Here is a 72,089-nt window from a genome sequence, read left to right as displayed (position 1 = left end):
TATGCGTGTAACCTAGCCCGGACACCTTTTACCATCAAATCCAAAAAGCAAAAAAGGGAATTTTGGAGCGTAAAGTTTGAAGGTGTGACTACTGGAGGAAAAATAGACATTTTAGTGGTATAGAATACTGATGATGTCATGAATCAATAACTTCTATTAGGTTTTTTAACGGAAAAGTGGATGAGGGGAAAATATTGATATTTTCAGCAAAAGTATGGGAGGTCAGTGACATTTATGAAACCTCAGGGGAGGTCTCTGCAACTGTTTGAAACCTCAGGGGTAAAATTTGTAGATTCTGTCAATAGAAAAACGGCAGACGAGACTGTTGTAAAGAGTACGTAAATGGTACCATGAGCTCCCAAGACACGACAAGAGCCATTTTTCGGCTCAAAATCTCTCTCTCTCTCTCTCTCTCTCTCTCTCTCTCTCTCTCTCTCTCTCCGTCGCAAATTGTCCTTTCAAACCGCTTAATGGAGATCGATGAATTTCAAACAACGACTCAACCTCTACACGGATCAGAACATCTGGTGTCTAGGGTTTCGATTTCCTCAGTCGATAAAGAAGCCACCAATCAGTGTTCCATATCTCACCCGGTAATTTCTCTTCAATCTCTGCTGATGCATCACTTTCACGTCTTCTTCTTCTTCTTCTTCTTCTTCTTTTGTTTCCTTCGTTATAGACCCCTCCAAAATACGTATTTTTATGTCAATTTTGCTAGTATTTTGTTGTGGAAGTGAAACGAAAAGTTGGATTTTGGTTTGCACTCGACTTTTGTTCCCTGATGAAGAAAGATTTGGGCAATGTTTTGTTAGGTTCCAAATGAGAATTTAATATACGGTTATGCTATTGATAGTCTATAGGGTTGTCAACAAGGTAATAATAAGAAAGAAAGAAAAGAAAAACATAGTTTCCGATGCATTATAACAATTTCGAGGCACTTTAATGCATAGAAAGTTGTAATTTTTTTCTTTCATTTTCTTGCCTTGTTGACGATCCCTTGGCCTGTTATTAGCATTAATCAAGAATTTTATTAGGCCTTAAACAATGCTTTTCTTTTTTCTTTTAGTTTTTAAGGGTAGCTAAAATTTCGTAATTTAATGGAATCTATAAAAAACAAACTTGTGGCTTGAAAACTTAGACATAACATTTAAGTTTCCTTAGGATATTATTAACACAGAGAAGTTTGTGTGGCTGTTAAGTAGCTGGATGTTTTTTGTTCCTGCATTTACCGTTGTTGCTATAACTGTCATTTTAATAGTATCGTTAGAATAGTTAGATTAATACATTGGAAGAGGAGCTGAACTCCTAACCTCCTTTCTCCTTGAACCCAAGTGAATCCTTTAATGTCATTGGGTTGAAGGCTTTTTGGCTCATTGTTACGTGTTATATGTGACGTGTTCTTCCCTTATATTGCTGCTTTGATGTGCATATATCATGTGGAGCAGCACTTGTGAAGTGACTATTTTGTAAGAATTTGTTGTTCAATTTGAAGTTATCTCTATTTATGGGAACTTTCCGTATTTCCTTCACCTATTTTTATTATATTCTCAGTTATTCTATCATGTATCCATGTACCATGACTAATCTCCCTTTGTTACAAGGACTCAGCTGTGATTATCGGGTGCAGGTGCAGGTTCATGTCCAGGCATCAAAATATAGGATCCGGGGGAGCTGCTGCCCTTTGGGACAGCAGGGTGGGCTATGCCCTTGGACGGCACCGTTTTGGTCATGAATTACCCAGATGAAATCAACCCCATGAGTCCTTATTTGTTTGGCTGGTAATTGGCACCAACTTGAAATGTTATTCATGAAAAAATATCTGCACAAGTGTATCCATATTCATAACAAACATTTATCGTTTTCCAGCCTATTACTGCATTACAACTATGAGTTCAAAATCCATTAAAAGAATCTTATGTATTCACCCAAGGATAAATTTAAGTCTTTTACAAAGATGAATTCCAAATAGACTGTTTACACCAAAAAAAAACAAAAACAAAAAACTTTAACTATTCCATGCTAATCAAGGTTAACTAATCCTTTGCATTTCAAATTTTTTTTTTAGAGCAGTTGCAATCATATAACAAACCAAAGAAAATATCATGTTCCAACCGATAGTAAATTAAGTTCATTTTTTCTTGCCGGAGTCGATACAACAAAAGGGTCATGTGGGATACACATACTCCCTCCGCTCCATTTTCATTGTTCTTTTTTAAGTTCGTGTCAGTTTTCAATCGCTTATATCTTCCAATGTGAGTCTCCAAAAATATGCAATATGGATCTTAGATTTCAATTTGTTCTATAATACAAAGAATCAAAATCATGAAAAATATTATAGATTGAAAGATATACGTAATAGACACAAAAGTGACAAAAGGAATAATGGACAATGAAAATGGGACGAAGGGAGTATTTAATAATGAACCTCAGAAGAATATGATGTGGAATGGAAAAGAGTGTTTCGACATCACGTGGCGGTGCTCCAAGTCCATGGAATAGTTTTCCCAAGGTCACAATCCAATTTTATCTTTTGCTATGTATACGTGTTGCTAAAGTATCATACTCCATATTTATCTTTATTTTTAATTTTACAACCAGAGCAAAGTCGTTTACAGCATCTTTTTACCCACATTTTTCAGGCAAACAAGGACAAGAAGGGTTGAGTTGATCTACAGTTTTGATGCCCAAAATGGTGCCGTGTGAGGGCACAGCCCACCCTGCTATCCACAGCTCCTCCGGATCCCAAAATATACGGCATGTTTGACAGGGATCTATGAGACCGGGATATGGAAATTAGGCGGATAGAGAAATCCGGGTGGAAAGATATATGGTGTTTGTGTGTTTTGTTCCTTTCCGGATATGTTATGCCCAAGATAAGATAATCCCCTTGGTTTATTCAGTTTCGGCTATCATTGTTAGGCCATCCACAGTGGCATAATCAAAAGTAAATTATTTTTAAAGTTAACAATGTTGGGGTAAAAGATGGCTCACAATGGTATAATCAAACTTAACAACATTCTTAAAAATAATCAAATTTTGGGCTTTGGATAACCAAAACTAGCAACATTTTTCAATAATCAAAATTTGTGGATATCACACCACATAAGTTAACTGGTTCTAAAATTTATGTACACGCGTGTTTCAAATGGTATTTTCTTCTTATTTTCTTCGCGTGCACTATATCTCATTTTCTTCGGCCACAAACTCTTTCTTTTTCTTTCCCTCCAAAAATAAAGCTCATATCTTTCAATTATTTACAATTCAACTAATTGTCACCGGATTAAGGTATTTCACTTTTTTTTTCGTTTTTTTTTCGTTCCTCTCCTTGTTGTTGAGTACATGAAGAACCTTACATTCTTTTACAAATTCAAGAACACGTTTGTTTTTTTTTTTTTTTAGTAAATAATTTTTTTCCAAATTCATAATATGAGGGAAGGAAGTCACCAGTTTTTTCTCCAAAATTATGAGAGAAAATCGATATATTTATGCCAAAAAAAACCGTAATGGAGGAAAGTGATCGATGGTGGAAAACATTTGTCGCTGCATTAAGGTATTTCACTTTTTTTTTTCATTTTTATTTTATTCATTTTTCGTTCCTCTTCCTGTGGTTGAGTACATAAGGAACCTTACATTTTTTTACAAATTCAAGAACACATCTGTTTTTTTTTTTTTTTTTAGAGTACATGATTTTTTTTCCATATTCATAATATTAGGGAAGGAAGTCACCAATTTTTTTCTCAAAATTAAAGGAGAAAATCGATATATTTTTGCCAAAAAAAAAGTGTAATAGAGGGAAGTGATCAATGGTAGAAAACATAAGGGGAAAGAGAGTGTAATTGTAGTGTATCTCTTATTTTAGTTATGGACTAAAAGTGACCATTGTAGACCTCAACATTGTTAAGCTTAGCAACCTCTTAAATGGATAATCAAAAGCTGATGTGTCAACTTTTGATTATTCATTTTTGATTATGCCACTGTGGATGGCCTTAGTAAGAATAACTAAAAATGAGTACATCATATTTTGTGAGGGGTTTTGCCAATACTATGGGCGTTCCGCAGCTTCCGCCATTCATTTCACACTACCCTTGAATAAAAAGCGTATGTATATGTCATATCTTTTATTTGGTATGTATGAATAAATATGTACTTTATTAATGGAAAGGTATTTTTTATTATAAAACTACAAAATGAGTAATGGCAATGTCTTTTTTTTTTTTTTTTTTTTTAATCTTAGTAATGGCCATGTTTACTACTTTTATTGAATATGGACAAAATAGAATGTGACACCATTGTACATGATCCAGTATCCACCTCCTCCTCCTCGTATCAAGTACAAAACTAACCAAGCATATACATATCTCCCCTTCTATAAAAACCAGCAAATCAAGTCACTTTTTTTATCCCCCTTCTAAAATAATCCCCCTTCAATCATATCCACCACTTATCTCCCTCTTATTTTATCCCTTCCAAAAATTTAACCGCTGACAAACAAGCTGACAGGGTTATTATAGTAGTATCATTTAGGGTAGCGCGTGAATTAAATGGGATTTGTTGTAATAAGAAAAGAGAGAAAGAAGGGGATTTCTATCTTCCATCCACTTGAGAGGCTATGATGTTTTCAAACCAAATATGAGCTTCCTTTTTCTTATACTTCTCTTTTCAGACGCAAATCCCATACCTTTACTGTCTTATATCTGGCACGTGTATTCTTGAGGAAAATTGGAAGTACATGTAGCACATGCTTCGATCACCATCCCTTCTATATCTTTCAAAACATTGCTCCCGGACTGTCAGTGTACATATGAGTTCGTATCTGCATAAATAGGAAATTTTAAATGCCTGCTTTTGAAAAAGTCTCTTTGAAGCTGAAGAAAAAAAAAAGGTCTCTTATAAGGCAATAGGTAGCTTCTACTGTGAGATACAGGTATTTTGCTGGTTGCTTCTCTCTCCCTCTATCTCTTTTGGGTTTGGTTCTGACCATTATGTTCACATCGAGTCATCTTTCTCATGAGTGTATATTGCTTTGATGCCTGATGTGATTCTATTTGGTTTACTTTGATGATGATGATAGGATCCAGAGGAATTGAAGCAACAAGAAGAGGATGAAACAGTTTGTCTCATGAGCCAACATATGGCGAAGCATGAAGATTACAATTGTGAGTTACGTCCACCTAAGACAGAGAACATTGAGAAATTGAGATTGGGTAAACGTGAAGATTGTAATATTGAATTTCCTCAACAAGCAACACAAGATAATGATAAGAACAGTTGTTTATTGTGCCAAGAAATGTCTGAACCTGAAGAATGTGACTTTGAATTGCCTCATTGTGCACCAGAGGAAGGGCACGGGGTTCTCCTGAGCCTACAAATGGCTAAACCTCAACATGATATTGAAGTAAGTCAGCACAAAAGTGGGGATAGCGATCAGAAAAGTGGTTTTTTTGGCCAAGTCATGTGTGGATATGAAGAATGTGATATTAAATTACCTCAAGGTGCAATGGGGGCAAATGGTGATAAGAATAGTTTCCTGGGTCAAGAAATGGATAACCATGAAGGCTGTTACACCAAATTACCTGAACATTTGAGGGAGGAGAGTGGTGAGAAGGGAGAATCAAATGCCAGCCAGAAAAACCTAGGAAAATACTTCTTTTATGACTCACCATTTTCTGAAGAAACAAGGGTTTGGATTCCTGTTTCTGTTCCGCCTCTATCTGGAAGCAAGCACGAAGAATGGGCCAGAGGTTTGTATCCAAGTGGGGGATATTTCCCAGAAGGAGACATTGGTTGGAGTCAGTGCATTGATGAAGATAAAGAGATGTCCATGTGGGATGTGGTAATTGAAATGGTACTTGTGGCTCGGGGAAAAGTGAGTGCTTTTGCTTCTGGTGATATTCGGAAACATTCATGGATATCAAGCCACCTAATTGAGCAAGCTGGGAAAGAGATGGCTCAAACTCTTACTGAGGCCAATTTTTCCAACACAATGGAGATTCTTGAAGCAGAGCCACCCAAATGGCTGCCTGATAGTGCATCTTCTAGTTGTATGCTCTGTAGCATTCGCTTTCACCCTATCATATGCACCCGGCATCACTGCCGTTTTTGTGGAGGAATATTTTGTGGTGAGTGCACTAGAGGAAGGAGCCTGTTGCCAGCCAAGTATCATTTGAGGGATCCACAACGTGTATGTGATGTATGTTGTGTGCGTCTTGAATCTGTCCAGCCATACTTAATGGATCAAGTAAGCCATGCTGCTCAGTTACCTACTCACGATGTGATTGACCTCAGCACTTTAAGTTCATGGGTCAATTTTCCATGGGGTCAGTCCATGGAATACGAGATTTACAAGGCCACAAACACAATTCAAGGTTATAATTGTAAGGTACGTTTTATGTCAAGTCTAAAGCTGTTACAAGTGTGTACTTTTGCTCAACCAGATTTTATTGAAAGCACAAAAATGATGAGGCAAAGGTGTCTGTATTGTTTCGTTGACAATGCATCATTGATGCACTGGAAAGACCATAATCCCAGCTATATTGCTAGAAAACTTTTGAGTTATCTGTTTTCATTCTGTATTTTTTGTAACTGGCTGCATGGAGAGAGAGAGAGAGAGAGAGAGAGAGAGATGCATGCCATAGGAAATTCTATTTCTGAGCTCGGCAAATGAATGTGGATGCTCAGGTAGGTTCTATGAGACCTGAAGGCGATTCCTGAAGCTATTCTACGAAAAGCAAAAGGCCTTGCAATACTAACTGTTGTGAAAGTTGGCATGAAGGTAACCTACAACATTGGAACAGGACTCGTAATTGCTCGTAGGGAAGATGGCTCATGGTCTCCGCCCTCTGCCATATCATCTTTTGGTGTAGGTTGGGGTCCTCGGGGAGCTCAGGTAAGGCAGTTCACTTTTAAAATGTCTTAAGTTTCACTTCAAGTTTTGTTGCCCTACTTTATTTCTTGGTCTTGGACGATTAAAAAGGGGGAGCACAAGTAGAAATCGTAGTAGATTTAAATCATCTGACTGCTTTACAACTAAATAGGCTACCACAACCCTTTCTTGTGAGCTTTTCTAGTTGTTTGTCGACTTTTGAGGGAAGTTGAAGCCACCTAATTTTGTTGGTAAGGGTGGTGGGAGTGATTTTGTTGGTTCGTAAGATACAAGACCTAAGTTGGAATGCCCAATGGGTATGATTTCATTTATCATTTCACAGCATGGTAGGTGTAGCTCTAATAGAAAGATAAGATGAGAAAATATATTAAGGTGGCTTGGACATGTTTATTAATTATGGATTGGCCGATGCGGTACTTCGGAAGAGTGATATGGTTACAGTACAGGGAAAAATAAGGGAATGGGTAGACCAAAATTGGCTTTAGAGGCGATAGATTGAAAGAATAATCCATGTTATTTTAATGTCACGGCACACGATGCTCTTGACAAAGCTCAATGGAGAAAATGAAGCCATGTAGCCGACCGAATTGATTGGGACTTAATGCGTTTGGTTGAGAATTGTTTTTAATCTTTTCATCTTATCACTAGGTTCTGTTTCTTTGCAGGCTGGTGGGGAATTAATGGACTTAATAATTGTACTGAGAACACTTGATGCAATCAAGACGTTTAGTGGTGATGCGCATCTTTCAGTAGGAGCTGGTTTGAGTGCAGCTGTTGGCATTGTTGAACGGGTGGTTGAAGCTGATGTGCGAGCTGGTGGTGGTGGCTATGCTGCTTGTTATACATATAGCTGCAGCAAAGGTACTTGTCTCTTTGAGTTGTGCTAATATGCCTTTTAATATATTGGGGTGGTTGGGTGTGATGGATTACCCATAGGCCATATTCGCTTTTGATCCAATAATAGTAGGTTTCTTTAGGAAGATTACACAAATACAAAAATATTTCTGAGTCGTGAACTAACATTGGGAAACGCCGATCAAAAGTAAGAAAACTAACAGCGGGAAACCATTTTCTGGTGCTAGTGGTAACTTTTATGATGACTGGAGTTTCTATGTGCAGCACTATATGGGTTTGTCCTCTGAGAGTTCTTCTATGCCAATTGCAAAGAAAATAAATGGAGTTTTGTGTTGTCAGTCGTCAGTTTAGTACTCGAATTAATCAAAATTCATAGTTTGCCAATTGCCTTGCCATTCTGTGTTAGAGCTACGATACTTAGCAAAAGTGATCCATTTCTATTGTTTATTGGATTATCCTGCATACTTAATAGTAACTGGAAGTCCTTTTATGCTGAAATGTGACTGACAACTGTAATTGGCACTCTTTCCAACTAGTATGATTGAGAAAACTATTGTGGTATTTGTGATTTGGTGTTGTTTTGCCACTGAAAGGCGATTCAGGGGCTGTGCATAACATAGTTGTTGAAATTGTGATTCGCGATTTGAATGATCAATTTGATCCTCCTCAGCAAAAAATCCACCGAAAAAGTGGGAGAATATGATATTTTAAGTTTCACTTCCGGAAAACCCAACCCAGGACGCGTTGGAGATTCGGAATACCCTTGGTTCCTATTGAGGATGAATTGTGCCGTTCATATGGTTAGTCACTTCAGATTGCAATTTCAGGCTATTTTCGATGCATATGAAAGGTTCAAATCATTTACATCAGGAATCTAATTGAACTGATTGGTTTGCATACCAAATTGTGATTGATTGGTTTGCATAGCAAATTGTGCGATCCCGATATCTATTCCCTACTTTCTTATTTGCTGCCGCCTGCTTGGTTTGCCTCCTCTCCCGTCTTTCCGCTCTAGAGTCCAGGTCCTCTAAATTACTCAAATGTCCCTTGATTCCTGAAAACATAAGACTAACAAAACCGAAGTGGGATACTAGTTTCTTTGTTGAGAATGAATCTGAGCAACTTGACTTGGGACTGTGGTCCTGAAAATTTGAGTTCTCTAATATGCGGTGATTCGTTTATAGAATGAGCAATGAAGGGAAGGTGGGTTCAAACCCTGTGAACTGCATGAACATAGGATACCCCGAAATTCGGAGTTCTATTGAACATTTCTGTCAAATAAAGTGGGATTACCGGAACATCTTTATTTTCAGTTGTTCCACTAAAGTAACATTGATCTCTTTTATGATCTCTCCTTCGGTATTTTCAGAAATTCATATACTGTGGCGTCACAAATTATTTGTTTTCTGGATACTTTGTTATGTTTTTCTTATTTTTCCTGCACGTTCTTTTTGACGACTATGGTTTGTAATGCAGGCGCTTTTGTTGGATGTTCACTGGAAGGGAGCATCGTGACTACCCGCACACAAGAAAATTCTCGATTCTATGGCAGCCAAGCAATAAATGCATCCAATATTCTTCTGGGCTCCTTACCTAGGCCACCTGCAGCTGCCATTCTATATTGCGCGCTTGGAGATTTATATCAAAAGCTCGACAAGTGATCGGTATGCTGAGAGATTTATATCAAAAGCTCGACAAGTGATCGGTACACATACGAGATCAATGCTGTCATGCAACTTTCTTGCGCAGATCTCCTTGTAAAGCGCGTTTGAAGTTTATCTTTATTTGCTGTAAATAGTTCATATGCAAATTATTGTACAGTAGTTTGTGAGAAAAAAATTCTTTGGTGAGGGCTACTTCAGTAGTGTAAGTATAGAGAAACAAAAATGGCATGGTCAGAAAGCTGATCGCAGGATTGGGGTGTATATAAGTCTGGTTGTGAATAACTCGACTGCATTTGACAAGAAGGAAGAGTAACTGAAGATGTATTTGTGTCCGAATGACTTGTAGCTAATTTTCATATCTTGGTTTTTCTGTCATCAAGAATAGCAAAATATTTGGTTTCTCTATGATTATAAAGCAATATAATGCATGAATATGATGGGGGGTTTCTTTTTTTTTTTTATCCAAATGAATATGATGGTTGAAAAAATGTTTTTTGTACTGATGCTTTATGACGAGATGCAACTCCTTTTACTGGCTTGTCACTGTCCATTTGGAAGACAGAATTCATGCTCTAGGAAAACGTTTGATTCCGGGATAAATTGCAGAAAGGATTGGAAACAATGGACCCGTTCTGCTAAGGTTTTTATTTTTTAAGTACTTATTTTCTATTTTGTGAGACTGGTCATTCTCTCACAATACATCACTTTTAATTCACCTTAGCGGAACGGAACCTAAGATCGGGAGATAGAGGAGAGACATGGGGGGGTTAGAGGAGACAGGTGGAGCCCACGGGATAATGAATGTGATTATGTATTCCGTGGAACTAGTTGAATTATGTTTGGTTAAGATGGGATAGAGAGCGGGATAAAAGAATGGAAATTAGTTTTGACCATTGGATGAGGAGAGATCCAATCCGGAATGGGCAACTATCTAGTACATCCCATGTGGGGAACGATTTCATGAAATAGTCCGAAGAGATCCAATCCCCTCATAATCTTTTGTACGACAAACACCAGACTACAAATAAAGAGGGAACTTATTGGCCCCCATGTTCTCCCTAATCCCAATTCCCCTTCTAGTCTAGGTTATCAAACGAGCCCAGATGTATTAGTTTTATATGCATACTGTAACGCCCCTGAATTTTGGTCAGTAAAAATTTCATTAAATATTTGAATTTTATTTGAATTACTTATTTTCTCTTGAGTGGCTATATGATTTCTTGTTAATTTCCGTTATAGTTAGATTTTGGTCAATGGTTGACTCTCGACTAGAAACCCTACGTGACCAATTTAGTTAATTTCCAATCGACTACTTGGAGGAACCGAGCAACCAACTCACCTAGTTACTAGATGAACCTTTTGGACCTTTTGAAACTTTTGAACCTTTTGCCTTTACCCTTTGGTCCATAATAGTTAGGGTAATTTTTGTCCATTGGACAATAAATTTTTTTTTTAAAAAGTACATGTAGTCTTTTCAAAATTTTATTTTAATAAAAGGTACTTGTACTCTTTTGTCCATTGGTTATTAACTGCAAGGAGAATTATTATCCATTGGGTAATAACCGTTAGAGAAGTTAGTGACCCTTGGATAATAGAGTCTTTTGACCAAATAAAGTACCAATGTGACTAGGAAACCTTTCAATAAAGTTGATTTGACTAGTCAACCTTTTCAACCCTAGAAATTACTTATTTATTTCCTTTTATTAATTTGGTTTTATTCTTTGTCCTTTGGACAATAAAGGTTAGGGGAACTATTATCCATTGGATAATAGAAACCCAATTTTTTATATTAAAAGGGTTTAATGAAAGATTTGAACAAAGTACCATTATAGACTTTTATAAATTTCTTTAAAGTACTTTTTGATTATTTTATTATAAAAAGTTCCTTAGTTATTATTGTCCATTGGATAATAAATGTTAGGGGATTTATTATCCATTGGGTAATAGTTTGGTCTTTCAACCAAGTACATGGGTTTATTAAATTAGTCTTTTTTCTTAAAACCCCATGTGATGAAGTACCCATATTTTATTATGTAGCCTTTAAAGCCTAAGATTTTCCTAAGTACTCATTTATTATTTTATAATGGAATTTTGTACCCAATTGGATTAATTTATTGGGGAGTTGATCTCCCTAGAGTACTTTGTACACTAGTTTATTTATTTAAATCAACATGTGCCTAATTGTATTTCTTTAATAGGATTTTGAATTTGGAAAATCTTGTACTTTCTTATTCTTTCTTGTTTATATATATATATATATATGTGTGTGTGTGTGTGTGTGTGTGTGTGTGTGTACTAGGGAGAGAAAGAGAGAGAGAGAGAGAGAGAGAGAGGGAGAGAGGGAGAGAGAGACCCGAGAGAGAGAGAGAGAGAGAGAGAGGAGGAAAGAGAGAAGAAGATGGGATTGTACATTCCTTGATCTTCCATATCTTCCTACATCTTTCAAGTCCATGGTGAATCTTTCTCCTAACCAAACATAACTCGCCATTTGTACTTACGATTTGTTTAGTACCCAAAATCTTGTACTCTTGTCTCCTTTCCTTGCATCAAATCTTCCATAAATCCCATCCAAGGACAAGTCTTAGCCATGCAAGCTACCTTATTAGACCTAAGTCTATTTAGCTTAATGACAACCTATGATGGGCCATTATGACACAAACCTAGCCTTTATTAGCCTAAGACTTTGACTACAAGCTAGACCTAGGTGATAATTACCTAGATTCACCTAGAAAGGCTAAAGATCTTATTGTTTTCTTAGCCTTACACCTAAGATATGATTTGGACTAGGCATGGCATGACATGTGATGTGGTTTGACAACTTAATGGAGCAAATCCATGGGAGATATAGAGAGAGAGAGGGCCGGCCTTAGAGAGGGGGAGAGAGCCAAGAGTTTTGCCTATAAATAGCACCCCATGCTTCTCATTCAACTCACACCTTCACCTAGCAACTTCTCTCTCTAGAAAAATTGTGTTCTTTCTTTGTTCTTGCTTAGTTCTTCTTTGTTCTTGAGTTGTTCTTGAGTTCTTCAAGAAACTCAACCTTAGCCGCCACTAAAACGCCACTCGACCACCCTTCGATCCATAAAGTAGAGTAGTGTTAGTCAAGAAGAAGTTTCGAGAGACACCATTCTCTTTCGAAGCTACCGGAGACCACCGTAGGAAGTTACTCCGTCCGACCACCGACTAACTTTCCGTAGCCGACTACCGCCAAGAAGTAAGGTAGAACCCTTGCCCCTAACTCTACGTATAGAACCGTATGATAGAAAGTAGATTATCCTTAACGGATTCGAAAGATAGAACTTATCGTTTGTTTAGAAGTATTTGTATGTTGATCTTTAAAGATGATTATGAGCATGCATATATGAATTGTTTGTATTACTTGTGGTGTGATAAAGCATAAGTGATTTCACTCCAAAGACGTCCGTACATGTGGCGTTGTGCTTTGAATAAGCATAAGTGATACACTCCAAGGGCGTCTGTACATGTGGCGTTATGCTATAAGTAGTGATTGAGCGTGATTAGTAATATAGAATTGCATGATCTTGATAGAATGTTTCATGCTTACTTTTGTCCTACCGCGGAGTCTTTGCATGTAAACGAGACCCGAGAAAGTAGAAACATGACACCTAGGGTGTGGATAATGATGAGATGTGTTTTGAAACCGCAATGTGGCCGGACTTGGTAGCCCATTGTGTGTATAGAAACCCGCGATGTGGCCGGACGTGGTAGCCCATCGTGTGGATTGTGAAAACCGCAACGTGGCCGGACATAGTAGCCCGTTGTGTGTATGAAAACTCGTAATGTGGCCGGACTTGGTAGCCCATTGCGTGGATTGTGAAAACCACAATGTGGCCGGACTTGGTAGCCCATTGTGAAGATTGCCAATGGGGCCGGACGTGGTAGCCTCATTGGTGATATGGCTATGTTATCCGCGGAGAGGAGCCAATGCAAGTTTTGTGTGCCAATGGGAACCCGGCACGGTGGAACCATTGTGAGGATACTCGGGAGACCGGCGCGGCGGAACCGAGGTTGGGTGTGTAGCTTGGTTATCCGCGGTACGGAGCCAATGCAATTGTGTGCCAATGGGAACCCGGCGCGGCGGAACCATTGTGAGGATACTCGGGAGACCGGCGCGGCGAAACCGAGGTTGGGTGTGTAGCTTGGTTATCCGCGGTACGGAGCCAATGCAAATGATTTTAAAAAGGTTGCGTGTGTAGCTTGGTTATCCGCAGTACGGAGCCAATGCAAATGATTTTAAAAAGGTTGGGTGTGTAGCTTGGTTATCCGTGGTACGGAGCCAATGCAAATGATTTTGAAAGTTGGGTGTGTAGCTTGGTTATCCGCGGTACGGAGCCAATGCAAATGATTTTTGAAAGGTTGTTTTGTAAATGAAATTGTTGACACAGTCTACGATGAGTCGCGTAGGAGAAACCCGGAAATCTTGGACACCAACGATAGTTGATTAACGAATGTGGATGTGTCATTGATTAGCTGCGTATATATGTATCATGTGGAAATCGATGTGTTATTATTTTCTGTTGTTTTAAGTTATGGGTTAGCGGGTATGGGATTACTCTGCTGAGCTTTTGTAGCTCACAGTGTTGCCTTTTTGGTGACCCTGACATATTATATCGGTGGTGACGCTGGTATAATGTGTCAAATTTTGTAGATAATCAGGGTGAGCAGATCACCGTGGAGGCTTTTGGAGCTGAGGAGCTGGCAAGAATGGAGGAGCAGGAGGAGCTGTAGTTAGGAACCCTAGAACCCCTCCATTTGTGTAAATATTGAACTCTTGTGGGAATTTGTTGTAATAAAGAAAGTGCCAGACTCTATTTTGAGGTTTTCAATAAAATTGTCTCATTTAACGTGCCCAAAATTCGGGGCGTTACAACTTGGTATCAAAGCTTTAGGTTCAAAACCTCGGCCATGGGTAGAATGGGTAGAACCACGAGATAAGTTTGACCGTTGCACAAACGAGAATTGAGTTTAAGTTTACCGTCCCAAATTGGGTGGAATTCTGTCAAAACAATCCTCGGATTGAAGCAAGGCGCGAAAATTGGCAGTACCGTTGAGCTGGGAATTCCCGAACAATTGGATGATGACTTAAATCAAGAATCAAAAGTGGAACATAGATTCAAATCTTCTTAAGTGATTACCCTGTCGTAGGATATTCCTAATTGAGGTTGAAACTTTCTCTTGTAGATGAAACATCTAGTCGATATTTTAGCCGAAGCCTATCAACCCAGAAATACCATAGAAACCCTGACAGCCCAGAAACTGGAAGATCCCGACTTTGTGGCCGTTGTATTTGCAGAAAAGAGAGATTTCCAAAGAGTGCAGCAGAATACCCCTATTCCTGTGGAGGAGGACCCTTGGTTCCATGTGATGTTTCCTATCCTGTCTGCCTTCTATGAATATTTTGGTGTTTTACCCCCGATGGAGAACTTTGAGGTTGGAGTTAAGGAGGAAGAAGTCAATGGTGATGAGGACGCCAATGAGGTGACTAAAGAGGAAAACCCTAAGGAGGAAGAGGATCTCGAAGAGGACGAGGCCCTAGAAGGTCCGCGAAGGCCAAAGAGATTGCTTAGGCGTGCCCAAAATAAACCTAGTAACCGTTGTAGATCCTTCGGGATGTAGGATGTTAAGGATTAGGATTGTTTTAGCTTGTAGTAGGAAATCGTGTTCTAATCTATTTGTTTTATAGTAGAACTCTATGTTTATGTTTGTAAATGCTTATGTTGTATGATGTTCTTATCTATGAAAAACCTGCTTTATTTTTAAAAAGTACCGTTGCATACTATTTGTTAAGCTACTTTTGACTTTTGAGAGATAGACCATTTGCAAAAAGAAAATTTGTTTTAGTAAACAAAAACCCCTTTTCGATTTTTCCTCGTAGATCGTTAATACGCGCCGCGAATTAGAATACGATAACGAAGAATCCTTTCACGCGAACCCCGACCTAACCCGAATCATGCAAACGTTCATAACAGCCTTGAACGCCAACCGCCAAAACCAAAACCACGACGATGGATCCATAAACCGAACCCGAGCGATGAACGAATTCTGCAAACGCCGACCTCCGACCTTTCATGGGGACACCAACCCTGATGTAGTCGAGATGTGGCTAAATGAGGTCAAGATGATCCTCAGAACCCTCGGAGTTACCCAAGACGGAGATCGTGTGGCCTTGGCCACGAACCAGTTGAAGGGAGTATAGCTGTTAGTTTAGTGTGTAGAGAGTGCGAACTAGAAGTAGCTGACTTGCGACCTTCGAGTGATCGATATGGCGGATTTCGACGTAATCCTGAGGATGGACTGGCGATCTGCACGTCAAGCGATCGTAGACTGCCATCAGAAGAATAGTGACAGCTTATACCCTAGAAGGGACTCGATTCCTTTTAAGGGGGATAGACGGACAGCGAGTTCGGCGACGAGGAGATCAAGATGGAAGAACCAACTATTTGGATGGCTCGCTAGTCTTCAATTGGAGGAAGCCAATAGAATGGAAGTGGGATTTCCACACATCGTGTGCGAGTATGCCGATGTTTTCCCTGAAGAAACTTCCTGGCTTATCGCCTTAAGGAGAGATAGACTTCTCCATAGAATCCAACCGGGGATGGCACCAATCTCTGTGGAGCCATACCAAATGACCCTGCAAGCTAAAGGAGCTCAAGACCCAATCGAAGGAGCTGATGTACAAAGGATTTACTAGGCCGAGTACGACACCATAGGAAGCACCGACGTTGTTCAAGAAGAAGAAAGAAGGCGCGTTTCGATTGTAAGAGGATAGGAAGGTTTATCTTCCCATGACTGCATAGGTTTTTCACTGCCTTCGTCATAATATCCGAGTTCATAGAGTACCGCAAGGATTGCCTGCCAAAATCCGTTTATTCCCGGAATGAGGATGGAATAATCATGCCTTAGAATAGACCCATTGTTTCCTACTTTTGGAAATGGGTTTAAAATCGTTAGGTGAGGAAGCAAGCTGATTCGACAAGGATGTACTAGGAATGCTTGAGGGATGCGAGTTCGCATGATGATTTGTTAGAAGTTTTGCATTTGGCGTTGGTATTTACGGTGGGGACCTTACCAAAGGCGTACGACGAGGCAAGCTGTTTGACGGCAGGAGCAACTTCAACCCCATCTCGTTAAGCAAGTGATGAGGCTTAATTCGATTGATGGTGACCTACTCCAATTTTTTTTTAAGGGGGATAGACGATGATTCCGAGATCGGTTTAGCAACCTAGTCCAATCTATAGTCGCGCGCCAATTTCGGGGACGAAATTGTTTTAAGGGGGATAGATTGTAACGCCCCTGAATTTTGGTCAGTAAAAATTTCGTTAAATATTTGAATTTTATTTGAATTACTTATTTTCTCTTGAGTGGCTTTATGATTTCTTGTTAATTTCTGTTATAGTTAGATTTTGGTCAGTGGTTGACTCTCGACTAGAAACCCTACGTGACCAATTTAGTTAATTTCCAATCGACTACTTGGAGGAACCGAGCAACCAACTCACTTAGTTACTAGATGAACCTTTTGGACCTTTTGAAACTTTTGAACCTTTTGCCTTTACCCTTTGGTCCATAATGGTTAGGGTAATTTTTGTCCATTGGACAATAAACTTTTTTAAAAAAAAATACATGTAGTCTTTTCAAAATTTTATTTTAATAAAAGGTACTTGTACTCTTTTGTCCATTGGTTATTAACTGCAAGGAGAATTATTATCCATTTGGTAATAACCGTTAGAGAAGTTAGTGACCCTTGGATAATAGAGTCTTTGACCAAATAAAGTATCGATGTGACTAGGGAACCTTCCAATAAAGCTGATTTGACTAGTCAACCTTTTCAACCCTAGAAATTACTTATTTATTTTCTTTTATTAATTTGGTTTTATTCTTTGTCCTTTGGACAATAAAGGTTAGGGGAACTATTATCCATTAGATAATAAAAACCCAATTCTTTATTTAAAATGTTTTAATGAAAGATTTGAACAAAGTACCATTATAGACTTTTATAAATTTCTTTAAAGTACTTTTTGATTATTTTATTATAAAAAGTTCCCTAGTTATTATTGTCCATTGGATAATAAATGTTAGGGGATTTATTATCCATTGGGTAATAGTTTGGTCTTTCAACCAAGTACATGGGTTTATTAAATTAGTCTTTTTTCTTAAAACCCCATGTGATGAAGTACCCATATTTTATTATGTAGCCTTTAAAGCCTAAGATTTTCCTAAGTACTCATTTATTATTTTATAATGGAATTTTGTACCCAATTGGATTAATTTATTAGGGAGTTGATCTCCCTAGAGTACTTTGTACACTAGTTTATTTATTTAAATCAACATGTGCCTAATTGTATTTCTTTAATAGGATTTTGAATTTGGAAAATCTTGTACTTTCTTATTCTTTCTTGTTTATATATATATATATATATGTGTGTGTGTGTGTGTGTGTGTGCGTGTGTACTAGGGAGAGAAAGAGAGAGAGAGAGAGAAAGAGGGAGAGAGGGAGAGAGAGACCCGAGAGAGAGAGAGAGAGAGAGAGAGAGAAGAAGATGGGATTGTACATTCCTTGATCTTCCATATCTTCCTACATCTTTCAAGTCCATGGTGAATCTTTCTCCTAACCAAACATAACTCGCCATTTGTACTTACGATTTGTTTAGTACCCAAAATCTTGTACTCTTGTCTCCTTTCCTTGCATCAAATCTTCCATAAATCCCATCCAAGGACAAGTCTTAGCCATGCAAGCTACCTTATTAGACCTAAGTCTATTTAGCCTAATGACAACCTATGATGGGCCATTATGACACAAACCTAGCCTTTATTAGCCTAAGACTTTGACTACAAGCTAGACCTAGGTGATAATTACCTAGATTCACCTAGAAAGGCTAAAGATCTTATTGTTTTCTTAGCCTTACACCTAAGATATGATTTGGACTAGGCATGGCATGACATGTGATGTGGTTTGACAACTTAATGGAGCAAATCCATGGGAGATATAGAGAGAGAGAGGGCCGGCCTTAGAGAGGGGGAGAGAGCCAAGAGTTTTGCCTATAAATAGCACCCCATGCTTCTCATTCAACTCACACCTTCACCTAGCAACTTCTCTCTCTAGAAAAATTGTGTTCTTTCTTTGTTCTTGCTTAGTTCTTCTTTGTTCTTGAGTTGTTCTTGAGTTCTTCAAGAAACTCAACCTTAGCCGCCACTAAAACGCCACTCGACCACCCTTCGATCCATAAAGTAGAGTAGTGTTAGTCAAGAAGAAGTTTCGAGAGACACCATTCTCTTTCGAAGCTACCGGAGACCACCGTAGGAAGTTACTCCGTCCGACCACCGACTAACTTTCCGTAGCCGACTACCGCCAAGAAGTAAGGTAGAACCCTTGCCCCTAACTCTACGTATAGAACCGTATGATAGAAAGTAGATTATCCTTAACGGATTCGAAAGATAGAACTTATCGTTTGTTTAGAAGTATTTGTATGTTGATCTTTAAAGATGATTATGAGCATGCATATATGAATTGCTTGTATTACTTGTGGTGTGATAAAGTATAAGTGATTTCACTCCAAAGACGTCCGTACATGTGGCGTTGTGCTTTGAATAAGCATAAGTGATACACTCCAAGGGCGTCTGTACATGTGGCGTTATGCTATAAGTAGTGATTCAGCGTGATTAGTAATATAGAATTGCATGATCTTGATAGAATGTTTCATGCTTACTTTTGTCCTACCGCGGAGTCTTTGCATGTAAACGAGACCCGAGAAAGTAGAAACATGACACCTAGGGTGTGGATAATGATGAGATGTGTTTTGAAACCGCAATGTGGCCGGACTTGGTAGCCCATTGTGTGTATAGAAACCCGCGATGTGGCCGGACGTGGTAGCCCATCGTGTGGATTGTGAAAACCGCAACGTGGCCAGACTTAGTAGCCCATTGTGTGTATGAAAACTCGTAATGTGGCCGGACTTGGTAGCCCATTGCGTGGATTGTGAAAACCACAATGTGGCCGGACTTGGTAGCCCATTGTGAAGATTGCCAATGCGGCCGGACGTGGTAGCCTCATTGGTGATATGGCTTGGTTATCCGCGGAGAGGAGCCAATGCAAGTTTTGTGTGCCAATGGGAACCCGGCGCGGCGGAACCATTGTGAGGATACTCGGGAGACCGGCGCGGCGGAACCAAGGTTAGGTGTGTAGCTTGGTTGTCCGCGGTACGGAGCCAATGCAATTGTGTGCCAATGGGAACCCGGTGCGGCGGAACCATTGTGAAGATACTCGGGAGACCGGCGCGGCGGAACCGAGGTTGGGTGTGTAGCTTGGTTATCCGCGGTACGGAGCCAATGCAAATGATTTTAAAAAGGTTGGGTGTGTAGCTTGGTTATCCGCAGTACGGAGCCAATGCAAATGATTTTAAAAAGGTTGGGTGTGTAGCTTGGTTATCCGCGGTACGGAGCCAATGCAAATGATTTTGAAAGTTGGGTGTGTAGCTTGGTTATCCGCGGTACGGAGCCAATGCAAATGATTTTTGAAAGGTTGTTTTGTAAATGAAATTGTTGACACAGTCTACGATGAGTCGCGTAGGAGAAACCCGAAAATCTTGGACACCAACGATAGTTGATTAACGAATGTGGATGTGTCATTGATTAGCTGCGTATATATGTATCATGTGGAAATCGATGTGTTATTATTTCATGTTGTTTTAAGTTATGGGTTAGCGGGTATGGGATTACTCTACTGAGCTTTTGTAGCTCACGGTGTTGTCTTTTTGGTGACCCTGACATATTATATCGGTGGTGACGCTGGTATAATGTGTCAGATTTTGTAGATAATCAAGGTGAGCAGATCACCGTGGAGGCTTTTGGAGCTGAGGAGCTGGCAAGAATGGAGGAGCTGTAGTTAGGAACCCTAGAACCCCTCCATTTGTGTAAATATTGAACTCTTGTGGGAATTTGTTGTAATAAAGAAAGTGCCAGACTCTATTTTGAGGTTTTCAATAAAATTGTCTCATTTAACGTGCCCAAAATTCTGGGCGTTACACATACGCATTCATACGATCTCAAATTTATTTTTCCTTGGTGCTCATGGATAGAGGGATGGCTATCCGATTACATTTGAATGCACATTTGTAAGTGATTGTTAATCCATTAGCCCAAGGGTATCCACAATACTCTTTCCGTCCCCTTTTTAAAGTCCAGTATTCTATTTTGGGCTATCTCTTAATAAGTGTCAATTTTGTAAAGTTAGTGGGTAAAAGTTGGTACATTTTCCATTTTGCTCCTAAAAGTATATTCTATTTGAAAAAGTTAGTGAGTAAAAATGTAATGATGATGTCTTCATAGAAGGTAAGTAAGGAAAGTAAAGGTAAAAGTTAATGTAAAAGATGTAATGATAATATTTTCTTAATAAGTTTGAGTTACGAAGCGGAACACTTAAAAAGGGACGGAGGGAGTACTATAATAGAAAATCGATCTGCAAAAGTTGCTACATCAGCTTTTAATTATTCATTTAAGAGATTGCTAATATTAGCAATGTAGATGTCTACAATGACATAATCAAAATTAGATAACCAAAAGTTCATCATATTTTCAAACTATAAAAAACTAAAAACTGTGAACAGTAGAAAATAGTTTTTCTAAAAATAGTTTTGAAACTAATAAAAAATATTTACTAGAAATATAAAATAGTTTTTGAAACTTTTTTTGGGAAAAAAACTATTTTTTAAAAACTTTTTTCTAAAAAAAAAACTATTTTTTAGTAAAATATATTTCTTTTTCGAAAATATTGTTCGAAAAGAAAGAGATGAAAAGAGAAGAGAGATAGAACATTTTTGTATAATGATTGGTGTATTTAATTGAGAATATGTAGGGTCTATTCAATTTGGTTATTGTCAAAAGGTTACTAGTTTTAGCTATCCAAAATTCAAAATTTGATTATTTCTAAAGAGGTTGTTAAGTTTGATTATAACATTGTGAGCCATATTTTGCACCAATATTGTTAACTTTAAAAACCTTTTACTTTTGATTATAGCTTTGTAATTGTCGTGATTAAGAGATTGTTAATCCATTAGCCTAAGTGATTTCTGTCGAGTCCTCCAGCCTCCAAAGGAAGGACGGGGAGGTACTATTTGATTTTGTGCAGAAACCAATTGCTAACCTTTGCAAACAGAATTAGAACACTTCGAAAACGACTCGTTGTCATAGCAAAAAAGAATAATTGCTAGGCGAGCACAAAAAAAATAAAATTATATACTAATAACTGTACTTAATCGCATTTTCCCTTAATGGTATTGTATAGAATGTGTTTTACTAATAGCATAATGATGTATACCACGTGTATGGGTGGAGGAGATAATGTGTTCATGTAGGGTTAACAGATCGTGTTATAAAATTCCCACCCCTACTTAAAAGAATGCGTGCCCCGTTCCGCTAAGGAAAATAAGTATTTATGTTTCAAATAATTTTTTTTTTAATTAAAGGTGATGTATTGTGAGATAATGACCTGCCTCGTAAAACGAAAAATAAATACTCCCTCTGTCGTGTTAGTCCCTTTCGGAAGTCTATGCCACTTTCAATTATTTATAGCTTTCAATATGGATTTCAAAAAATATATAATATGAATCTTATTTGATAGATCTCAATTAATTTTATAATTCTAAGTTTTCAAAATTATGAAAAACATTATATCTTGGAAGATAAAATAATTTGAAATGGCACAAATCTCCAAAATGAAACAACAAAAGTGGACAGAATGAGTACTTAAAAAATAAAAACGTTAGTCAACTATCTCTTAGAGAGGCATGAAAGGGGGGTTCAAGTCGATAAGAGAGATGCTATAAAAGTGCCTATAATAAAGAGAATTCAAACACCTCCAAGTTAGGAGTTTCATACTTTCATGTCTATGCGGTACTTCTTCAACAACTAGTTTCTCTTGGCCTTTCCTGATCTGTTATAAACCATTTCACGCAGCAGAAAACCTTTGGAACTCAACCTGCTCCAATAAGAGTATAGATGCATCTTTGGAACAGAGTAAATAACCTCCTAATTGTTGACTCCGTGAAACAACGTGGATATCATTTTGGATAAATCCGAAACATAAAAAACAGAGACAACAGTAGACATGCTACCCAGATACACGACCAACCATCCGACCCTACAATCCAACATAATTTCGATTCCAAGAAAAAACATCACAAACAGTCAACTGGAGTATAGGTGCTGTAACAGATAAAAATGCAATGACATTGGAGATTAAATGATGAATAAAAAATAAAAGAACAAATACCCAAAAATGTTTGAAAGTCGCCTCATGAACTATTTATAGTTTAGCCAACAATATAATCCCTTGCCCCACCCCAATCCAATAAAAATGACAATGTAAAAAAGGACCAACCAATCGAACTCTCTATATTCTGAGTTTTCCATGTCTGCCAAGCAGAACACCTTGCATTCAGAGTCTCAGACTAATCAACAAGCTTAATACTTGTTGAACTTCACAAAGAAAGGTACAAATCAAAGGAAATAGATACATGGACAATTTTCTCCTTCCTTTCTCCCGTCAAATCCTCCTATCTGCAACGCCAAAACAAACCATTATAAAGCAGTGCCTACACGATGAACAGAATTCGTCATATGCTTCAATTCAACTACAAACTAATGATGTAAAACCAAGCTGACCTTGTTCCAGAGTTGCCAAGTGTAAGCTCAAGATCGTCAGTGACACATTCCTCATGTATCCTCTCTCCTTCCCACGCCTTCACCAGCCCCTGTGCATTACTCCCAAATGCAAACTCCGCTGCAATCGAATCTGATATGGGAACATCTGCTGTTCGATCAAAACCTGCTGCTACTACCGGAGAGCACGTTCCGCTTTGGCCTGGGGTCCACATACGGGACCCTGCACCTGATAACGGCTCCTTGAATCCAAATGGGTTCGAGGAAACAATACTAAACATGGGAGATGATGGTCCATCTTGGGGCGTCTGAGCGCCAGAGAGCCACCCCGAGTCAGGCGGGGTCTGATGGCCGCCCGGACTTGATGGGGTAGAAGAGGGTAGGAAAGGATGGTGCTGCCCAGCCCAGGTGGCTCCAGGTGGTGGATTCTCGTAATGATCGTTCATTCGTGGGGTCCGACAAGTAGGGGAGCTCAGTGGTGGGGTGACCGGAGCGCTTATAGAGCCTCCATGGAAGTAGAGGTGGTGGGGAAGTTGTTTGGATGAGCCTGAGGATAGATTTTTTAGCCATGGGATAAGGGAGTTGGCATCGGCAGTAGTAAGGCCATTGGTGGCATAGCGCGAGGAGACGGGGCTAGGGATTGAAGAGGAAGGAGGGCTTGGATTGTAGGACGCACATGGGCTTGGTTGATATGATGAGCATGGGCTTGCAGATGCTGAGCCACCTATTATATCCATGTGTTCCACTGGTTTGCATCCCTATGGAAGAACAGAAATGGTTAGCATCAAACAAAAGACAACATTTAAACGCAATTAAAAATCCCTCCGTAGAGTAGGCAAGCTTACCTTTAATTTGACTGAAAATGAAAATGAAAGTAGAAAAAATTTAACCTTCCATCAAATGGCAATTACAGAACTCCAGAACTAACCACATTGCTGTCCCAATCAATCAGTTCCACATAAATGAGAATTGAGCATGGTTTGTAATTCGAATGCAAATCAGACAAAGATCAGATAGATGATATATTCACATGAGATCTCAATCCAGCTCACTTTGAAAGCATATTTATTCATTGATGCGCATTTCTTCCAAGTTTTAGTTTTTGAAAGTATCTATTAACTCCCGACCCCAATGCATCGCGAGAAAAAAAAAATTTGATGGCCAAAATATTCACAAGCCCAACATTTGGTGTGTTACTTGGAAAGGAAGTTCTTCCCTTGGGTGATTCATAAATTGTCAGAAACCAACTATGACAGTTAATAAAACAGTATCCAAACTGTACGATTGAACAATTAACATTGGAATAGTTCAATTGTAAAGGAGGAACAACAGCAAATAACAATTGATCTCTCAACAGTCAACACAAGAGGTTAAGTTTATGAATTTCAGGTAAACTTCCACGGCAAGTTCAGGACCATGCTGGAGTTGATCTGCAAAATTGGATATGGACATTTATTGCACACAGGAGCGAGCAACGCATATGTTTACATGGGCTTCTTATTGTTAGCTTTTGAAGAAGCTGAAAAAAAATGCCATTTTCTCCTCATACCGGTGTCCTTTTATGTGCTTGAACTTTAAGAAACTGTCAAGCACGGAACCACTTCTTCGGATTTTTTCACAACATGCCTAACTAATACACGCCCGGGTCTATTGTACAACTGCAAGGAGCACGACCCCCTCAAAAGGAGAACAAGGTCAACGAAAGGAGTCCAATTGAATTCCAGAGAATAATGACTGTCCAAAAACATCATGCTCTCTAGTTCCCAGTATTGCATCTCTTCAACAATTCAGCTTGTTGCCTGCTAGCATCACTAATCCAGCTTGCATAAAATATTACGACAACGTCAAACAAATGAAAACGAATTTGGAACCACTAATTGGATGTTCAAAATTTAGTTTTTCAAATTTAACCTCTCAAGTTACTAAACTTGACTAGACAGTGGTTGCCGTGTGGATCAGACCAACAAGCTACTATTTAGGACACTATAAAATTTGTCGGATCCAAAAATGGAAGGTCCTCATACTATCCTTGACTAAATATGGTTTATTAACATGATAGAAACTAATCTTAACAGCATATGAGAGACTTGTTTCTTGATTCTTTTGGTTCCATGTTACTAAATTTGTGTTACACATGAATCTATCTCCATAATACACAGCTCCTCCCTCTTTTCATGACTCTGAAAGACTCACTATCTCACTCACTCCATTCAATCTGAAAGTTAGAAGTCGTAATAAATAAATAAAAAAGTAATGAAACCCTTCAATTCTTCGCCACCATCATTACTTGGTTTCTTTGCCCGACCCAAAACTATGGCTACTACCTTTAGAGAATCAGTTCAAAAAGATTCCAGTTATGCAAGGATGAGTTCCTTATACGATCAATAACACAAAGTTTTACGCCATTCTTTATCAATGCAAAGAACAAACGGAATTTCAACATCAAACAAAAGAAAAGAAGTTGAAAAAACCTATTCGGCTAGACTTTAGACAATGGAGGAATTTTCGTTAAATGCTTTAAACATATCTAATATTGGCTTTACTCATTAGAAGTGTTTGCGCAGATAGTGATGGGATTTGCTGAATTCTGCATCAAATCAAATAAAGACAACATTTTTAAGGGAAGCAAGATAATCAGTTTGGAAACCTTGGTGTGGGGATACATTAAAAATTTCAGCCTTAGGGTACCTATACTTGCCAATATTCTTCAGTGTTGGTTGAGACATGGCTGATGCGTATCCCATAACCATAACGCCCATAACCTCTATGTAAAACACACCCACTCAAACTGGAAAGCAATTTGTTGGGTGAGCACTACGAAGCATGGAAAGTTCTAGATGGGATTCGTATATGTATCATGTAACAACCTGCCCTAACTGACCTTCAAATCCTTAGCCTAACCACGTGACTCAAAAAGTTAACCTCAAGCTCAAGTTGTGATTTTCGTGAATGAGTATTATTATGGGATATTGCCCAAGCTAGTGGGCATTGCCCTATATACTAGCTACACAATATTCCCACATCTTATCGACGTGGTACACCTTTCTGGAGTTTTCACAACCTCCCCCACTTATGATGCAACGTCCTTATTGCATTGACCTAGCAACCTTTCCTTAGTGATCATGGTGTGGCACTTAGCTCTACACAGCACATCAATGTGCTCATACCAAATTCTAGAGATGCCCCCCACCATGTAGACCAAGATTGTGCTCTGATACCAATTGTAACGACCGACCCCAACCGACCTGCTAACCCTTAGCCTAACCACGTGACTCAAAAGGTTAACCTCAAGTTAATTGTAGCTGGTGGGCGTTGCCATATATACTACACAATATTCCCACATCGTACGAATACATATGAAAGAATACTATTTTAATCTCATTCAAAATTTGTCTCGAGTTAAGCCAATTGGATCGCCTCCATATTTTCTTTTTGCAGTCAAGATTCCTCAGTTGTACCATACCTTCACACAGATTGTCCATTATTCTAAATCCTACAGCCCCATATTGATTTCACTCTTTACGCGGATAGCATATATCAATCGTAGGATCATTCCGATCGTAGACACCCTTTTATCTTTCATGTGGATAATGCTAATTGTGACCGTACAATTCAAAACCATCCTATGGCCCTAGAGGATTGGGGGAAGGGAATCAACAAAAGCTACCGGAATTCCCTCTCCCAAATCCCAAAACCAAATAAGGCTTCCCCCACGCTCTCTCCCTCCCTCCTCCGATGGAAAATGGTAGTAATGGGGCTAATTCTGCTGCAAAAGAATGACATTGCCTGTCTTGATTTAGCTTTTATACTGCTATGTCAACCGTATCATTCCAACCGTATAGGCTGCCCGGTCATTGGGATCCCCAGTAAATACTGCTCTTGAAATGGGCCAACATTCCTCTCAAGCTCTGGCAAATAAATGATTTCACGAGTTACTAGATTCAAATGATATAAACTCTTAACCGACTAGATAAGATCCATCCATCTAAATTGTAGTCAAGAAGGCAATACCCTTCTAATGTAATGATAGGGTATTCTTGGAGCATGGTGATCCTCTCTCTAGTCCTAAGGTTTAATACTTCAACACTTGACTCGTCTAAATTCTTGCTCTACCATGTCCGAAGCAAAGCCCCTAGTGATAGGCTTACGAGGAATGTCCTACTATTCGGGCATATAAAACAACAAACAGACTTTTGTGAGAGAGAGAGAGAGAGAGACATATATATAAATTTTACAATATATATATATACATAGTCAGTCTCAAATGAGGGAGTCCGCATTATAATTAAAATGCGGACCTCCTCATTTCTTCCATTTCCCGACCGAATTTCAATGACCCGACCCACTCAATGTGTTCAGAACGTGATTTTAAGGGTACCCGCGAGAAATCGGCAAAAAAAATGACCGGAAAGGGCTTCATCCGAGCAGTTTTTGTTTGAACCGTTCGATAAAAAAAAAAACAAAAACTGCTCGGATGAAGCCCTTCCCGGTCATTTTTTTTGCTGATTTCTCGCGGGTACCCTTAAAATCACGTTCTGAACATATTGAGCGGCTCAGATCATCAAAATTCGATCGGGAAAGGAAGGTCTGCATTTTAGTAAAATGAGGTGGTTCTCATAAGAGTTGGATTGTATGTATATATATATAGAGCGGTTCCGGGGACCCTTAAAAAAACATCTAACCCCCCCCCCCCCCCCCCCCCAAGTTCCCGATCGAATTTTGATGATCCGAACTACTCAATGTAATCAAAATGTAATTTTAAGGGTACCTGTGAAAAATCAGCAAAAAAATTGATCGAAATAGGCTTCATCCGAACAGTTTTTTATGAAACTTTATTAAATGGTCCATAAAAAACTGCTCAAATCAAGCCCTTCCTGATTAATTTTTTTGCCAATTTCTCGCGAGCACCCTTAAAATCACGTTCTAAACACATTGAGCGACTTGGATCATCAAAATTTGATCGGAAACTATGAGATTAAGATTTGGAGGGTTTTTTTAAGGGTCCCCGGAACCGCCCATATATATATATATATATATATAGAAAGAAGGGCTGAGATTCATTTGGTCCAAGGGTTGACAAGGAACTTTTGCAAATGTAATGTAAGTTCCCACATTGTTTGTAGTAATTGCGCAAAGGAACTTTACAAACGTAATGTAAGTGCCCACATTTTTTGTAGTAATTGGCTAATTGCACAAATGCCACCGATCTTCCAATCTACCTAATAAAATACAAGGGTGTGGGGACCACACAAATACAAGTTGAAAGAAGAGCTGAGATTCATTTGATCCAAGGATTGACAAGGAACTTTGCAAATGTAATGTAAGTGCCCACGTTGTTTGTAGTAAATGCGCAAAGGAATTTTGCAAATGTAATGTAAGTGCCCACATTTTTTATAGTAATTGCACAAATGCCACCGATCTTCCAATTCCAAAACCCTATACGCAAATTGATAGTTCTTTTAGTTAGCTTAAAAGTTTAGTTGGGGAGTGCCATAAGCACGAGTAATTCTCTTTCGTGCCACTAAGAAAAGAATCACATACTACACACTAATAAATGGATTTAGTGTTTGCGCCACTAGCTAACAAGTGCCTTATGCATGGGCAATTCCAACCGGGGTGTGTAGTGCCATAGGCACGGGCAAGCACTAGTATGTATATATATACATACTAGTGATATATACATACTAGTGCTTGCCCGTGCCTACGGCACTACATTCCGGTAGTGCCGTAGACACGATCATTTTTGTAAATATATTTTTATTTTTTTATGCTAACGCCAGAAGCCGAGTAGGGGGTAAAAAGAACCAATGGCATTTTGTAATATATTTGTCAGAGTGTGGGTGTTTTTTTAAGAGAGTTGGAGAGCACACATCAGCCCTTAGATCAAATGAATCTCAGTCCTTCATTCAACTTGTGTTTGTTTGGTCCCCATATATGTATGTATATATATATATACATACATGTATGTATATATATATATATATATATATATATATATATAGAGAGAGAGAGAGAGAGAGAGAGAGAGAGATAGAGTGTATCGGATACTTTTTGGAAAATTTAAAGCAAGTATCTGAACATTTATGAAATTAAGATTGCTTCATTTCTTACAGAATAGTTGAGTAAAATTGTTCGGAATAATGAAAATGAGAGATTTGTAGCACTTAACTTACTTTCTAGAGAGGCATTTATAGCTTTTTGAACATCTCTATAGTGTCATACACGTTCGACAAAATTGAACTTCGATAATTATACAAGTAACCAAGTAGAATTGTGAAAAACAATATTCCATATGAAAAGTACATTAGTTTTATCTCTCTTCTTGTTGTTATGGGTAGTACAATGCAAAAAACATATTACAAAAATCCTTTTAATAATGTTTTCTAGCCGGTACCCATATCTAGTTCTTTTGGATTTTCCTGTATCGCCGTATTCGTATAGTGTCGCGTTTTTAGCCGTGGCCATGGTTCAAAGGGTGACCATTACTCTCATTCATAATTTTGGTTAAAATGGAGTTTCAAGGACTTTAATTGGAAATTTACCCAATGTTCTGACCTAAAAAAAATAGGGGAGGTTGAACAAAATCTAACTCCAACACATGCTTTGCTCCATAATTAAACAATATGACAACAAGGAATCCAAAGACACGGTCTCTCCTATTCTACATTTTTAAATCATGCAGATAACGCCGTCTACCTATTTACAGAGAAAACAGCCCATGCCCCTCACACCACTACCCAACACTCCCACGCTTGAATTGGAAGGAAAAAAAATCATTTAGAGACGGTTAAGATTGAACTGAATATTACAATAGGCATTCTTAGCTTTTAGTGAACTTATTTTTTAATTTGTTTTAAGAAATTTTGACATTAACCCTTCATTGTCATATTAGTGAAAAAAACAGAAAAGATAAACAAAAAAATAGAAGTATTTTTATTCGAAAAAATCGTCTTCCGTTCAATTGGTTAACGGAAAATGTTTTCACACTCTTTTACAATCCACACCCCATTTTTTGTCTTTATCCTCGTGAATTTACAATATTAGCCTTGAATGTGTGCAAAAGTATATTGAAAAAAGGACAACATAGTAAATTAATGTGGATAAAGACAAAAAAATAGGTGTGAATTGTAAAAAAGGAGTGAAAATCACTTACCTTTGTTAAAAGGGAAATAATTAATGCAAACAGAACAAAAAATCATAAAGGAAAAAAGAAAACCCCTCTTGTATCCGATAAAATTGGAGTCCTTATTACAAGATCAGCCTCCAGATGTGTTTCAGAAAAGGAGTTTTGGAAAACAATCATTCTACAACCACAATACAATACTTAACACAAACCTATTCACATTCACATTGGCAGTGGCAGAGCCATGTTGAGGCCCGAGGGGCCCCCCGAGCTCCTGAGTTTTAAATTTTTATTTTGTATATACCTGATTTTTAATATTATTGATAATTATTCGTGTATAGTTACTTATTGTCTCAATAATTTTGGTTTGATTTGATGAAAAATCGGTTCTTTTACATTCTCATTTCTCAAGTTCTTTCAGAAATACTCCCTCCATTCTAAATTGATGGTCATGTTCGGTCTCTAATACAAATTTTAAATTGTTAATATCTTTTAATATACGATGTCTTTAAAAATTATAAAAACTTTGTATAATACAACTAATTGAGATCTATCATATATCATATAAGATTCATATTGCATATAAAATTCATTATAAATTGAAAGATATTAACAATTTAAAAATTGCATTGGAGAACAAACAGAACTATTAATTTGGGACCCCTTAAAAAGGGTCGTGCTAAAGCCACGACAACATTTGTTAAAGCCACAACTGTGTCTCTTGTTTTACCCTTTTCACCCTTTCATCTTAACATACTTCCCCCTCTCTACTTCTCCTCTCCGGTTTTTTTTAACTAATCCCAGATTCACATAGTCACACGAAATCACACCACCCCCAAGCCTACTTCTCTCATCTTTTGCATTTTTCTTAAATGCTACTCGAAGTTCAGAATAATGATTTAAATGGGGGCCATGACGGTGGGTTGGTGTGCTAGTCTCCTCCGAGATTTGGATTGCGCAGTCGGGTCCAATAGTAACTCGGCTGGTTATTCCTTGGTTACCAAAAAAAAAAAAGTGTTTAGAACAATGACAGTAGTTAAAAATTATCAAAAAATATTGGTAATCATCTGTGGAATTCAATATCTTTGTTTTGATTTTGTAACAATGGCAGTGATCCAAATTGTAATGCAAAATTGGTACTCATCGGTGGAACTCACTGAGCCACGGTCTCTTTGTCAAACGGTGTAAGACTGGGCAATTTGGGTCTACCGTTAATCTGATACCGTTAATCTAAAGAACCACAGATTGAAGTGGGGTAATTTGGAGGAGGGTTTTGTCATTCTCCAAATGGTATAGGAAGAGGGGTTGGGTGAGTTTCCAAGTATCCAGTTCCAGTACGAATGTATGGTAGGTGTATGGTTCTAGTGAGAGAAGAAATGAGAAGAGATTGAAGGAAGGTGGTGTTCTGATTTTGCAAATGTATGGTAGGTGTATGGTTCTAGTGAGAGAAGAAATGAGAAGAGATTGAAGGAAGGTGGTGTTCTGATTTTGCAATTGAGGGAGGAGAGAGAAAGAGGGCAAGCGTGGGTGTGGAAGTAAAAGGGAAAATAGGTTTTACACAGCTGACTAATAAAAATAGGGTACGAGGGTAAACATGTGAAATGAAGTGAAGTTTAGTGGCGGCAACAAAATCACGCGTGGCATTAACGCCACCCCTTAAAAAATGTGAGTGTATGTTAAAGTGTTTGTGTGTGTATTTGTGGTTTTATAATTGTTTGGAAAATGGGCTGAACTTTTTTTTGATTACTGCAAAAGGGGAACATGTTCACGAGAAAACCCAAATGCTAGGCTCTGGGAAAATGAGCTGAACATTTATTAAATCGTTTACAGAAAAAGAGGAAAATATTTTCACGAGAATTCCAGGTGCTCGGGAATCGGAGTACGGACTGAGGTTTCTGAGCAGTAAACAGAGAGAGAGACAGAGAGAGAGAGAGAGAGACGAAATGACAGACTGTAAAAACATTTATTCAGCATTAGTCGCAGAGTAAAGCGAGCTGCGAGTTCAATCTAGGAGATAGGCAGGTCTTGAAAATGACAGTACTGTCCCTAATAAATGAGGAATTTCACGAAGCTGAACGCGTCGATGGAATGGAATTGAGTTAAACTAGGAGGGGTATTACCGTCCAACAGGACGAGCTAATAGCAGAGAATCTTGCGTTCCTTCGCAATTTCTTTTACTCCTAATAGGAGTAATACTGAAAGTGGAATCTTCGTGTTTCGTGCGTTCAATGAAAAATCAAAGTCGGAGGTGATTTATCGTACGCCCGGAAGGACGAGTTACCCAGACAATCTGAGCCGTCGATTAGAAACAACAACTCACGATCTAGAGAGAGAGGGAGAGAGACGATCTAGAAATGAAATGAGGAACCCAGACCGATGCATCCATTGTGCCAGCACACGCCGACAAACGCGGCGTACGTTAACACCCACAAAAAATATATATATATATACGTACATGATTTTTTAAAAAATTTCTCTGCATCAAATTAAAGATCTTTTCTTTTGTGCAAAAAAAAAAAAAAAAACACAGAATTATGAACAGAAGTCCTCAATTTTTATATCCGTGAATTGCACTTTTTTCGTAAGAAAATATCAAAATGGGACGAAGGGAGTACGATTCTTCCTTGGTGACATTCAACTAGAAAAAGCCAAACGGAATTCAAATGGTGAACAATGCACCTGACGGGGGGCGCACGTTACCAAACACGTCACAGCGCAGGTTAGCGGCTGGACTTTCTAATTTCCAGTGGTTGAAAAAACAAAAACAGATCTCCTCAGTCGATAAGCTAAAGATGCTAATTATTGTCCACTTTTTTCCTCCTAGAAAATTCAACAGGAAAAACCAATTACGAATTTAGATCTAGGATCACCACCGGCGCATTTCATCATCAATAAGAACCAGAAGCAGAAGCAGAGAGAAAGAAATAGATTTCGCGCAGTGTAAGTACCTTTCTGTAGGTGGTGCCATCTTCTTCGACGATCCAACCAGCTTCCCTGCACAGAGCCTTCAACACCTCGTTGTTGTCGCAGTGCTTAGGGAGCTGGTAGTTCCCGTACATCCTCAACCCGGCGTAGATCTTGGCCGCGATCGCCCGCCGCCGCCTCTCTCTCCTCTTGTTGTTCTCCCTCTCCTTCCATGTCGGAAGCCGCGACGACCCCGACGTCATACCCACCCTATCCCACAATTTCCGAATATTCCGGCGACGGACGGAGAACTTTTTTGTGTAGTCGGAGAGAGAGAGAGAGAGAGATGGGGGGTTTAGTAGTGTAGGGGTCAAATAAATGAAGTGGTTTGAGAAGAAGATGATGATGATGAGCTAAAAATACAGAGGTGGGTTGCGTTTTGCCCCTCGACGACGGTGTATTTACGAGAGAGCCATTGGATTAGTGTTTTTCGGATGTAGTCCTGCAATTGCAATTGCGGGTCCTTGCACGTGTTTAGTCTTTTTAAAGTGCATGTCGGGCTTCGGGACTGTTACTTGAACGAAAGTCCGTGTGGATAGAACGACATCGTTTTCATTCGTTGTTGGCCGGGTTTAAATTAAGCCTATGCATGGTGATAAATTTTTCAGTGCTAGGTGGGTATCGTCTATAGCTGTTTTGGATTGTTCGAATTTGGAGAGAGAGAATGGTGGGTGATAGGAAAACAGATGGTTTCAATTTGGACTGTCCAAAAAGGCATAGGACGGTTCGAATGTGTCGAATGGGCGCCACGGGAGCGTAGATATACCCACTTGTCACCGGAAAATTTCTCTTGCATGGTTTCTCTCTCTCTTAAATATAAGGCCCCGATTGGATGGTTTACTCCTACCATCCCACTTTGTTTATTCGTTGTTCCAATGTAACCGCATAAATTACTATATGTTCTTAGATTGACAATATTTTTTAATGCGATATGAATTTTCTTTGATGAAGATCAAATTGTTCTATTAAATAAAGTTTTCAAAATCACATAAAATAATATATATTACAAGATATATGTCATTACAAATGAGACGAACTTTAAAAAAGAGCTAATGAATTGGAATATATAGAGCTGACTACTTTATAATAGGTGCATTGCTTTTGTTGTTACTGTACCTTTTAAAATTTGTTCTCAAACTAATTGACCTTTTTTATTCATCTCCACGTGAGAAATCATACGAAATTAAAAGAGAGAACATGTTAAACCTAAAACTAAGATACAATCCAAAAGTCTTTGTGTTTACTGTTTACTTGAGCGTTTGAAAAGATTAACTATATTTTCTTATTATTTTCTATTTCTCTCACTAACAAAAGAACCCTGCTACATGTACCGACCAAATTCCAATCGAAATCATACCAATGGCCGTGCCGGGCCGTCTCCGGCCACCGGTGATATACACGAAAAATAGGATCAAGCACCCTACCCACATCGAATGCCGTTGATTCCCGTGTGGGCCCCTCGGGTTTTTTTTTTATAGAATTTTTGGACGGCTCGGATTGGCCGTCTGGTGGCCGGAGACGGCCCAGCGCGGCCGTCAATGCGATTTTGGTGGGGATTTGGTCGGTACGTATAGGATTTTTGCTGACAAAAATAGGTGACTTAAAATGTTGATCGGATATCAAACCAAATCGAGACTTGAGTTTCAATTAATTGGGTCGATTTACATAAATTTGTTTTTTCCATTGAGCCTTGTCAAGGAAATTGTGCTCTATGATACCCACCATCCCAATTCCTTGACCTTTCGGATAATGGTCCATTTCGCACGCAAACAATACTCCCTCCGTCCCTTTTTAAGTGTCCTGCTTCGTAACTCCAACTTATTAAAAAGATATCATCATTACACCTTTCACATCAACTTTTTCCTCCACTTTCCCTACTTACCCATCATCATTACACTTTTACTCACTAACTTTTCAAAATAAAATCTACTTTTAGGGACAAAATAAACAATACACCAACTTTTATCCCCCTAACTTTACAAAATGGACACTTATTAAAGGACAGCCCAAAATGGAATACTGGACACAAAAAAATGGACGGAGGGAGTAATTTATTAGCACGGATTTGTTTCAAAGATTTTTAACACCAATTGTATTTTGTTTTGGTAACTCTAAACTATTTTATAAGTACAATTTGTTTATGATTCCTAAAAAAAAATTGGAATAAAACTTTTAAAAAGTTTCATGAGACATTACTTTTTTGTGTGAAAGTAATCCATAAACCGGATAAAAAAAAAAATTCCATACACCACATATTTAAAAAAAAACTATGCCACACAAAACTCCTGAAACACCACCACTTGACCCAGCCAACTTTTGTAATCTATACACATCCTTCACAATATCTACATCCTTACTTAATATGAAAGTTCTTGCTTCTTGGTTGCTTTTAATTATAGAGGGTCACACTCTAACAATGCTTCTCTCCAGCCTTCTAATGTAGCGTGAACATATTTTGTATTTTTACCTAATAAGATAATATCATCAACAAGCAACATACACCATGTCATATCACCATTATTATGTCTAATCGATCAATTCATCCATGACTAAGGCAAAGAAGTAAGAACTCAAACTCGACTCTTGGAGTAATAGTACTGTGATTGGAAAGTTGCTTGTTTCGCCGCCCTCTCGTACATATCATCAACTACATCAATATGTCACACCCTTTCTTTTCAAGACCTACCATATAATGTCTCTAGGTACCTTATGTAGAGACCCGTGTTTATTTTTAACAATTTTTAAATATTTTATAAATGCTAGAGTTGTAATAAAATGTGGAATATGACGTGGATATATGTTTTGGGGGTCCTTGTGTACTGAAATTTTACTTGTGGGGCTTGATGGGTTGCATAAGTGGGTGTGATGTGTGTGTGTATATATATGTATATATATATATATATATATATGTATATATATATATATATGTATGTGATAGCAGGGGAGGGGTAGGTACATTTCCCCCGCTTCTCCTCTCTCTCTCTCTCTCTCTCTCTCTCTCTCTCCCACACCAACATCTCACAAATTCCCTCAAAATCCACCATAGATTTTTGAAACTCACGTGTATCTCACCTCATACGCATTCTTGGCCCTCAGATCGCCTGGATCGAGCTCGGGGAAGTATTCTTGGTGGATCTCAAGCATTTGGAGGTCTAGGGCTTGATCAATATTTGGTGTTTGCTCTCAATCCTTGAGGTAGGAATTTTTCACTATATTTACATATTTTTGAGTTGATTTGGTGCCTAAAGTAGTGATTGATCGTTCCTTGAATGCTTGTTGAATCGCACTGTGAAACCTATCTAGTATCGGTACTAGCACAAAAATTTTGGTCCTGTTTAGCTGGTAACTATACCCCCTTTTCCCTAGTACCAGTACTAGGACTAGTACCTGTACCTCGTTTACCCCAGTACCTATACTACATGGAAAATTTTTCATATTATGTTCTCTGCATAACTTTTGTTTTTGGTTTGTGTCACGTCCTCAATTTTTAACATAATTACAAATGATTTTCATAAATAAGACCTCACAATTATTTCGTACGATACCCAAAAGAGTCCAGTATTCCCATTTCCGTAATTGCTTTTCAAAGTCCAATAGTTTCCAAAATATTACATCATTGGCTCAACGGCCCAAATTAACTTAAGTATCAAGTGTCAAGAGAGTTAAGAGTTTACAAATATTCCTTAATCAAAAGAATCACAACTTAAGTTACAAATACATCTTTCAAAATAAATTTTCAAAGATGGCTAGGTAACTCCGTCGAGTAGCTTTCAAAAAGGGTATGTCTACACTCCAAGCGTTCCCGTCATGCAAGCTACTGATCCGGGTTAACACCTGAAAATAATATAAGGTCTGAGCTACACTAGCCCAGTAGAAAAGTCTACACAAACTCTATATGCAAATAAGATGAAAGATGCCGATGAAACATAGACTTTCGGATAACAAAGGAACATGGATAAGACACAATCACTATATTAGAAATTAAGAACTTAAACAAACACTTCACTCTTGTCAATTAACCTATCGTTGTCCTGTGAATTCCTTTTTACTCATCTTTCGATCTTCACACATCCATCACATATGGTTACATCCCAACCGCTTGGTATCTCATATGTTCCCTGTGGATCCTTGATGGGCACACAAGAAATCCTTCACATCGTCGCATCACGAGATCAATCAAAAGACATTTCGGGCATTAGGACCCCGTATATCCAGTTTACATTCCGGGTGATCATGACCCCGGACATCCAATTCTCATTCCGGGTTCTCGGGACCCCGTATATCCAATTCTCACATTTGGTTCCCAACTTCAGGTTCAAAAGATATCAACCTTTACAATACGTGTTTAACGTTACATCGAATAGCTACCCTTCATATCATTGTATTCTTCACTTGTTCTTAAACCGTCATTAATTCTCCTTTAGGCAATCTACTAACCTTTCACTTCAAGTTAAACCCATAACTCACGCATCAACTGCTCACTGCGGTTTTCAGTCCAATTTAGGCGGTACATATCACATTGTATCCGTAATCCACTAACATCAATCCATTGATCCTAGTTTCCGTGATAATTAACCCAATAAGTTCATTACAGTCCATCGGACACGATTTTATTTGTGAAATAGGTATTATTCTCCAAACACTAGGAATAATGCGTAAACGAACCCAATAGAGTCGATGAAAGGCTCTAAAAGTGGTTTGGAAGAACGTATGAAAAGCTACTGAAAGACACTGTAGCAGCTCAACCACCTACAGGTAGGTGATTGAATCCTACCAGTAGAAGAGAAGAATTCGGCATTTGACCTACCGGTAGGTAAAGAAGTCCTACCGGTAGAAACTGCAAACAGAAGAGCCAACATTTTGAACGAAACAACTTTGAACCTTGACTTACCGGTAGGTAAAGAAGTCCTACCGGTAGAAACTGCAAACAGAAGAGCCAACATTTTGAACAAAACAACTTTGAACCTTGACCTATCGGTAGGTAAAAAGTTCCTACCGGTAGGTGGATGAATACATTGAGCTGCTGCAGTACGTTTGAGCTGGTTGAGGAAAATTTCATACTTGTCCTATCGGTAGGTAAAAAGTTCCTACCGGTAAGAAGAAAGTTTTTCAGGCGATTTTGACAGGATTTTTCAGATTTCGATCCGATCTCAATAACAATCGATACAAGTTCGAACAAAGTATAAAATCACTCAAATAACATATAAAGAGAGGTAGAATTCCCTACCTCGATTATCCAAGCCGAAACCAAAGAGATTGAGCAAGCCCTAGCTTCCAGAATCCCAACCGAGCTAAATACACCGAACCGAGCTCTATCCAATGCAATCCGAGCCCGAATACGCAAGTAGAAGATGGAGTTTTGGTTGATTGTTGTGGGTTTTGAGTTCGGAGGAGAGTTTTTGGGTGAGAGAGATGAAGAGAGCCGGGAGAAGAGAGAGACCGAGAGATGGAGAGGGAGGAGAAAAATGAAATTTTCTCTTATGGCACACACATATACACACATGCACTATATTACACTAACACCCACATTTTTCATATTCTTGCACATTAACCCACAACCACAATTTTCACATTAAACCATCACTTATCCCTTTATAAAATATTAAAATTTAATAAAGAAATTTACGGGTCTCTACATTCTACCCTCCTTAAAGAAATTTCATCCCGAAATTTGCCAAACCGGGTCCAACACTACCAAGTATCATATAGATACGCAAAATCACAATAACTTACATATGCAATGGTTCAATAATCATGAAAGTGCTACGTCATACTCACATCAATCAACTAAAACGAAGGTGGATATCTCCTTCGAAATTCGTCCCCCTTTCCCCATGTAAACTCATACTAATCGTATCGTATTGCCTCTCAAAACTTGGCTACACAAATCTAGGGTACGTGTCGGATTCTCACCTTAGGACACATCGGCTTCTAACTCAACATCGGACCTCTCTAACACATGCAATGGATTCGTTTCATACTTCCTCAATACCTATGTATTAAAATGCATCAAGAATACCTGATAGTCCAATTGACTTCCCGAGACTTCCATCTGGAATGGGCGGTGATCAATCGCCTCTTCCAACTGGATTTCATCGGTTGTCGCCTAGGTATCCGAAAGACACGCACCGTATCCGATACATAACATATTCTTCAAACGATAAAAGCTCCCCCTTTTTCTGCCTTAACGAAAGGAACCTCAACGCGGCGATACTTTACGAAATACGTCCTCCCACTTCGAATGACAAAGGGTATCAACAACGGTCAACACCGTCCTTTGGTTATCTTAAACGAAATAGTGAGCTTCAAAACTTAGACAACACCGATCAAGAACTCAAAGAACGGGGACGAGGTATCCGGAATCCAAGAAACACATGAAATCTTTAAATTTGCTAAGCAACCAACTCAACGTACCGAGGAACTTAGAAATAACCGATCATAACCTTCTTATTGCTCTACAAGCCAAATGAGTTTGTGAACAATCTCTTGCAAATGATAGACTTCAATACTGAGGACAAACACATAGCAACAGGATAGCTCTCTAAGTAAACGAACTGATGCAAGATCGACAATGTGTCCAATACCAAGGACAAGCAAAGCTTCTAACAGAGTGAAATTGAGCAACATAGAATGAGTTTTGTGCTTTCAGAGTCGAGGGACTACCACAAAGGCTACAAATCTGAACATCACAGAGACCAACTACAACAAGTGAATTTGAGTCGAACAACAACTATAAATCAATATCAACCAATAGGTCACCATAAATTTGTCTCAAATAAGTGAGTGTTAAGACACAAGAACTTGAATAGAGTTTTGGATAAATAGACTAGAGGCTGCAACGATGGAATCCAGACCAATCAATGAAGTCTAAATGCGCAAACCGATACGAAGCAAATGCAAGTTCAAATCATGTAACTTCAAGGTTGAGGAGTTACAACAAACTGTGATGCAAAAGTAGGCAACAATGGCAACAAGGTCAGCATTTAACGGTATGACAACCAGATGCACAACCAACTTTGTCCAATATCAGATGGTGTAATACACTTACTAAGCCGGAATGAAATAATATAGGGCAAACCATGTACTTCCGAAGCTGAGGGCCATGTCAAATTTTTTTTTTAAAACCTGAAAGAGGTCACAATCGCAACAAGATTTAAGCTTGACAACACAAAAGATACAATGTCATTGAAGATATTACTATTAACTTAGCTCTAATAGATGAAGGCCGCAACTGAAGAGATCAAGTGAATAGCAACTACGGATTAAGAAAATTTGTAACCATAGTAACGAAATCCCAAATTTACTAGCGAGATCTTATACCATGAACCATAGCATCAAGAGTAGAACGAGAATAAGAGACGAGAAGTACTCATAGATTTCAGCAATAGTTACTTCAAAATAAATAGTAGGTACACCACATGGTATTTCATGACAAGGATTCGTATAGCACAGAGTAGCGCTTGAAAGGATCATGTGGTAATTGATGCAGATGTCAAAATCTATTTAAGCCAATGAACAAACGACTTCATGGGTAACTTGCTCATATACAAATTTCAATCAAGGTTCAATTAAACCATAGAGAAAAGAGCGGTAAAGAAAAACTTGGATGAAGACACGCTCGACATATAGCAAACAATCACTGGTGTAGCAAATCTTTTCTCAAGACATGACCAAACCTCGCCTCACGTGAGACACTGAGATCACAGACAAAATGACAACTTGAAACAACCAACTCATAGTCTCGGCTAATACTATCTGGAGGTGATACTCAACAAACGAGAATGGTCTAGGAATCCTTGGTGTTCAAATTCAAGTCAAAGAAAAGATGCAAACCACAGAAAGATGATATGTTCCCAAATTGAAAGAATCCTAGCAAAGGATTAAACGAGAGAGGAGAAATTACCCCACACATTTGGTGTCTTTGGAGTTTGAGAAATGGTAAGACTCACTCCTTACTCAATGCGTGACCCTTGACCCGAAGTAGACTGGAATTGGGAGTGATTTCGAACTAGACTCTGCCCTGGTCTCACTGAACTAGGCCCACTACGCTCTCCTACTTTTTGAGGGCATTTTCTCGCAAGATGATCAGGTGCACCGCAAATGAAACATGTCTTTTGTTATTGTGAACACTAAGCACAAAAGTGACTGGGCTTACCACACCGATGTCACACTATTTGCGGTTTAATAGAAACTCCATGACTTCCCGATGAAGTAAGTGGTCCAAAACCCTGCTGAACGTGAAATGATTGAGGTGGTTCCCGTTGTCTCTTCCTCCCTTAGCTCCCAGAACTTCCCGAAGGCAAACTTGCATTAGAGGTCGGTTGCTTAGGTTCTCACACTTTCAGTTCTCCTTGCGCACCCACTGGATTCTCAACACTCCTTGCACATTCGACAATCTCGAAAAACCTTCCAATGCGCTGGCTCACCACCAACAACTTAATGGATGGGTGTAATCCCTTCTCAAAACGCCTACACTTCCTTTCCTCTGACGCCACTAATTCCGGCGCAAAACGGGACAAAGACTAAAATTTCGTAGCATATTCGGAGACGGCCATATTACCTTGTTCTAGTTTTTCGAATTGTTCTCTAAGTTGCTAGCGATACGTTTCTGGAAAATATTGATTCTCGAAGAGTTCTTCAAACTCAGCCCAAGTCAGGTTCTCTACATCAGGTTCATTTATTCGATTAACCGCCCTTGCCATTCTCCTAGCGTCTCTTCTTGCTCCTAAAACCGATTCCCACCACTCATTCGCCTCGCCAGTAAGTTGAATGGCCACAATACTCACTCGTAGGTCATCTTCAGTAATCCTAAGAGCGTTAAAGATTTTACAAACTTGTGCAAGCCAATGGTCGGCCACAAGAGGATCGCTACTCTCCCTATCAAACTCTGGTGGTTTCATATGGCGAAATGCCCTCATCGCTTCCACGGCACGGTTATTCGTGTTAGCCTTAAGTGCTGAATTCAAAAGATTCAACTCCACAAGTGCCGCTACAATTTCCCTAGCAAGGTTATTCTGACGTCTCGGTGGCATCGCGCTACAAGGATTGAAAACATAACACAATCAACGATGACAACTATCAACAGTAACAACCACGACTCCATCGTGAGACCAAACGTCCAACTTTCCCAACACAAGCCAACCATGCTTTGACAATCTACATTATCGTAAATGTGATGTCATGCCGATGTACTGACTCCTTAATACAAGCACACATGTCATGTAAAAATTTTGCTATGATTTTGAACCCATGAGACTAAAGTCTCCCCATGGTCTCAAAGTATTCAAACCTAGATGCTCTGATACCAAGTTGTCACGTCCTCAATTTTTAACATAATTACAAATGATTTTCATAAATAAGACCTCACAATTATTTCGTACAATACCCAAAAGAGTCCAGTATTTCCATTTCCGTAATTGCTTTTCAAAGTCCAATAGTTTCCAAAATATTACATCATTGGCTCAACGGCCCAAATTAACTTAAGTATAAAGTGTCAAAAGAGTTAAGAGTTTACAAATATTCCTTAATCAAAAGAATCACAACTTAAGTTACAAATACATCTTTCAAAATAAATTTTCAAAGATGACTAGGTAACTCCGTCGAGTAGCTTTCAAAAAGGGTATGTCTACACTCCAAGCGTTCCGGTCATGCAAGCTACTGATCCGGGTTAGCACCTGAAAATAATATAAGGTCTGAGCTACACTAGCCCAGTAGAAAAGTCTACGCAAACTCTATATGCAAATGAGATGAAAGATGCCGATGAAACATAGACTTTCGGATAACAAAGGAACATGGATAAGACACAAGCACTATATTAGAGATTAAGAACCTAAACAAACACTTCACTCTTGTCAATTAACCTATCGTTGTCCTCTGAATTCCTTTTTACTCATCTTTCGATCTTCACACATCCATCACATATGGTTACATACCAACCGCTTGGTACCTCATATGTTCCCTATGGATCCTTGATGGGCACACAAGAAATCCTTCACATCGTCTCATCACGAGATCAATCAAAAGACATTCCGGGCATTAGGACCCCGTATACCCAGTTTACATTCCGGGTGATCATGACCCCGTACATCCAATTCTCATTCCGGGTTCTCGGGACCCCGTATATCTGATTCTCATTCCGGGTTCTCGAGACCCCGTATATCCAATTCTCACATTTGGTTCCCAGCTTCAGGTTCAAAAGATATCAACCTTTACAATACGTGTTTAACATTACATCGAATAGCTACCCTTCATATCATTGTATTCTTCACTTGTTCTTAAATCGTCATTAATTCTCCTTTAGGCAATCTACTAACCTTTCACTTCAAGTTAAACCCATAACTCACGCATCAACTGCTCATTGCGATTTTCAGTCCAATTTTGGCGGTACATATCACATTGTATCCGTAATCCATTAACGTCAATCCGTTGATCCTAGTTTCTATGATAATTAACCCAATAAGTTCATTCAAGTCCATCGGACATGATTTTATGTATGAAATAGGTATTATTCTCCAAACACTAGAAATAATGCGTAAACGAACCCAATAGAGTCGATGAAAGGCTCCAAAAGTGATTTGGAAGAACGTATGAAAAGCTGCTGAAAGACATTGTAGTAGCTCAACCACCTACCGGTAGGTGATTAAATCCTATCGGTAGAAGAGAAGAATTCGGCACTTGACCTACCGGTAGGTAAAGAAGTCCTACCGGTAGAAACTGCAAACAAAAGAGCCAATATTTTGAACAAAACAACTTTTAACCTTGACCTACCAGTGGGTGAAAAGTTCCTTCTGGTAGGTGGATGAATATACATTGAGCTGCCTTTGAGCTGCTGCACTACGTTTGAGCTGGTTGAGGAAAATTTCATACTTGTCCTACCGGTTGGTAAAAAGTTCCTACCGGTAGGGAGAGTGTTTTTCAGGCAATTTTGACTGGATTTTTCAGATTTCGATCCGATCTCAATAACAATCGATACAAGTTCGAACAAAGCATAAAATTACTCAAATAACATATAAAGAGAGTTAGAATTCCCAACCTCGAGTATCCAAGCCGAAACCAAAGATATTGAGCAAGCCCTAGCTTCCAGAATCCCAACCGAGTTAAATACACCGAACCGAGCTCTATCCAACGCAATACGAGCCCGAATACGCAAGTAGAAGATGGAGTTTTGGTTGATTGATGTGGGTTTTGAGTTTGGAGGAGAGTTTTTGGGTGAGAGAGATGAAGAGAGCCGGGAGAAGAGAGAGAACCGAGAGATGGAGAGGGAGGAGAAAAATGAAATTTTCTCTTCTGGCACACACATATACACACATGCACTATATTACACTAACACCCACATTTTCCATATTCTTGCACATTAACCCACAACCACAATTTTAACATTAAACCATCACTTATGCCTTTATAAAATATTAAAATTTAATAAAGAAATTTACGGGTCTTTGCAGTTTGCCTCTTATTAGAATATAGAAGATTGATGAAAGGAAGAGAAACCAAAACTTAGCGACACATAATTTTACTGCTAATGAAAGCGATTCATTGTTTCGAAAATATGTCATGAATATGAAATAGGTCACGTTCATGAAATTGATTCATATTTTCGAAAATATCTCATGAATTTGTGGCAGATTTCATGTTCTAAATATGTCATGTTTTATGAAATAAATGTTAAAGTTCATTGTTTTGAATTGCATCATGTTCTAAAACTGTCATGTTTCCTTAATCAAATTGATTCCACAATTTTGCGAGTTAGGTTAGAAACGTACGGTCATGAAACGGGGAAAATGCAAATGTTGTGGTCATGAAAGGTTACGAAATATTCCATATTTTGAAAGTTAATTATTTCAAAGTATGTCATGTTTATGAAATCGATCCCAGAATGTTGCAAGTTAGATTAGGAAGAGTCATGAAACATGGCAAAATGCAATTGTGAGTTATGTTAGGAATGGTCATGAACGGACATGAAATATTCCTTGTTTTTAATGATTTGTTCAACATTCTTGCAGGAGTTATGCCTTGTGATGTGGAAGGGGGAGCTAGGTTAAAGCAAAGATAAGTGACTCTGGATAATGCTACAGTTGATGCAAGATGAATGAGCAAGAAAAGTCTCATGACAGGATATTGGCAGTTAGTGGTGAAGCCCAATTTTGGGAAGGTTCCGAAGAGAAGACTCCCATTGGGATGGGTACTTGGTATTTGCCATGGCTATTGTCAACAAGAAGCAGGATGATTATTTAATTTCCTCCTAAAAAAAGGAAAACATATACCTCAAACACTACCACACCATTCAAATTTTATTTCTCACACTTTAAAATTTAAAGGGAAATTTATAGAAATGGTCATTCTAGTTTCACCCAAGTCTTATTTTCATCCTTTAAGTATCAGTTGCAACTCTTTCGACCTTCAAGTTTGATTTTCGTACCAAATTAGTCCAATTGATAACTTTTGTTAGCTAGACTGGACGGAAAAAATCGGATTGAGGGCAGACGTCATCAATCAGACCAACTTGGTATGAACTATAACGTTCAAACTGCCATCAATCTGATTTTTTCCGTCTAGTCTGGCTGACAAAAGTTATCAATTGGACCAACTTGGTACGAAAACCAAACTTGAAGGTCGAAAGAGTTGCAATTAATACTTGGAGGACGAAAATGAGACTCGGATGAAACTAGGAGGACCATTTATATAAATTTCTCTTTAAAGAATGCAAAATCAGGGTTCCCTAATAATCCGTAAAAACCCTAATAGTATGAAAGTGAATCATTAATTAAAACTATCAATTAAAAACTACGCTAGCAATCAATTCCACGACGCAGAGAAATATGTGAAAAACTCCTGAATGGGTAAAAACCACGGGAATGAATCAAATCACTATAATCATTGTGCAGTTACAGATATACCTATCCAAACGATGTATGTCACACCCTCAATTTTAAACATAATGATAAAGGATTTTCATAAATAAAACCTCACAATTATCTGTACGATAGCCCAAAATAGGTTAACGTTTCCATGAGGTTACATCTTTGGCTCCGGGGCCCAAATCATCATAATTACCGAATGTCAAAAGAGAGTTAAGAACTTGCAATATTCCTTAGTCAAAAGATTTACAAATAGTGTTACAAAGACATCTTCCAAAAATAGATTTACAAAGATGGCTAAATAACCCTTCAATGTTAGCTTTTAAAAGAATATCCACTTTCATGCACTCCAATCATGATGCTACTACCCTGGGTTAATACCTGAAAGATAATGTAAAGTTTGAGCTACACTAGCCCAGTAGAAAGCTCTAATCTAGCGATGTATGCAAATGAAACGTAGAGGTGATCACATGATGAACAAGGCAACAAGTCTTGATGAATGGGTAACAACGACAATTCAAAATCCAATATTTCAGTTCAGTACTAACCGCATGACTCAATGAGTAACTTTTCAAGCACCATGTGTCCAAGTGTGTTTCGTACAAGTGCCTTGAGCCGAAGCTCTTGCCGAGCTTGTTAAAGAACCCTGAAGTCCTCTGCCAGGCAACTTACTCGATGGGAGGTCCTGAAGTATAAAACATGAGCATATAGCTCCTGCCGGGCTTGTTAAAGAACCCCGAAGTCCTCTGCCAGGCACCCACCCGTCAATGAGTCCTGAAATGTTCTCGTCGTGTCCGTAAAGTTTCGAAATCCTTTTTCCAACCAGTCTGTACCGTTCAAATCCAACTTTGATTTATAAAACGATTTTCGTAAAATCTAGTTCGAATGAGCATTAAGGTCATGGGTACATTCAACGAAGTCATTAGGTACGAGTAATCAAGTTAAGGGATCATTCGGAAAGTGTTCGGGTAGGTTGGAAGTGATTAGAAACCAAAACGGTGAAAAATGAAGCAAAACAGTAAAAACTGGAGATAAGCAACAGGTATCGATACCTAACTCAAAGGTATCGATACCATTTGGTCAAAGATGATTCCAGACGCAAGAGTATCGATAACAATGAAAAATGGTATCGATAACAAGTGATTTTCTGGGTTTTTGAATACAAAGGTATCGATAACAAAGGCTAAGGTATCAATAACAAAGGCTGTTCGAGCAGAATTTCTACAGATTTTCATGGGTTTCTCAACAACAACAACTTCAATAACAACAACAACAACAACGATCAAAGACACCAATTAAGCTACAAGAAACAAGTCATAAACATATATTGAAAGTTAGAACTCCCTACCTCAAGATCGAAGAACGAATTTGAATGATTTTCCAAGCCCTAACTCCAAATTTGAAAATGGAAGGATTTCGCCTCCACTGAGCCCAAACCGGCAATATGCGGACGGAAATACACGAAGGGGTGAAGGATTTGAGGTTGCTCTGTTGGGGTTTTGGGTTGTTTGGGTGAATTTTGGAGAGAGTGTAAGAAAGAGAGATGGGAGCCGAGAGGGAGAGGGGACGGGAGAGTGAGAGAGTGGAGGATTGGGGAATTTTTATTCCCTACACACATATATGCTATACATACATACACTAAGCACATATCACACTCTCACCCCTCAAATGCAACACTTTACACATTAATCCCAAATCTCAATGACCCAAATCAATTTCCTCTTTTTATCTCTTATAAAATATTTAAATAAAATTTACGAATTTACGGGTCCTTACAATGTAAATCCTCACAACGTTCTAAGTACCACCTACCGAGTCACACGTACACCGCACCCAGTGATCTTGATTGCCACTAGCCTTGTGTCCACAAGCCCTCAGATAACTAACGAAAATCTTCCTTCAGAAAATGGCTCACAAAGAACATGTTGCTTCCATATAAATGTTCTTCTACTGCTACCGCACCCCTATTCTTCACGCTATATATAATATGTGGACTAGACTTTTCTTTGCCGAGACTTTTCTTTTTATAATGCTCCCTCCCAAACCTAGGAAGAAACAAGTCCATATATAGAACCCTTTTTTTTTCTTTGCTTTTCATTTAAGAACAAAAGGTATCGACTGATATTCGGATTGATCCCTCCATCCATCGGTCTTCGCCAAAATCTCCGTCTCGCAATAGTCGACCTCTAAAATGTTCACTCTCAATTACAAATAAATAGATTCCTTCCACTCTAATCCTATACAGATTCACTGGCCTATTAAAAATAATAAAATTACAACTCAATAAAAATTATGTATTTTGTCAAACGGAATTGCCAATACACAAAGACTCCTAAATTTGGTCCTTACAATCTCCCCCTTTGTCACTTCTATGACAAAACGCAATACAATGAAAATCTAACGATTAAGATCGAGTTGTAGAGAAGCTACAAACAAAACTCAACATCCAAACACGTTAGAATAATAAGCAACATACTCCCCCTTTCATCATTCTCCCCCTTTTTGACATGGAATGACAAAGGGTGAATAGGATAAACAATAAAGTAATAAATGTGAATGGAAGAGAATTACGCAATTAGTGACCAATAGAAGCAGCCAAATAAGAAATTTAATCGAAGTGCAAATAATAGCATAAATAACATGACAGCTAAATTCAAGCAGAATGAAGAACTAATATACACACAAAAACCAATAAAAGAAATTTAAACTAAATGCTAAAAGAAAATGAGAAGTGTGAAGATATGAGCATGAAATAGTTTTAGCGCAAGTATCATATCATGAGATGAGATGAAAAAGACATCCAAATTTTAAGGCACCACTTAATGATATAACACCATGCAAGACAGAAGGAATGCAACACACCATGATCATTGACATGGGAGGAAAGTATGTGTGTGCATCCATGACCAAAAAATTCAGCAACTCAAAACAAGACCAAGATACTCACGTGTTTAGGTTTATCTAGTGACTCCCCCTCAACAAGATACACCTCTCTAGGTTCGACAAACAAGTCACATATAATTAATCATAAGCTCCTCTTCAACAACAGGCGGTTGTTTAATAAGTAATCAATGGAAATTCATAACCGAATTTTTACTTTTACCCTACCGCTGTTTGACGCGAATATTGAGAGTAAGAATATCTTATACCCAATGTTCGGTTACTAAGCAAATGGTCCAACACGGGTGCCTTCACAAGGTCGCTCAGAGAGAGAATACCTCACCCCAATTGTCCAGTTACTCAATGAACGCCCGGATAAGCAAAAACCAAGATATATATTTTTCTTTTTCTTTTTCTTTTTCTTTTTTTTTTTGGAATAAGCGAGGGCTCTATCAACGAAACCCAAATAAAGGTGGTAATGGCTCAGGGAAGACACAAGAAATGAAGCATATGAGAAAAGTGATCCCTATTTGAGAAACTGACCAATAGCCATGGATGAGTGTTCATAATGTCGAATACTCATGATTTATTAACATTCAAACTTAATTGCAGTGAGAATACCATGAAAGAAGTGCAACAAAAATATGGATGAACATATTCATAAAATCCAATGATATTCAACTACACACCAAAGACTATCATGCTCAATCCCCACAACCCCCCCTTTTTTTGATTTTTTTTTAAAGACTAAAAAAAAAACTATGAAACAAAAGAAACACAAAACTATGAAACTCCATAACACTAGGCAATAAGATATGCAAGAACAATTAAACCTAGGTTATAGAACCACGACCTAGCCTCAAAAGGCGAGGTTAACTTCTCCGGATGAACTATAGCCATCTAGAGAATCAAGATCATCATCAGCATTAAAAACCAAATCAATTTTACGAACCCAAATCTGTGTCGTTTTGGCCTTTCCAATATGAGTCTTTTTATTGGTCATGGGCTTTGAATTTATCTTTGTAAAATTAGCATGCGAAAGCATCCTACGTTTAGGCTCTTGAAAATATTTCCTATGGCTATTCATGTTATCGTAGCAAGGAAGAGTCCTATGGTAGCCATAAAGGGCAAAGCAGTATGGATGAATATGACCTTTAATTCCACAATGATGACAAGTGGGCACAAAATAATTATGACCATAAGGACGAGCTACATGTGCATGTGAAGTGTATGACTCACACATCTTCCAACAATGCGGTCTAATATGGCCAGTCATACCACAATAATGACAAGTAGGAACAAATTTATTAACAGCAAGAGTAAAAATATGAGACTTATCAGTATTAATAACCTTAGGTTTTACCTCCTTGCGCTTGGGATGTCCGCTTACCTCTGTTGCCATTTGCTTCTTTGTCGTAGGAGAATTAATCATGTTCTGCATGTCATTCGCATTAGTCTTCTTATCGTTTAGTTTCATTTCTCCCTATCGATGGAGTTGAAGATGTTGCATGATAACCAAGCCCTGAATGATCGCTAGGTCGCCGTTGGATGGACAAAATATGATCTAACACCTTGGTCCCTGTCTGTGTGTCATCCTCTGATTTACCCTTAGATTTAGCGCTCGTATTCAAAGCTTTATTTTTCTCAAGAAGGAGTTTAATTTCTTTATTTCTCATCTCTCTCTCTTGAGTGCGATCATTCAAAGTATTCTCCAACTTCTTAACCTTATCAGAAAGCTTTTCACTCGCCTCTATCAGTTTTTTACTAAAAACATGGAGTTTGTTGTACTTCTCTCTGACCTTATCTATGTCATTACAACTATCCGCATCGCTATCATCTTTTTTAGAACCACTCGATTCGGAATGACCATGTGAATTAAAAGTTACTCCAAAAGCCAAAAAGATTCCTTTATCATTTTCGTCGTCCCCCTGTTCTTCATTCGATTCATTGGAATTGCTATCATCCCATGTTTTAGTGACAAGAGCCTTCTTTTTCATTTTGTTAGCACATTCTTGGGCGTAATGACCAAAACCATAGCACTCGAAGCATTGTGGTCCTTCAGGTGGTCCTTTTCCCTCTTTTTTATTTTTTCCAGAAAATTCTCCTTTTCTTTATCAATTTTCTTTTTCCTACTATTTTTAAATTGTTTGAAAAATGCTTTCATCTCCTCAAGATCGACATCACTATTACTATCTGAACCTTTCTTATATTTCTGAGTACTTTTAAAAGCAATCAGAGTCTCCGAAGGTTTTACTTTGGGTTTAACAGGTTCAGATTGCAATAGGTCAGTCTCATAAGTTTGGAGAATCCCAGCTATTTCTTGAACAGATTTTTCTTTTAACTTTTTCTTACCCTCTAGCATAGTAACTTGAATTTTAAATCTAGGAGGTAAGGAGCACAAAATTTTCTTAATAATAAGAAAAGAAGGAATTGGCTCACCCAAATTCTCGCAACTATTGACGATGGCGATAAGCTTGGAGTAGAATTGATTGAAGGTCTTTTCCTCCTGCATTCTGATGGTCTCAAACTCCGTGGTAAGCCTTTGCAGCTTAGACTACTTAACAATATCTGTCCCCTCGTGGCAAGTAACCAGAATATCCCAGGCCTCTTTCGCAATTTCATAGTTAGCTATTTTCTTGTGCTCATTTATATCAACAGCAGCAAATAAAATATCAAGTGCGCGATTATTAGCCTGAAGTAAGGATTTTTCTGTGATTGATAACTCAGATGCAGTTTTTGGAACAGGCTTTTCGTCTACAATTTTTATGGGTCGAGTGTACCCCAAAATACACGAGTCCTAAATTTCTTCTCCGGCTAATCTCATTATAGCCTTGATTCTAGATTTCCAGTAATCAAAATTATCAGCATCAAGTATAGGCGTATTTCTAGACATGTGATTCATGTTCATATTCATGATGGATCTGCTCTAGAATAAATTAAATTCTAACGGAAGGAGCAGCCGACTCTGATACCAATTGAAAAATCAGGGTTCCTTAATAATCCGTAAAAATCCTAATAGTATGAAAGTGAATCACTAATTAATACTATCAATTAAAAACTATGCTAGCAATCAATTCTACAACGCAAAGATATACGTGGAAAACCTCTGAATGGGTAAAAACCACGGGAATGAATCAAATCACTATAATCATTGTGCAGTTACAGATATACCAATCCAAACGATGTAAATCCTCACAACGTTCTAAGTACCACCTGCCGAGTCACACGTACACCGCACCTAGCAATCTTGATCACCACCGGCCTTGTGTCCACAAGCCCTCTGATAACTAACGGAAATCTTCCTTTAGAAAATGGCTCACAAAGAACTTGTTGCTTCCATATATATGTTCTTCTACTACCGCCGCACCCCTATTCTTCACGCTGTATATAATATGTGGACTAGACTTTTCTTTTTATAATGCTCCCTCCCAAACCTAGGAAGAAAGAAGTCCATTTATAGAACCCTTTTTTTTCGTTTGTTTTCATTTAAGAACAAAGGGTATCGATTGATATTCAGATTGATCCTTCCATCTGTAACGCCCCGAATTTTGGGTACGTTAATGAGGCATTTATTACATAATAAAGAGAGTCTGGCTCATTATTACATCATAAATACATCATAAGTAAAGGGTACATTTATTCAACAAGGAAGGAAACTAGGGTTCCTAATACTACTCTGCTTGCTCTTCCATCCTAGCAAGCTCCTCTGCTCCAAAAGCTTCCACGGTGAACTGTTCGTTTTGAACATCTACAAGGTCTGACACATTATACCAGCGTCGCCACCGATATAATATGTCAGGGTCACCAAAGGTAACACCATGAGCTACAAAAGCTCAGCAGAACAATCCCATACCCACTAACCCATAACTTACAAACAACAGTTGATACAATCATCGATTTCCACATGATACATGTATACACAGCTAACAATGACACATCCATATTCGTTAATCAACTATCGTTGGTGTCCATGATTTTCTGAGTTTCTCCTACGCGATTCATCGTAGACCGTGTCAACATTTTCACATACCAATCCATCTTTAAAAATCATTTGTTTAACACACCCAACCTCGGTTCCGCCGCGCCGGGTTCCCATTGGCATACAATTGCATTGGCTCCGTATCGCGGATAACCAAGCCGCACACCCAACCTCGGTTCCGTCGTGCCGGTCTCCCGAGTATCCTCACAATGGTTCCGCCGCGCCGGGTTCCCATTGGCACACACACAACCTCACAATGGTTCTGCTATTCCGGATTCCCATTGGAACACACACACCCAACTCACATTATGCCACCAAAACCGGTCATAATGTAGTTTCAAAATATTTCCTTCCTCGGAAAACATTTCCTTTCATTAACCACACCCTAGGTGCCATGTTTCTACTTTCTCGATTCTCGTGTCTCGTTTACATGCAAAGACTCCGCGGTAGGACAAAAGTAAGCATGAAACATTTTAACAAGATCGACCAACTCAATACTACTTATCATGCTCAATCACCACTTATAGCATAACGCCACATGTACGGACGCCCTTGGAGTGAAATCACTTATGCTTACGAAAAGCACAACGCCACATGTACGGACGCCCTTGGAGTGAAATCACTTATGCTTTATCACACAACAAGTAATACAAGCAACTCATATATGCATACTCATATCCATCTTGAATATCAAAAATACAAATACTTCGAGATAAGAACATAAGGATGCACTACATATAATTAGGAGTAGTAGATAGGAAGAATCTATCGTTCTTCTTGGCGGTAGTGACGACTACGAAAGGCAAGTCGGCTATCGGGCGGAGTAAACTCCTACGGAATGCTCCCGGTAGCTTCGAAAGAGAAAGGTCTCTCTCTCGAAACCTAATCTTGACTAAACTACTTAAGCTTTTTGGATCGGAGGGTGGTCGGGTGGCGGTCTAGTGGCAGCTTTGGATGAGTTTCTTGAAGAACACAAGAAGAACTCAAGAACAAGAAAGAACTAAGCAAGAACAAAGAAAGAACAAAATTTTTCTAGAGAGAGAAGTTGTAGAATGGGAGGTGTGAGTTGAAATGGCATGGGAATGGCTCTATTTATAGCCAAAACTTTGGCCCTCTCTCCTCTCTCAAGGCCGGTCCCCCCCTCTCTCTCCATACCTCAAATTTTGACACTTGTCAAGCACTCATGGAAGATCAAAGCCTAACCCTAGGCTTGCATGGCTAAGATTTGTACCAAGGATGAGATTTTGGAAGATTTGTTAGAAGGAAAGGAGACAATGGTACAAGATTTGGGTATTAAACAATCCTATAAGTACAATGGGAGATAGATTTTGGCTAGGAAGGATATTCATGGCCAAGGATTTGAAAGGATGAGGAAGATCAAGTCAAGGTACCACAAAATCTCTCTCTTTTCTTCTTCCTCTCTCTCTCTCTCTCTCTCTCCCTCCCTCCCTCTCTCTCTCTCTCGGCTCACCCTCTCTCTCTCTCTCTCTCTCGGGTTTCTCTCTCTCTCTCTCTCAAGTACACTATATATATATATATATACATATATAATAATGTATAAGTACAAAAGTACAAGATTCTCCCAAATCCAATAACCATTAAACAATCCTAATTAGACACATGTTCCCATCAAACTAATAAAATAGAGTACTCTAGGAAATCTATACCCATATATAATATTGTATAAATGTACACATGCCTATATACACCTAGGTACCAACAATATATAGCCTAAGATTTCCCCATTAGATTATAATAAAAGTACTAGTACTAATCTATTAACTAGGGTACTAAAAATCTAGGGTTTAGATATACCCCAATATTTTAATGCATAAAAGTACATGGGAATCCAAATCTTGATTATTAAAACAAAGCCTTGTACTTTGTTGGAAGATTAGGGCTATTACCCAATGGATAATAATTCTTCTTGTGGTTAATAACCAATGGACAAAGGAGGGGTGGGAGAATCCCCAATAAACAAAGAATATAAGTACTTTGCACATGTGTTTAAAACATACTCCCTCCGTCCCACTTTGTTCTCCCACAAAGGAGGGGTGGGAGAATCCCCAATAAACAAAGAATATAAGTACTATATCCATGTACTAATCCACATATTTTAATAGGAGGCCTATTGTAATACCCCTAATCTTTAATTATGTTTTAAGTTAATTATGTGATGTATTTTGCACTTAATTAGCTAGCCAAATGAAATTGGAGCATAAGTTGGCATGTGGCATACATACACTCAATAATTTTTTCCTAAGCCTAGCAATACAAATTAAGGGTTCTACATTCTTCTTTTATTCCCATAAAAAAAAAATGTAGAGAGAGAGAGGAGGAGAAAAGAGAAACGGCAGAAGGAAGAAAAGAAGGAGAAAAAGAAGGGAAAATTTGGGGAAACCTAGGGTTGATCTTGCTTGGCTTTGATTGACGTTCCAACTTGGTAAATCATGTTCTTCACACTTGAATTTATATTTCTTGACTTGAATATCATGCTTTACTTGCTGAATTCGTGCTCTAGATGTTTGGTTTAAGTTGAATTGGAGTTTTGGGGTTGAACTCTTAAAAAAACTCTAGAACCTAACTTGAAATTCCTTGGATTGGATGTTTAAAATTGTTTTGGTGCATGAATTTGATGTTTTTGGAGTAACCCTTCTATATTTATGAGATTGAGCATGATTATTGAGGTTTTGATGTGAGTTAGAAGTAGTTTGGATGGATTTAATGGTTGAAAATCGCAGGAGGAACAGGCTGCGTTTTTCTGGAAAAATCTGCAGAATTGAAATCTTGAATCTGTCCTGATTTTAGGGAATTTTTTTGAGGCAGTTCCTAAACTCCAAAAATTATGAAATTTTTATTGAGAGTTCCTCTATGAGTCCTTTATCTATGGTAAAACTTTCGGGATCAGAATCAAAGTACTAAATTCTGTAGAAATTCGTAACCTCGCAGCGCGCAGTTTTGGACTGTGCTGACTGCACAGACACGTGTTGGGGAAACGGTCATAATTTTGAGCTCGGGCGATGAAATTGCGATCCGATTTCTGATTTTGAAACTAGATTCATAGACCTAAAAAAATGCATGAAGATTGTATCTTAATTATTTCCGTGCAAAGTCAGTTTTTGCGTTAAAGTTTATGGAACTGCAGTTTCTGAGATTATTTTCTTGGGCTAGCTATCTAACTTCACATGTCTACCTTAGGACCTTAAAAATAGGCTTGTTTAACATCATCTAATCATGTTTTTATTGCCTAATTGTTTTAGGAAGCTCGGGTGGTTCGTAGAGCCGAGGTGAGTGATTAATACCCAAAACACATGGTTTGTTATAAGCTTTACGCTTCAATGATGTTTTATAATTTGATATGAACTCCATGGAATATCAATGGAAGGTGGACATGTTTTATATCTATTAATGGCATCCTCCCACGTCCCAGCTTGCTAGGGGACACGTGCTAAAAGGCTAGCAAGACATGGCTATTAAATCGGATAACGAAAGACGTCTTAACTTATCCACTACCGGGGACGCCTGGTAGACATGAAATGATTAGAGGATGTACATTACTATGCTATGTTGCTATGAGAAATGATTTCGTTTTTAAATGGTTTTATCATTGTCCATGGAAAGCATGTGAATTGCGTATTAATCATTCATACGAGCTTTGGCTTATGAATTTTCCCACCTTTCAGGCAATGGGGAATAGAGCGGTGACATGCAGTCTCCTTTTGGACGTGCTATGTAGATGTAGACTTGTAGATAGAGAGTTGCTCTTGGTGAACACTTTTGACATGTAAATGTGCACAGCTCTGGGTGGTTTGCAATGTAGAGATCCTTGTAAAGACTTCTACTTTTGGCATATGTAATAAAATGGGGTTTTGCTTCCGCTATTCATACTTGTGTCCCTTTTAGTCATTTGCTAATAAGATGTTTAACTTTAAATGGCCTTAGTGATTGAATCACTGGCGCTTTGTTGTGACTAGAGCCTTTAGGGGCGGGCTAGGGTCGTGACAAAGTTTTTCACTCTCCCCCACTTATAGAAGTTTGTCCTCAAACTTAAGTTACCTTGTATTGGAAAAAGATACGGATACTTCTTTCGCATGTCCTCCTCCGTTTCCCATGTTGCTTCTCCCCCACGTTGATTGGTCCACCACACTTTTACTAGCGGTATCACCTTATTCCTAAGAACTTTGTCCTTTCGGCCAATGATCTTTTCCGGTGTTACCTCATAACTCAAGTCTCCTTAAAGTTCAATAGGTTTTGTCACAAGCAACCTTTCATCGGAGTTAGGCAAACATCGACGTAACATGGACACATGAAAAACAGGGTGAACATAGGATAACTCTGGCGGTAACGCTAACCGATAACTCACCTCACCAACTTTATTTAGAACTTCAAATGGTCCAACATATCTCGGTTGTAGCTTTCCTACCTTTCCAAACCGCTTTTTCCCCTTCATTGGCGACGCTTTCAAAAATACGAAGTCCCCAACTTCAAAATTCAACGGTCTCCTTTTCAAATCTGCATATCTCTTTTGCCGACTCTGTGCTGCTTTCAATCTTTCTTGAATTACTCGAATCCTCTCGGTAGTTTCGTCAGCAATAGCTGGTCCTTCTAATCTCCTCTCCCCCACTTCAGTCCAACATATCGGCGATCGACATTTCCTCCCGTATAGTGCCTCGTACGGTGCCACACCTATACTCGCCTGATAACTATTGTTATATGCAAATTCTGTTAGAGACAAATGTTTCTCCCAGCTTCCCTGAAAATCCAAAACATAAGCTCGTAACATATCCTCCAAAACCTGTATAACCCTCTCAGATTGACCGTCGGTTTGTGGATGGAATGCCGTACTGAATTTCAATTTTGTGCCCATAGCCTTTTGCAAACTCCTCCAGAAATTAGAAGTGAACCTCGAATCCCTGTCTGACACAATAGACACTGGCGTACCATGTAATCGTATAATTTCCTTAATATACAGTTCAGCCAACTGCTCCAAACTAAATGAAACATTTACAAGCAAAAAGTGAGCAGATTTTGTTAAGCGGTCCACAATTACCCATATTGCATTGTTTCCTTTCTGTGTACGCGGCAATCCCACAACAAAGTCCATTGTGATATGCTCCCATTTCCATTCCGGTATAGGCAAGGATTGAAGCAACCCTGCTGGATTCTTATGCTCAGCTTTAACTCGTTGACACGTCAGACATTGCGAAACAAATTTAGCTACCTCCCTTTTCATACCTGGCCACCAATACACTTCCCTAAGATCTCGGTACATTTTGGTGCTTCCAGGATGCACTGCAAATCTGGATTTATGAGCCTCCTCCAAGATTTGTCTTCGAATTTTTGGTATATCAGGTACACAAACCCTATTTCGAAATCTCAGCACACCATCTCTAAAAGAGAAATCTTCCTTAGGTTTAGTTTCCCATGCTTCGATAATGTCCTTCAAAAATTCATCATCCAACTGTCTTTGTATAACAGTTTCATATAACATAGGTTGAACAGTAAAAGCAGCTAATATAGCATCAGTGCCATGAATAGAAACCTCTAGTTCTAGCTTTTCCATTTCCCTAATTAAGTCTTGCTGAGAAGTGAGCAAACAACATAACTTACCCGATGATTTTCGGCTCAAAGCATCCGCAACCACATTAGCTTTACCCGGATGATACTGAATCGTCAAATCATAGTCTTTCATCAATTCAAGCCACCTTCTCTGCCTCAAGTTCAACTCCTTTTGCGTAAAGAGATATTTCAAGCTCTTATGGTCCGTATAAATCTCACATGACGCCCCATATAAATAGTGTCGCCACAATTTCAAAGCAAAGATCACTGCCGCTAACTCCAAATCATGTGTGGGATAATTCTTTTCATGCAGTTTCAGCTGGCGTGAAGCATAAGCGATCACTTTTCCATGCTGCATCAGAACACAGCCCAAACCTCAATGTGAAGCATCGCTGAAAATCACAAATCCCTCGGTCCCCGATGGCAAAGTCAAAATCGGTGCTGTAACTAGCCATTCCTTCAATTCTAAGAAACAACTTTCTCTCTCCTCGGTCCACACAAATGGAACTTCTTTCCGTGTCAATTCAGTCAACGGCCCTGAAATTTTAGAGAAATCCTTTACAAACTTCCGATAGTATCCAGCCAATCCTAAGAAGCTGCGAACTTCTGTCACTGTAGTCGGTCTTGGCCAACTCATTATTGCCTCAATCTTCTGTGGATCAACTGTAATGCCATCCCCACTGATCACATGTCCAAGAAATGTAACACTAGATAGCTAGAACTCACATTTCTTCAGTTTGCCAAACAACTTATTTTCTCGTAGTGTTTGTAGAACCATCCTCAAGTGCTCAGCATGTTGTTCCGGAGTCTTAGAGTACACACGTATATCGTCAATGAACACAACAACAAATTCATCTAGATAATACTTGAACACTCTATTCATTAAATCCATAAAAGCCGCTGGTGCATTAGTAACTCCAAAAGGCATAACTAAGAACTCATAATGGCCATACCTTGTTCTAAAAGCTGTTTTCTCCACATCCTCTGCCTTTACCTTTAATTGATGGTAACCCGATCGAAGATCAATTTTAGAAAATACCCTCGCTCCTTGTAACTGATCGAACAAATCATCAATCCTTGGAAGTGGATACCTGTTCTTGATAGTCACTTTATTCAGTTCCCGATAATCAATACAAAGCCTCATTGTACCGTCCTTCTTCTTCACAAATAAGACCGGTGCTCCCCAAGGTGAGATACTCGGCTTGATAAACCCCTTGTCAAGTAATTCCTGCAATTGGACTTTTAATTCCTTCAACTCCAATGGTGCCATTCGATATGGAGTCTTAGAAATCGGTTGAGTTCCCGGAATAAGGTCAATAACAAACTCTATCTCCCTGTCAATCAATGAACCAGGCAAATCTTCCGGAAATACATCAGGAAACTCATTCACAACAGGAATATCTTGCAAAGTAGTAACACTAGATTCAGTAGTAAGAATAGAACACAAATAACCCTGACACCCTTTACCAATCAATTTACGAGCCCGCATAGCAGATATCAGGTAAGGCGGTGAAACCACTGCTTTCCCCTCAAAAGTAACATCAATCCCATTTGGTATCTGAATCATTACTGTCTTAGCAATACAATCTATAGTGGCAAAGTTGGAGGTCAACCAGTCCATTCCCAATATAGCATCAAAATGACCCATACTTAAAGGAATTAAATCAACTAACAAATGCGCATTTCCAACTAAAATATCACAAGCCTTATAAACAGTAGAACATGCAATATTACCACCCATAGGTTGTGACACATGCAATTCGTGGTCAAGTGGTTCAAGTGGTCTAGTTAACTTAGCAGCAAATTGCATAGAAACAAAAGAATGAGTAGACCCCGAATCAATAAGCACATAAGCTGAATGCCCACAAATTTGAAGTGTACCTGACACCACCGAATTTGCATTTTGAGAGTCTCCCGGAACTAGAGCAAAGACCTTGCCTTGTTTCTTCCCCATATCCGGTTTCATACCCGAGCTCTGTGCCGAACTAGTGATAGCAGTTGGTGTTCTCATATTTGGCTTCGTCATGGCCGGGCAATCTCTCATCAAGTGCCCTATTTGCCCACACCTAAAGCATGCCCCCGTATCCCTGTAGCACTGACCTCTATGCGCTCTTCCACATTTAGGACATGGTCGAGAGCCACCATTATTGCTATTACTGCTTCCACCTTGACTCCACCTCGATGTACCTGTGTTTTGCCTTTTAAAAGAACCCCCGACTCCCTGATTCCTGACTGGCACGAAAGTAGTCTGCCTTTTCTACCCTTCTGCCTTAGCTTTGCTTTTAGCCCGATCTTCTTCGGACAACAAAGCCACATTCAGTATATCAGCATGAGTTTGTAACCTAAGAAGTTTGATCGGCTCACGTAGCCCATCCTTTAGTCCTTCCTCAAACCTCCTTGCCCTATGAGCATCTGTATCAACCATATGTGGTGCAAACCGACTTAAATCTATGAAGATTCTGTCATATTCCGACACTGACATAGTAGGACTCTGCTTCCAATTGATGAATTCATTGACTTTAGCATCTTTGAGTGTCTGCGGAAAATATTTCTCATAGAATACCTCCTTGAACCGTGTCCAAGTCATATTTGGCTCCCTTTCCTGCTGTGTCAACCACCATCTATATGCCTCTCCATCGAATTTGTAAGTGGCAAGAACTACCTTGTGTGTCTCTGGACACTGTGCCTGCGCCACTGCAAATATTTTCTCCATGCCCAAAATCCAATTGTCAGCCTTCAACGGGTCAATTCCACCTTCAAAAATAGGAGGCTTCATCTTTTGAAAGTCCTTGATACTCATTTCTGCCACAGGCTGCGCAATAACTACCGCGGGCGGCGGTTGATTCTGTGCCTGAGCTTGTTGGTTTATTACCCCCAGCAACCCCTCCAGTAACCGTTCCATTCTTTCCATTCTATCCATTGGCGGCGGCTGTGCTGCCTCTAGCTCATCTCTATGCTCCATTTGCTATTCAGGAGAAAGAAAATCCACATTGTACAGATGATATAACAATAATATAAATTATGCATGTCTAGTCATATAGCAACAATCAGAAAGTCATGTAGCAAAGCATTTGATATAACCCACTTAGCACACATAGATTCAATTTCCTAAGCTCTGAGGGTGCGTGTGTGAGTCATTGCTAACTGTGCATCTCATTGTCTTAGCATGTCGCTCTGATACCAAAAAACTTTGTCACGACCCTAGCCCGCCCCTAAAGGCTCTAGTCACAACAAAGCGCCAGTGATTCAATCACTAAGGCCATTTAAAGTTAAACATCTTATTAGCAAATGACTAAAAGGGACACAAGTATGAATAGCGGAAGCAAAACCCCATTTTATTACATATGCCAAAAGTAGAAGTCTTTACAAGGATCTCTACATTGCAAACCACCCAGAGCTGTGCACATTTACATGTCAAAAGTGTTCACCAAGAGCAACTCTCTATCTACAAGTCTACATCTACATAGCACGTCCAAAAGGAGACTGCATGTCACCGCTCTATTCCCCGTTGCCTGAAAGGTGGGAAAATTCATAAGCCAAAGCTCGTATGAATGATTAATACGCAATTCACATGCTTTCCATGGACAATGATAAAACCATTTAAAAACGAAATCATTTCTCATAGCAACATAGCATAGTAATGTACATCCTCTAATCATTTCATGTCTACCGGGCGTCCCCGGTAGTGGATAAGTTAAGACGTCTTTCGTTATCCGATTTAATAGCCATGTCTTGCTAGCCTTTTAGCACGTGTCCCCTAGCAAGCTGGGACGTGGGAGGATGCCATTAATAGATATAAAACATGTCCACCTTCCATTGATATTCCATGGAGTTCATATCAAATTATAAAACATCATTGAAGCATAAAGCTTATAACAAACCATGTGTTTTGGGTATTAATCACTCACCTCGGCTCTACGAACCACCCGAGCTTCCTAAAACAATTAGGCAATAAAAACATGATTAGATGATGTTAAACAAGCCTATTTTTAAGGTCCTAAGGTAGACATGTGAAGTTAGATAGCTAGCCCAAGAAAATAATCTCAGAAACTGCAGTTCCATAAACTTTAACGCAAAAACTGACTTTGCACGGAAATAATTAAGATACAATATTCATGCATTTTTTTAGGTCTATGAATCTAGTTTCAAAATCAGAAATCGGATCGCAATTTCATCGCCCGAGCTCAAAATTATGACCGTTTCCCCAACACGTGTCTGTGCAGTCAGCACAGTCCAAAACTGCGCGCTGCGAGGTTACGAATTTCTACAGAATTTAGTACTTTGATTCTGATCCCGAAATTTTTACCATAGATACAGGACTCATAGAGGAACTCTCAATAAAAATTTCATAATTTTTGGAGTTTAGAAACTGCCTCAAAAAAATTCCCCAAAATCAGGACAGATTCAAGATTTCAATTCTGCAGATTTTTCCAGAAAAACGCAGCCTGTTCCTCCTGCGATTTTCAACCATTAAATCCATCCAAACTACTTCTAACTCACATCAAAACCTCAATAATCATGCTCAATCTCATAAATATAGAAGGGTTACTCCAAAAACATCAAATTCATGCACCAAAACGATTTTAAACATCCAATCCAAGGAATTTCAAGTTAGGTTCTTGAGTTTTTTTAAGAGTTCAACCCCAAAACTCCAATTCAACTTAAACCAAACATCTAGAGCACGAATTCAGCAAGTAAAGCATGATATTCAAGTCAAGAAATATAAATTCAAGTGTGAAGAACATGATTTACCAAGTTGGAACTTCAATCAAAGTCAAGCAAGATCAACCCTAGGTTTCCCCAAATTTTCCCTTCTTTTTCTCCTTCTTTTCTTCCTTCTGCCGTTTCTCTTTTCTCCTCCTCTCTCTCTCTACGTTTTTTTTTTTATGGGAATAAAAGAAGAATGTAGAACCCTTAATTTGTATTGCTAGGCTTAGGAAAAAATTATTGAGTGTATGCATGCCACATGCCAACTTATGCTCCAATTTCATTTGGCTAGCTAATTAAGTCCAAAACACATCACATAATTAACTTAAAACATAATTAAAGATTAGGGGTATTACACCTATTGTCCAATGGACAAAGATTACCCTAACTTCTATTGACCAATGGGTAAAGACAAAACGGTTCAGGAGGTTCAAAAGGTTCATCTAGTAGCTAGGTGAGTTTGGTTGCTCAGTTCCTCCAAGTAGTCGGTTGGAATCTAATACGATTGGCCTCGAAGGACTAGAATCTAATTACGACGGATTACTGAAAGTAAAAATAAGTATTTCAAATAAAATTCAAATATTTAATGAAATTTTTATTGACCAAAATTCAGGGGCGTTACAATCCATCGGAATTCGCCAAAATCTCCGTCTCGTAATAGTCGACCTCTAAAACGTTCACTCTCGATTACAAATAAATAGATTCCTTCCACTCTAATCCTATACAGACTCACTAGCCTAGTAAAAATAATAAAATTACAACTCGATAAAAATTATGTATTTTGTCAAACGGAATTGCCAATACACAATGACTCCGGAATTTGGTCCTTACAAAGAATGATACTATCCTTTTAAGTGTCAAAATGATTTTACTATCTCACCGTTTACTATCTTTACACGAACAAAGTTTATTATCTCACCGTTTACTTGTTGTACTCTATAGTGCTTTAAAATTTTATCTTTCGTAAATAGTAATTATGTTTCTTGATAAATGGTGTTTGAAAAGTTATATTAAAAGCTTCTTGGAGTGCACCAAGATCCTTTAAATTATTACAAATTGTTGGCTTTTAAAGAGTTTCTAGTGTAGAGCTCCCACTTGCAGGTGCTCCAGCGATCGCACAGTTCATTAGGGTGTATGAGTTTGCTTCTTAGTTGAGTAGATGGAAAAGAGATTGATACAAGTACTTGTCATGCCCATGCATGGACGAGTGGGAGATGTTGGAAATTGGGGCCGGTCCGGGACCAAATCAGGTCGCCCATGTGGGCATGACCCGGTGACCCATATATTAGAGAGTCCTATCTCATCTCGTAGATAAGATAGGAGAAGTTGAAGTAATTCTAATCTCTTAGGATTAGAAGACTTCTAAAGCATCTAGGATGCTCTCTCTATTTATTTCCTGCAGGATGTTCATAAAGAACATACACAAGATTACACACAATTATATACACCAGAGGTATACAAAAGATATAGAGTTTTGGGAAACTCTTGCTCTCTCTTCAATAGTTCTCTCTCTCTACCATTAAAGAGCAATCCGAGCTTTTGCACCGTGGAATAGAGGGTGATACTCGATCATCGTAGTATCACTCCATCGCAGGAATTTGTCACTGATTTGGTACGTGTCACACGCTCGATTTTAAACATAATAATAAATGAATTTCCATAAATAAAATCTCACAATTATCCGTACGATACCCCAAAATAGGTTAACGTTTCCATGAGGTTACATCTTTGGCTCCGAGGCCCAAATCGTCATGATTACCAAATGTTAAAAGAGAGTTAAGAACTTACAATATTCCTTAGTCAAAAGATTTACAAATAGTGTTACAAAGACATCTTCCAAAAATAGATTTACAAAGATGGCTAAATAACCATTCAATGTTAGCTTTCAAAAGAATATTCACTTCCATGCACTCCAATCATGATGCTACTGCCCTGGGTTAGAACCTGAAAGATAATGTAAGGTATGAGCTACACTAGCCCAATAGAAAGCTCTAATCTAACAATGTATGCAAATGAAACGTAGGAGTGATCACATGATGAACAAGGCAACAAGTCTTGATGAATGGGTAACAACGGCAATTCAAAATCCAATCTTTCAGTTCAGTAGTAACCGCATGACTCAATGAGTAACCTTTCAAGCACCATGTGTCCAAGTGTGTTTCATACAAGTGTCTTGAGCCGAAGCTCCTGCTGGGCTTGTTAAAGAACCCTGAAGTCCTCTGCCAGGCACCTTACCTGGTGGGAGGTCCTGAAGTATAAAACATGAGCATATAGCTCTTGTCGGGCTTGTTAAAGAACCCCGAAGTCCTCTGCCAGGCACTCACCCGTCGATGAGTCCTGAAACGTTCTCGTCGTGTCCGTAAAGTTTCGAAATCCTTTTTCCAACTAGTCCGTACCGTTCAAATCCAACTTTGGTTTATAAAGCGACTTTCGTAAATCACGATCAAATGAGTATTAGGGTCTTTGAAACATCCAACGAAGTCATTAGGTGCAAGTAATCATGTAAAAGATCTTTCGGGAAGTATTAGAGTAGGTTGGAATTGATTGGGAACCAAAACGGTGAAAGCTGGAGATAAGCAACAGGTATCGATACCTAACACAAAGGTATCGATACCATTTGGTCAAAAATGGTTCCAGACGCAAGGGTATCGATAACAATGGCAAATGGTATCGATAACAAGTGATTTTCTGGGTTTTTGAACACAAATGTATCGATAACAAAGGCCAAGGTATCGATAACAAAGGCTGTTCGAGCATAATTTCTGTAGATTTTCATGGGTTTCTTGACAACAACAACTTCAACAACAACAACAACGATCAAAGACACCAATCAAGCTACAAGAAATAAGTCATAAACATATATTGAAAGTTAGAACTCCCTACCTCAAAGATCGAAGAACGATTCAAAGAATTTCCAAGCCCTTTTCCCAAATCTTGAAACCGAACGGAATATGCCTCCACCGAGCTCAAACCAACGATAAACGAGCTTTACTAAGCAATGTAATGAAGGATTGAAGGTTGTTTTTTAAAGGCTCTAGGGTGATTTTGGGTGAGAGCAAGAGAGAGGGTGAGGGAGCCGAGAGAGGGAGGAGGGAACGGGGGAGTGAGAGAGAGGAGTATTGGGGAATTTTTATTCCCTACACACATACATATACTATATATACACTAAGCACATATCACACACTCACCCCTCAAATGCAGCATTTTATCACATTAGCTCCAATTCTCAATAACTCAAATCAATTTGCTCCTTTTATTTCTTATAAAATATTTCAATAGATTTTTTAAATTTACGGGTCTTTACACCCTACCCTCCTTAAAGAAATTTCATCCTCGAAATTTAAACAACCATGCTCAACTAAACCATACATCACATAGATATGCAACAAGTCAAATAATATGCCACGTCGGTATTAAACACTCACATCGATTCATTCCGGAAATAGATGCGGATACCTCTCCCTAACCTCGTCTTCTCGTTCCCACGTGGACTCCTTGCTATCTTGACTCTTCCACAACACTCGCACTAGTGGTATCGTTTTACCCCTCAATACTTGATCACGCGTATCCAAGATACGTATCGGTTCTTCCCCATATGATGCGTCGGCTTCCAATTCGAGTTCAGACCATTCTAACACATGCGACGGATCCGGTTCGTACCTCCTCAACATAGAGGCGTGAAACACATCATGCACATTCGATAATCTTGGCGGCAAAGCCAAACGGTATGCGACTTCCCCAATCTTCTCGATAATGTCGAATGGACCGATATAACGCGGTGAAAGCTTTCCCTTCTTCCCAAAACGTGACAAGCCTCGACGTGGCGATACTTTAAGGAACACGTGATCTCCCACTTCGAATGATAATGGATGACGACGACGGTCGGCATAGCTCTTTTGTCGACTTTGAGCAATTAGCAACCTTTGGCGAATCACCTTGACTTGTTCAGTTGTTCTCTTTTGAGCCTCTAAAAGTCGTTGGCGAATTGATCTCATACCCTCGGTAGTGTCTTTTATCATGTCCGGCCCCACTAACGTAGCCTCTCCCAATTCGGTCAAACACACTGGTGATCGACACGGTCTCCCATACAAGGCTTCATATGGGGCCATCTCGATACTTGATTGATAGCTATTGTTGTAAGCGAACTCAACTAATGGTAGATGGTCTTCCCAATTACCCTAGAAATCCATAACGCAAGCTCGAAGCATATCTTCCAGAATCTGAATCGTTCGCTCGGATTGACCATCAGTTTGCGAATGATAGGCGGTGCTAAACAAGAGGTTCGTGCCCAAAGCGGCCTGCAAACTTTGCCAAAAACGTGCGGTAAATCATGGATCTCGATCGGACACAATGGATATGGGAATCCCATGGAGTCGAATGATCTCTCGAATATACAAATGACTATGCTTTGTTTGGTTGGTGTTTTGAATAAGTGGAGAGAGATAGAGAGAGAAATTTTAGAAGTAGGGGGAATCTAGGAGGAATCTAGAGGGAATTTTTTGAAAAATTCTTTTTGAAAATGGAAGAGAACAAGAAATAAGCGTCTCCCTGGAATCGGTAACATGGTTAGGTAGAAAGTGGGCGGTTTTGGTAAAACGGTCCATGATAACCCAAATGGCATCATGCCCCTTCGGCGATCTCGGCAAACCCGTAACAAAATCCATAGTCACATTTTCCCATTTCCACTCGGCCACCGGTAACGGTTTTAGTTCCCCCGCGGGTCGCTGATGTTCTGCTTTCACTTGTTGACACGTAAGGCATTTGGACACAAAGATCACAACATCCCTCTTCATCCCATGCCACCAAAATTGCCTACGTAAGTCGTGATACATTTTAGTTCCTCCCGGATGGACGGCTAATGGTGAATGATGAAATTCTCGTAGGATTTCTTCCCGACACGAAACGGGTACGAATAACTTCCCTTGATAACGTAAACTTTGGTCGGCGTGAATCATCCACCCATCTCGAGCATTCCCGCTAAGTAATTTAGTACGAAGTTCTTCCGCTTTTTCATCGTGTTGTTGAGCCTCCACTACTCGTGCCGATAAGGTCGATTGAACAGTGAGATTGCACAATGTAACCCCTTCTTGAAGTTCCTCGAAGTACGAAGCATAATGGCCTAAGTCGTTCACCATCTTCCACTCACGTATGGCTAGGCTTGCTAAGTGTATCAGTTTTCTACTCAACGCGTCTGCCACAACGTTCGCCTTACCCGGATGATAATGCAATTCAAAATCATAATCTTCTAAGTGTTCCATCCAACGACGTTGACGCAAGTTGAGCTCTTTTTGGGAAAACAGGTACTTTAGGATTTTATAGTCGGAAAAGACTTCAAATTTCTCACCGTAAAGGTAGTGACGCCAACTCTTCAAAGCAAAGACAACGGCTGCGAGTTCTAAGTCATGAGTCCGATAGTTTCGCTCGTGAGTCTTTAATTGCCTCGAACCATACGCTACCACTCGCCCCGCTTGCATCAATACGCACCCCAATCCTTCTTTAGACGCATCGCAATACACAGAGTAGCCAACTCCACGTTCTGGCGTGATCAAAACTGGTGCGGTAGTCAATCGCCTTTTCAACTCCTCAAAAGCCGTCTCACAAGAGTCATTCCAAACGAAACGGGTCCCCTTACGCGTTAGTCTAGTCATCGGTGCCGCTAAAAGAGAAAAGCCGGGGACAAAACGACGGTAGTACCCGGCCAATCCCAAGAAGCTTCAAATTTCAAACACGTTCTTCGGTCGCTGCCAGTTCATAATGGATTCTATCTTTCCTGGATCAACGGATACTCCTCCCTTCGAAACCACATGACCCAGAAACTTAACTTCGGGTAACCAAAACTCGCACTTACTAAGCTTGGCGTATAAACGATGTTCCCTCAAGAGTTCAAGAACGATGGCAAAATGAGTTCGGTGTTCCTCTTCCGTGGATGAATAAACGAGAATGTCGTCAACGAATACAACCACAAAATGATCGAGGTAGGCACGAAAGATGCGATTCATTAGGTCCATAAAAGGAGCAAGAGCATTAGTCAAACCAAATGGCATCACAACAAATTCGTAATGATCATAGCGAGTATGGAAAGCAGTTTTGGGAATATCCTCTCTACGAACCCTCAACTGATGATAACCGGACCTCAAATCGATTTTGAAAAAGCAAGTGGCACCTCGAAGTTGATCAAACAAGTCATCTATTCTAGGCATGGGATACTTATTCTTAATGGTCACACGGTTAAGCTTATGATAATCGATACATAAACGAAGTGAACCATCCTTCTTTTGGGCAAATAAAGCCGGTGCTCCCCACGGTGATGTGCTAGGGCTAATAAACCTCAAATTTTCTAACTCCTGCAGCTGAACTTTCAACTCTCTAAGTTCCGCGGGTGCAAAGCGATAAGGAGGAATCGAAATAGGAGCGGTGCCTGGAAGCAAGTTTATCGTGAACTCGATTTCTCTCTCGGGAGGCAAACCGGGTAACTCTTCCGGAAATACGTCGGGAAACTCGCGAACTACAAAGGGTAACTCCCCACACGACGACATATCCTCATCTAACGTCAAGCTCGCCAACATAGCATAAACTAACTCCATTTCTTGAGACCCACACAAATACGGTGCTAACGGTTCCCGACGCTCCCCATGGAATTCGAAACAAACACCCTCAGGCGGACATATGCGAACACGACGCTTAAAACAATCGATCGCAGCGTGGAATGTAGACAACCAATCCATTCTAAGAATGAGGTCGAAACCCGACATGTCTAGCACGATAAAGTCAAAATCGAAGCGACGGTCACAAATAACGAGCTCGCACCCCTTACAGATACGATTTAGAGATGATTTTCCCCCTAATGGCGTCTCAACAAACAAAGGCGAATCAAGATTCTCAGTGTCCAATTCCAATGCACACACAAATGACGCAACAATGAAGGAATGCGAGGCTCCAGAATCAAAGAGTACTCGAGCAAAAGAGTTGAATAGAAGAAAAGTACCCCTTACAACTGATGTTTCTGGAGCCTGAGAGACAGAAGGTGAAGCACTGGTGTTGATGTTGAAAATACGCCCCTGGGTACCCTGTCCCTGCACAAAACCTCCTCTTTGACCGGAACCTTGGGAAGGTGCGGACGAACTCGTTCCTCGGTCAACTCCAGAACTCTGAACTGATGATGTTTGGCGAAAATGAGCCGGTTGCTGCCTCTAAGTACCCCTGAATGACTACTAGCCAACACCACGTCCTACCCCCGGCTGCTGTACAGAGCCCGACTCACTACGCGCTCCTGCCCCTTGAGGGCAACTCCAAGCGAAGTGATCTGTCTTACCACAATTATAACACGCCTTAAGAAGCTGCGGACACTGAGCACGGATATGCCCTGGTTGATTACACTTGTAGCACACGGTCGGTGGTCTAGGCGAAGCACCCCGAGTTCCCAAAGACGAAGGCACCTTAAAGCTAGGTTGGTTAGATGGTTGCTGAGATGGTTCCCTCTGTCTTTTCCGCCCTTGGCTCCCAAAACTGCCAGAGGAAGAACTCAAACTCCCCATTGATTGCCTTGGCTCCCAAGCCCTTGTATTTCGTTGAGCTTCTTTCGGTATCTCGATGCTCCTTGCACATTCCACAACTTCAGAGAATTTCATCTTACGTTGGACCATCACTATTCTTCTCACAGTGTTATGTAGTCCCTTTTCAAACCGTCGACACTTCCTCTCTTCCGTCGCCACCAACTCTGGGGCGAAACGGGACAAAGATTGAAATTTCTGTACGTACTCTGAAACGGTCATATTTCCCTGTTCTAGCTTCTCAAATTGTTCCCTCAAATTCTCACGTGAAGTTTCCGGAAAGTATTGATCCTCAAAGAGCGTCTCAAACTCAGCCCATGTCAAATTTTCAACATCCGGTTCGATCACTTGAGCTGCAATCTTTGCCGCCCTTCTTGCATCCTTCCTACTCTCTAGGACAGATTCCCACCATTCACCAGCTTCCCCAACTAGTTGAACAGCCATGATACCCACTCTGATAGTATCTTCAGTGATATTTAGAGCTCTAAAGAGTTTACGGATCTGAGCTAGCCAGTGGTCGGCTACCAAGGGGTCGCTACTAGTCCCGTCAAACACCGGAGGGTTCCTACGGCTAAACTCCCTCATTGCTACCATAGCGCAATCCTCGACATTCTCCCTAGGGGCTTGGTTCAAAAGATTTGCAGCTGTAAGTGCTGCAACGAGGTCCCTAGCAAATTGAGTTTGATTAGGCGGTATCCCCGCACCTCGACAGGCCCCAGCCCCCGGATTTCCACCTGGGTTCTCCCCATGCTGACTAACTTCATCCTCTGGTGGCACCCCACGGCCACGACCATGGCCTCGACCACCTCGGGTTCCAGCCCCACTTCATCTACCACGTGTCTTCGGAAGCATCTTACTACACGATATAAGAAAGGAAGACTATTAATCACAACACTATCGCCATGGGGTCAAGCCCCACCTCCCAACACGGGTTAACGACTCCACGCCACTCTACAGTTATAAAAATGCAATACCAAGTAGTCACATAAATGTTAGTCACACAAGCATGCACAAGTTATGTTAGAAGGCGCGACATTTTTGAACCCATGAGACAAAGCGCCTCCCCCACGGTCTCTAGGTGTTCTAGACCTATGCTCTGATATCAAGTTGTCACACCCTCGATTTTAAACATAATAATAAATGAATTTCTGTAAATAAAATCTCACAATTATCTGTACGATACCCCAAAATAGGTTAACGTTTCCATGAGGTTACATCCTTGGCTCCGAGGCCCAAATCGTCATGATTACCGAATGTCAAAAGAGAGTTAAGAACTTACAATATTCCTTAGTCAAAAGATTTACAAATAGTGTTACAAAGACATCTTCCAAAAATAGAGCTAACCCTTCAATGTTAGCTTTCAAAAGAATATTCACTTCCATGCACTCCAATCA

At 39.3% G+C, this 72,089-nt stretch overlaps 3 protein-coding genes across 4 annotated transcripts; 1 reads left to right on the top strand and 2 right to left on the bottom strand.

Annotated features, from left to right (window-relative positions):
• Nucleotides 1-345: 345 nt before the first annotated feature.
• LOC131316714 (uncharacterized) lies at nt 346-9,792 on the top strand. The gene is made up of 6 exons (XM_058346146.1): nt 346-411; nt 442-593; nt 5,072-6,395; nt 6,693-6,886; nt 7,549-7,744; nt 9,215-9,792. The coding sequence occupies exons 1-6, from the start codon at nt 351-353 to the stop codon at nt 9,397-9,399; spliced, it is 2,112 nt and encodes a 703-aa protein (XP_058202129.1). The 5' UTR covers nt 346-350; the 3' UTR covers nt 9,400-9,792.
• A 12,902-nt stretch (nt 9,793-22,694) lies between these two features.
• Nucleotides 22,695-33,502, bottom strand: LOC131316712 (BES1/BZR1 homolog protein 4-like). Of its 2 annotated transcripts, XM_058346145.1 has the most exons (3): nt 33,148-33,501; nt 23,080-23,834; nt 22,695-22,974 (listed from the first exon to the last, which is right to left on the bottom strand). In XM_058346145.1, the coding sequence occupies exons 1-3, from the start codon at nt 33,364-33,366 to the stop codon at nt 22,971-22,973; spliced, it is 978 nt and encodes a 325-aa protein (XP_058202128.1). In that variant the 5' UTR covers nt 33,367-33,501; the 3' UTR covers nt 22,695-22,970. The 2 variants fall into 2 exon arrangements, with proteins under 2 accessions (XP_058202128.1, XP_058202127.1); XM_058346144.1 differs by having other exon boundaries at nt 22,695-23,834; nt 33,148-33,502.
• A 35,357-nt stretch (nt 33,503-68,859) lies between these two features.
• LOC131317362 (uncharacterized) lies at nt 68,860-72,077 on the bottom strand. The gene is made up of 3 exons (XM_058346919.1): nt 71,975-72,077; nt 70,378-71,429; nt 68,860-70,293 (listed from the first exon to the last, which is right to left on the bottom strand). Exons 1-3 carry the CDS (start codon nt 72,075-72,077, stop codon nt 68,860-68,862), a joined length of 2,589 nt encoding a protein of 862 aa, XP_058202902.1.
• Between the last annotated feature and the right edge of the window lie 12 nt (nt 72,078-72,089).

Source organism: Rhododendron vialii, chromosome 2a, assembly GCF_030253575.1.
Source record: "Rhododendron vialii isolate Sample 1 chromosome 2a, ASM3025357v1".
Lineage (NCBI taxonomy): Eukaryota > Viridiplantae > Streptophyta > Magnoliopsida > Ericales > Ericaceae > Rhododendron > Rhododendron vialii.
Note: the sequence above shows the minus strand (reverse complement) of the source record. Positions and strands in the feature narration are given on the sequence as shown.

What these genes read in the sequence shown, in the direction of transcription:
- LOC131317362 (XM_058346919.1), bottom strand. Translation starts at nt 72,077, where the DNA reads ATGGAAGTGAATATTCTTTTGAAAGCTAACATTGAAGGGTTAGCTCTA. An exon ending in TCTTTTGACTAAGGAATATT is followed by an intron (nt 71,430 to 71,974) that starts GTAAGTTCTTAA and finishes GGGAGAACCCAG; the next exon opens with GTGGAAATCCGGGGGCTGGG. An exon ending in GCTCTGTACAGCAGCCGGGG is followed by an intron (nt 70,294 to 70,377) that starts GTAGGACGTGGT and finishes TCATCAGTTCAG; the next exon opens with AGTTCTGGAGTTGACCGAGG.
- LOC131316712 (XM_058346144.1), bottom strand. Translation starts at nt 33,366, where the DNA reads ATGACGTCGGGGTCGTCGCGGCTTCCGACATGGAAGGAGAGGGAGAAC. An exon ending in ATGGCACCACCTACAGAAAG is followed by an intron (nt 23,835 to 33,147) that starts GTACTTACACTG and finishes GTTCTTCCATAG; the next exon opens with GGATGCAAACCAGTGGAACA.
- LOC131316714 (XM_058346146.1), top strand. Translation starts at nt 351, where the DNA reads ATGAGCTCCCAAGACACGACAAGAGCCATTTTTCGGCTCAAAATCTCT. An exon ending in AATCTCTCTCTCTCTCTCTC is followed by an intron (nt 412 to 441) that starts TCTCTCTCTCTC and finishes TCTCTCTCTCTC; the next exon opens with CGTCGCAAATTGTCCTTTCA. An exon ending in GGGGTCCTCGGGGAGCTCAG is followed by an intron (nt 6,887 to 7,548) that starts GTAAGGCAGTTC and finishes GTTTCTTTGCAG; the next exon opens with GCTGGTGGGGAATTAATGGA.